At 36.4% G+C, this 72,089-nt stretch overlaps 1 protein-coding gene and 2 pseudogenes across 1 annotated transcript in view; all 3 read left to right on the forward strand.

The window, feature by feature from the left end:
* ATXN7L3B (ataxin 7 like 3B) overlaps positions 1-3,568 on the forward strand; it is a 3,702-nt gene extending 134 nt beyond the window's left edge. Inside the window, exon 1 of the mRNA XM_011235174.3 lies at positions 1-3,568. This exon is cut by the window's left edge and continues 134 nt beyond it. Within this exon, the coding sequence (XP_011233476.1) occupies positions 208-501 (294 nt within the window). The 5' untranslated portion in view covers positions 1-207 and the 3' untranslated portion in view covers positions 502-3,568.
* Positions 3,569-33,982: 30,414 nt separating this feature from the next.
* LOC100480881 lies at positions 33,983-35,032 on the forward strand (annotated as a pseudogene).
* A 1,587-nt stretch (positions 35,033-36,619) lies between these two features.
* LOC117796278 lies at positions 36,620-37,414 on the forward strand (annotated as a pseudogene).
* The last annotated feature ends 34,675 nt before the right edge of the window (positions 37,415-72,089 follow it).

The following is a 72,089-nucleotide window of genomic DNA, read 5'->3' on the forward strand; positions in this document are numbered from 1 at the left end:
ACTGAAGGACTTGGGTTTCCGGAGCAGTCGCCGCTGGCTGCTGCTGCTGTTCTGCCTGTGCACCGCGGACGCCTCCGCCCCCGCCGTCTGAGGACGCGGCCCTGACAGGCCTCTAGGCCTAGGCGCGGCCCGAGGAGCCCGACGTGTTGCTGCCGGTGCTGCTGTGAGTAATACGAGCGCCCTCTCCACAGTCGTTTACAGATTAAAATGGAGGAAATTTCGTTGGCTAACCTGGATACTAACAAGCTAGAGGCCATCGCTCAGGAGATATACGTAGACCTAATAGAGGATTCTTGTTTGGGCTTCTGCTTTGAGGTGCACCGGGCAGTCAAGTGTGGCTACTTCTACCTGGAGTTCGCAGAAACTGGTAGCGTGAAGGATTTTGGCATTCAGCCAGTGGAAGATAAAGGAGCATGCCGCCTCCCGCTTTGCTCCCTTCCTGGAGAATCTGGGAATGGGCCTGATCAGCAGCTGCAACGCTCACCCCCGGAATTCCAGTAGCTGCAACGTGAGAGATCAGAGAGTGACCAGGACAGTAACATAGACCGGTCCTGTGGTTTGGAGAAGTTAGGTATCTAAGTAGAAAAAGAAAAGAAAAAAAAAGAAAAGAAAAAAGAAAAAAATCAGACAAAAGTCCCAATTCCCATTGAACATCCTAGCCTTTAAAAACCCAAAGTGGAGAATTTAGGAATTCGGATCCTTTTATAAGTATATTATCTGGAAACAGCTTTGAAACCCTGGGCAGGAGGAGCTGTGCATCCTGCGCAGGGTACCAGGCAGGTTGATCTCTACACCAGGAAGTGCACAAGATCCCTGTACTGTCCCCAGTGCACAGGTGAGCAGCGCTGTGCCCAGCGTATAAATCCTTTGGTTCCTCAGCCTTTCTGTCCGCCTGATGTCAAGGGCTTTCTGGATAACTGACAGTTTGGACATAGCTGATGGTCAGGCCTTAATCATTGGGCCTCAGTGGGACTGCTCCTCTGATCTCTGAGCCTCTGATTTGGATTCCTCCAAGACAAATGAAAGTCAGGTATGAGATCTGGATATTAACAGTTCCAGTTTGGGAAAACCAAGAAAAAGAATTACAACTGAATCTGGTAGGGGAAGCTCTGTGATCTTGGCTCCAACAAGAAGAAAAAGTCAAAGCTACCAGTTTCCCAAAGGTCCAGCATTTACAGTGACTTGAATGGACTTAGGACAAGGGCTAACCTTTTGCTGAACAGAGCCCTTTGTCTTGCACCCCACCCAGTGGCATAGGCTTATTAAATGAACAACTTGGTTATCCAGGCAGGCTGAGGATTTAGTAATGATCCCTTGAGGATGTAGCAGGGGCCTCTGCAACTATGCACGATCTCTTAAACTGCAAGATTCATATCTGGATATATTATGCTGTGAACAACAGTTTGGTGGGGCTGTCATTTTCTTACTCTGAGTTACTAGTTACCTAGCCAGTCCATGTGTCTGACTTGGTCATTATGCCAGGTCACTACCTGCCTCCTATCCCAGGGGCAGGCCTGAATTATAGAAGAGCGTAATGGCTGTGCAGGAGACTGTGATTTGAAAGCTGAGCCCAGAGGGGACCTCTTTCAACTGTCCTCGATGTTAATGGGTTAGTACTAGGAGCCAAGGAGCAAGATTGGGTCGTCTCTCATCTGACTGCAGTATCCTGTTGAACGTCCCTGTTCTTGGATTGGGCAGTCAAAGCTCTGTTATGGTGAACATCTAGACCGTAACCACCTCTGCCCCTCAGGAGGGGCAGCCCCTTCCATTCAGTCCCTTTTGGACGTTCTTGACAACAAGAGCTGTCTTTTTGTTGTCAGAAGTCAGGGAATGGGATAGGCAAGGATGGGAAATGTGAGCCACATATCAAAACTACCCTCCACTTTACTCCCTGATTGAGGGTTTATGAAGTGTAGAGGGGTGAGAACCCCAAAGTGAGCGGGAACGGTGCTGCTTTATTTGAAATGTTTTCTTACCTCATTCTGTGCCCCAGTAAGGGGCCCAGCCTCATCTGTCTGGCTTGGCCCCATGTTCCTACTGTCCCCTGCTCCACTGCCTATCTGGTGCAGCTCACGACCCCAGGTGCTGCCTGCTACCCTGCTTTCACACTGACCCGTTTCAATTCATCTCTCTTGATGCTCCTGCGTAAGCCTGCCCAGTTTCCCTTTTCTTGGCTTCTTTTAAAGTTTTCTTTTTCTTGGGGTTTTTTTTTTCTTCTTCTTTTAGGAGATCCAGAGAAGAATCTTTATGGTGGGTTCCTTGTTTGGGATTAAGATGGGGAGAGAACGTAATTTTGTGTATGAAAGGCAGTGTCATGCCTAAGCATTTTCCTATAAGACTGCCTTGCTAGATGCCTTCCTGCTATGTCTTACTTTATAAGGAGTTACATCTTCCCACCTCCACTTGGATACTGCCTCTTAGGACCTAAGCAGAAGACCAGTAAAGGCTGACTGACACACAAAGGGATGGAGTGGGTCCTGATCTATTTTCTCTAACCTTTGCTGTGCATGTATCCTTCCTTATCCCAGAAGGAACTGTTTGGACTGTATGGGCTGATTTGTGGTACATATAGACATTAAGGGAACCATAGTGATAGGGCTATTATTGCATTCTCCCCCTAGAATTGTCCTGGTCATGGTTGAGGTATAGTTACAGATTGGGCTTAAAGAATTGTGCTAACTTTTTAGAAAGTTAAAGCTTGGTAAAAGCTAAAACAATACTGGGTTATCTGCCCTTGACTTTATAGACATCTCCTTCTAAGGGGATGCAAAGGGAAAGGAGGGTCTAAGTGAAACTCTGGCCTACTTCCAAATAATATCTGGAAAACAGGCTGAAGGTAAGGTCATGGTCCACTCTTCCTTCAGAGAGGGAGCTCTGATTATGACATTATTGTTTCCTTTCTGGTCATTCTCTTGGTTATAGGAGGAAGAAGTGGAAAGTAATTTTGAATAATCGTTGGTTCATATTACCTCCCTCTTGGTTATTGTTTTTGTTTTTTGCCCTCCCATTATTAGGGCAATAGCCCTAGGCCTGTCCTGGATGGGTATGAGGTGGGCTAGGTCCAACAGGTGCCCTGAGGGGACAAACTCCTTTTTTTTTCTGGGGAGTGAATGCTCCCTGCCATATAGTTGACAGTGGTTAGGAACTCTCCCTTTCCCTACCTATCTTCCCTCTAACAGCAGAATTCCTATCCTTCCCTCCTTCCTCAATTAAGTATATTGATCACCCTGTAATTCTATTATGTATCTGAGTGTGTGTGTGTGTATGGGGGGAAGGGGTTCTTTACAAATTTTTGTGGTTTGTGGCTTTTTCTTCCATACATTAGTTCCCACCACCGCATGTCCAGGGGCCATTGCCTGGCATTATCGCATGCTGGGATCATTGGGGAAGTGTAGTGAAGCTCACCACTGTCCTTTGTTTTGGAGATTATTATTTTTGCATAAGTGGTCCATCCTATACAGATTGCTAACTAACTGTGTATTCCCCTTGCCCCTATGGCTGCTGGTGTAAATAAACTGCATCTCCCCATTGGTAAACAGTACTAATAAAATTTTAAAAAATGACTTTACTTAGACTCTGTATGTTCATCTTTTGAGATTGTACATGTTTTTCAGGTATTGACATAGTAAAATAAACGTTGAATTGCTGTTTAACCCTAGTCACTTTCTCCTGAATGGGAGTTTTATCAAAGTAGGGGAACTTTGCCCAACTTTATTTCTCCATCTAGTCCTACAAATTCAGCTTTCTGCAAGATCCAGTGAAAAATAAACTAGGTGGTAAAATATAATCCAAGCCTGTCACTAAATCCAGTGTGAAAGCTACTTCTGTTTAGGTGGAACTCAAGATACTTTAATGTATACGTTTTGCCACTTTTTCAGGCTAATACACTTGCTCTCAAAAGACAAATGATTAAAAAAAAAAAGCAGAAAATGAGTCGACCTTTCTAAAGGTAATTTTTTCCCCAATAGTTTTCATTTTTCTTTTACCCCCACTCTAGATCTTTCAGTTTGTCTTAGAGTAATTCTGAGAATTTTTATTCCTTTGGATTTCTAATCCAGAGCTGGAGCACTTCCCTTAGAAATTGTACGTGTTGCTTAGTCCTGTTCAAAATCACTTATTTGCTAAATGTTCTAAATGTTCATTGAAGAAATAGTCCCAAATTGGAAGTAATATTTCGATGAATAAAAATTATCATAGAAATGGGACCAGCAGAAAAACCATCTCAGTACAATACCTCAGGGATGTTACAGACCTGTACCATGGTATTGGGTCACCTAACATTTAAATGCCACTGCAGCAAATACTTTTGTGTGGCATTTTGTATGTTTAGATTTTAATTAATGTATTTGGTGTAGTTTTCTGAAATGGGATATTTGCAAGATCTCAATGCTATACTGGATCCATTTGAATGCAGGACTTTTAAGACTTCATGTTTTCTAACTAATGATCTTTATATTTAAAAAGAAAAAACCTCATACCTTTTAACTCCCTGGATACTGCATTTTAACTACAGCTTGTAGCATGAGGTCAGGAACCTAATTAATTGTTACTCTATGTTGACAAATATAAAGACCCCAAAAATAAAGTATGCTCTGTAATTAAGGATTCAGAAAGAGCTTTCTTCACACACAGTAATAATTTAGTAACACCTTCCATTGAGACCTATCTGAGGTACTTTAAAGTGTTTCTTATAATTTCTTAAAATATTTATAAAATGAGAATACATTAATGTGCTAAAAGCACATTTATACTTTATTAAATGCCCTTTAACATTAGTCTTACAAATAGTTACCATGGTTAATGAATTACTGGTTTTCAGATCAGCTAGAGAGAACTCATAACATCAGACTAGAAGTTTCACTCTGCTGTGGAAGATGCAAACTCTTTAATTCTCATTCATGTCCCAAAAGATGCCCATGATGCTTTGGACAATAACGTTTGTTACAAGTTATGCACTTGTTCAAAAAGATAACTGCAGGGGCACCTGGTTGGCACAGCGGTTAAGCGTCTGCCTTCGGCTCAGGGCGTGATCCCGGCGTTATGGGATCGAGCCCCACATCAGGCTCCTCCACTGTGAGCCTGCTTCTTCCTCTCCCACTCCCCTGCTTGTGTTCCCTCTCTCGCTGGCTGTCTCTATCTCTGTCAAATAAATAAAATCTTAAAAAAAAAAAAAAAAGATAACTGCAGATAAACCTGTAAATCGTTGGATGGGTTTTTTCCCCCAGTTTCTTCAAAATGTTTTTTTAAAACGTTTTCAGTCATATGTTACTTGAGCCTCATTGGATATATGTGAGCTGAAAAGGAAATATTAAATTCATTTTAGAGATGAGAAAATATGTTCAACAGCAGTGATTTACTCATAGTTCAAAAACAAAAATAACAAACAATAGAAGCAAAAGTAGAATTCTGATGCTAGGCTAGTGCTTTTTGTTGAAGCAATAGAATTCTTAAACTAATAAATGAAAGGACTAAAAGACAAAATGACAGTTAAAGCAGAATGAAAAAATTGAGATGCTAGTGAAAACTTAAAGGCAATGAATTTGAAAACACTGACAAAATGAAAAACAAAAATATAACTCCAAAGAATTTTTGTCTTTAATAAATGAATACATCTAGAACTTAAAAAAAAAGAAAACTATTCCCATCTCTACCCAGATATACACACAAAAACACTAGACACTTAGAATTTTATAGTCAATACAGCAAAAAACAATGATTGTAAGCTAAATGTATTATGAAGGTAGATGAAGAAAATGAAGATGTTAGCAAACCCCAACTCCATTAAAATATCAAAAATAAACATTATCAACAAGTCAGGTTAATCCCAGGAAAGAAAGATTTTGACTCAGAAAATCATCACCATTGGAAAAAAGCCTTGTGAAAATTGCAATAGATACAGAAAAAATAGTTTTAATGTTCAATACCAGTTATTGATTTTAAAAATACTTATGAGTCAATAGAAACAAGGGCTAAAAAAGTTTCATATAATAAAGTATGCATTAAAAGTTTACAATTGCTTTGTTCAACAGTGAATACTTGGAAGCATTCTCATTAAAAGCAGGAATGGAAGAAACTTATCATTCTCAGATGATATCCAAACGGATAACTTTATAGAATCTATTAACGTACTATTGGAAGTAATGATAGAATATAGTAAAGTTGCCGGATATTAAGATCAATGTCCAAAATCAAAGTAATCGATGTTTTATAACGTTACATTTATAATATAATGCAACAAAAATTATGATGGTCTTATGAATTAATAGGACAAGAGAGGTAAAAGGTTTTATGGAGAAGATGGTAAAATTTTCTTCTGGCATATTGAAGAAAACCCAAATAAGTGGAAAGTGATAGAATGTTCATAGATTGGAAGTTCATTATCATCACTCCAAATAAATGAATTGGAAGGACTCTTGATTAAAATCCAAACATACTTTTGTGAAACTTGACAAAGTAGTTTTAACATTTATGTGAAAAGCAAAGTGTAAGAATAGACAAGATCTTCTTGACAAATGTATTTTACATAGTTTGGTTTTGGTGCAGAAACAAAATGGAATAGAGAGTTCAGAATTAAATGGAAAAACACACATTTGTGGTATTCTGATCCATGACTAAATCCAAATCCTGATGTATTAAAATTAGTGGCTTATAAACCAATATATTGTCCTGGAATGGATTACCCATAAATAAATATTAAAACCTACAAAAATTATCATGTGGATGTAAAACTTACTATGGAAAAGTAAACATCAAACCTTTATAGGGAAATATAGGAGTATATGTATATAATTGTAGGCAAGGGAAAATTTCTTAAACAAGTAAAAGCACCAAAATAAAAGATTGACATACTGGACCATTATCATAAATGTAAAACTTTCTGTGCCTTGTCATACTACAAAAAACAGCAACAAAATGTATGACATGCTAGTAGAAGTGCTGTAGTTCTTATTACTGGTAAGGATTATTACTATTTTTTAAAGATTTTATTTATTTGACAGAGACAGAATGAGAGAGCACAAGCAAGAGGAGCAGCAGAGGGAATGGGAGAAGCAGGCACCCCGCTGAGCAGGGAGCCCGACCTGAGGCTCAATCCCAGGACCCTGGGATCCTGACCTGAGCTGAAGGCAGCCGCTTAACCGACTTAGCCACCAAGGTGCCCCACTGATAAAGATTATTAACAAAATAATTATACAATTGACAAATGGACAAAGTAAAAGAACAGCTTACTTGAAATTCAAATGGCAAAAAAGATGTGAAAAGTTTACTTAGGTTCAGGGAAATGCAGACTAAAAACATGAAATATCAATTTATACCGCTCAGTATGGTTAAAATAAAAAAGTTGATGATATCAACTCTGATAGATATACAGAGCAATTAAAAGTCTTGTACATTGCTGGTGGACTGTAAATTGATAAAAATATTTTTGGAAAGCAATCTGAAAATATTTACAGCAGTTCATAAATATAACCAATACCCCAATATGTCTACTAGCTCTTGTAGCATTATTTGTAATAGGAATTGAAAGCTATATAAATACCCATTTAAATATAGTCATTATACAGAAATGAAGATTACAAGAGCTGCACAAATAAAATATTCAGTAAAACATATATTCTTAAAATTTGCTACCTTTCATTTGAAACTTAACAATATGCAAACTAGTGCTACATATTTTGTGTAGGGATATATGTATATGTATTAAAAAAGTATACCCAACGTGTTGAGCTAGACTTCTTCTTTCATGTGTATATGGTCTGGATATTGGAGAAAGACTTCTTAATGCAAAACATCTGAATGGTGAAAAAAAATTGCAACAAAGATACTTTAAGTCTTGCTTTCCTGCCAAGAAAGTAAGGGGAACGTACAGCTTTCCCTTATAAATGCACACACACACACACAGGAGCACAAACCAGAGATACAAGAAAAAATAGAAAATGGGGCTGCACTGAGAAACATACAAATATCAGATGGGAAGGAAAGATCATGCGAACCCATATATATATATATATATATATATATATACACAAAATACCTGAAATCTTTGCATCCTTACTGAAAGAATGGACAAAGTTTTAGAGACCTTCCTGAAAACAGAACAGGTAAGAATCCCTGCCATGGCCTGAGGTGAAATTAATTAAAATGATAAAAATACCATCATCATCATTTCCTTTGGGAATATGTACCCATACCCTTGTTATCACATAGTTACTTACCCTGCTAGTTGGAGAAAACTCTACTTGAAAATTATATAATATAACGTGTCTAAGATGATACTCTTTGCTACATGACAGAATTTGGGTACCTCAACATTCTCACAAATAACAAACTTGCAATGAAAGAAACTTCTGTTTCTTTAAAGATTTCTCTTAATAGCTATCATATTCTGCATTTAGTAATTCTACTTATTAAGAGAAAGGAGTTCTAATTCTGTAGATTATTACTTCTGCTGAATCTCTACAAATACAGTACTCCTTTCTCATTAATAGAATTACTAAATGAAGAATATAAAGGCCATAACTTAAATCCTTAAGTTAGTGGATGGAATTATGAACATGAACAAGATACAGGAGAGAATGATGATGCAGTTATGAAAATGAAAGCAATAGAACTTTTCAAAATGAAAAGAATGTATGCCAATAAAATTAAAAACTCAATGTATATGGTAAAACCTCAGTTGAATCAAACTGGAAAAGAGAGAAAAAGGAAAGAATCATCACGGAGCAAAGTCTGTTGGTGATTAGTCACTGCTTAGTTATACAGACAGCAAGAGTGTATGTTTCAGGGCGCCTGGGTGGCACAGCGGTTAAGCGTCTGCCTTCGGCTCGGTGTGATCCTGGCGTTATGGGATCGAGCCCCACATCAAGCTCCTTCGCTATGAGCCTGCTTCTTCCTCTCCCACTCCCCCTGCTTGTGTTCCCTCTCTCACTGGCTGTCTTTATCTCTGTCGAATGAATAAATAAATTCTTTAAAAAAAAAAAAAAGAGTGCGTGTTTGTGTTTGCCTCCTTGTCTCCCATTGATAAACCCACGGGTTGTTTTTGTCTTCTCTGCCGCACTGTCACCTTTATAATTATAATGTAAAGGTGACAGTGCAACAAAGAAACAAGGTGGTGGCACTGAAGGTGCAGTCAGTCATGATCCGAAGACGGCTGACCACGAGAATGACACTGCCAACATTCTGGGGACCCAAGATATGCAGCCAGAGGAACTTAAGGCAAAATTATCAATTGAAATGAGGAAATGTGACAAAAAGAATAAAGATGTTTCAGAGGAAGTGAAGCTACTAGTATACTTGACATTAAAGGGTATCAGAGGTATTGCAAAATATTGAGGTCAGGGGGTAAAACGTGCTGGTAGGCGGAATTCTAAAGATGGTCTTGAGATTCTAGTCACTAGGTATTCAGCCAAACAGTAAAGGAAATAACTGTTGTGGAGGGGTTTTGCAGATGTAAGCTAAGTGCTAAGTCAGTTATCCTTAAGATATGGAGATGATTTGGCTGGACTTTGACCCAGTCAGGTGAGGACTTTAAAAACAAAGTATTCTCCATCTGGTCGTAGAAGACAACGTCAGAGAGGCATGTGTGGAAAGTATTCAGCGCACCATTGCTGGCTTAGAAGATGAAGGGGAAGCATGTGAGAAGGGACACAGGTGCATCATGGAGCTGAATGGCCTCCATCTGATGGATAGCAAGGAAAGGGGAACCTCAGACCAAAACCCCTGGAAATGGAATGAAGTCTGCAAACAATCTGAATGAACTTGGAAGCTGAAGCTGATTCCTTCCCAAAGCCTTCAGATAAGAGCCTCACCCAGATGACACTTTGTCTTTGGCCTATGAGACCCTCAGCAGACAGCTCAGCCAAACCTGCCCTGACTTAGGACCTGGAGAATAAATAGTGAAATAAGTGAGGGCTGTTTTAAGCAGCTAGGTTTGTGATAAGTAGTTACACAACAATAAAAACTAATACAGCTGCAACTGATCCAAATTTAGGAAGGATTATGACAGTTTGCCAAGACTTAGAAAAGATGCTCACCCTAAATCTTGACTTACGTATGAGAATAAGGCAAGTACTGTTGAAACTAATTTTGATATATTTTAATACAAATGAAACATTCATTCTCAATGTTTCCAATGTTTAAATTTACAGTGTACTAAATAAATACTGGTTTTACCATTTTATTTCCCCATACATTTACTCACTGAAAATAAAATAATTTTTAATATTCTGACAAAAAAAGTTTTTAAGTGGTCAGATGACCTTAATTCTTCCCATTTATTAGGATTGCTTTGCATTGTTTCAGCTTGTGTGGTCAATTTTACAATCCATACAACTTTGCAAAGCTAGGGCTGCCTGTATTACTATCACTTCTTTTATTAAAATGTTTCAGAGATATTAATGCTGCATCTTGTCTAAAATATATTCCAAATTCAAAGAATTAGCAGCCAGGAAATCACATATCAACCTGTTATAGATAATTTTGAAGGTTTAACCTAAAGCACAAAAGGTACTGGTCCCCTCCACCCCCCCCCACCCCCGATAGCTCTAAGACTGACAGAGGAAGAAGAAAAATAAGGAAAGCAGTTGGTAGCAAGAAGAAAACAAGAAAAATATCAGCTAAATGAAATCGGGAACATTTAAACAAGAACCCTGGGGAGGAGGAAGCTACTATCTGCATTAATGAAAAATCTCAAAGTGTAAAAAAGAACACGAAGTATAAGGAGAGAAAAGTTGATGGGCATTGTACTCAGATACTCTTGACACTCATTCCATTAGTCATGAATTTGGGAAGGTTACTCATTCTTTATGACTCTAAATACAGGAATAGTACTTCACAGTTACAAAAACAAACTGCAAGTTTTAACCTAGTTGGGGTAATGGGTAGTGACAGGAGTAAAGTCAGGCTTTCCTGAGAAAGTGATATTTAAACAAAACCTAGGGTTAAATGAGTTACCTAGGATAAATTTGTCAAAGTAGATGAAAAGTAAATTGGGGTGGGTTGTTGGAGGGGGATGGAAATGGAAGAAACTGATGTGTTAGAGAGAGAACCAGTCAAATGGAAAATTTAAAGCTCTGGGAAAATAATCATGATGCTTCTTGTAGATGGAAAAAAAAATCTGTTGTTAATATTAAACTACATATCCCTTCTTTCTGGATGGTTTCAGGATGCTCTTGAAACCAAATGTCATTAGATTATGATTGTTAATATTGGTATGAACCCTTTACTTGGATTATATCAGTCAAATAGATAAATCACAATTAGGAACATAATTTCACAGAACTCTAAGAAAACTAACGCATTAATAAATGTAACACTTTACACCTATAAGGTTAACCTTACATCTGCAAGATTCAAGTGCTGCTTTAAGTACACAGTGACCTCTCCACTTTTAATGTGCTTTTATCTTCTAAACTTATTCTTCTCCCTCCGGAATCTCCCCAGACCCCTTACCTTTCTGTTTTCAAACACATGCCCCCATGCATATGCCTGTGCAAACACACAGGGTACAACTTTAAATCAAGCCCCAGTTCAGAATAAATTTAGCCAATCTGCTTTTGCTCTTGCTGCTGTATAAATTATTACAGTTCAGGCACTTACTCATAGACCAACTACTTTTACAGTTTGAAGGTAGATTAGTGTTGGCTTCTTAAATACTTCCCTTACAGCTAATTTTCTTTTTTCAATTGGAAGTGCTTGTGTTATGTCTGCTTAATATTGAATTCAACAATGATCCAACAATTGATTTAGACTAATAGATTGGGGAGAAAAAAAAACATTAAGATCAGTCTTAACTCTGCAACGAACTCTGTGACCCCAATCAGACAAGTTCTTTCATTCATAAATTAATAAGCTTGAATGAAATGATTTCTTGGCTCCATTCCTCCTATAATATTCTGAGATTCCATGAACTAAAATGTTTACTCCAACTCATATAAAGCATGGAAGACCCGGATTCAAATATCTTTATCCCTTCAATTTTCCCATATATCCCAAATTACTCCATCAGTTAATCCACTGTACATTTTTTTTTTTACTATATGTCGATGCAAGTCATACCTTTATTTCTAACTTCTGATCAGTTGCATACGTTTATCAAATATTATGTGTGAATTTAACACTTTCTTTAAAGATTTGCTCTCATAACCTTCATTGTAGTTTGGCCCTCAAAAGCTATTTTTTAAAAATCTCCCAGTCATGGGGAGCCTGTGGGTGTCTCAGTCAGTTAAGCATCTGCCTTCAGCTCAGGTCATGATCCTTAGGACCTGGGATGGAGCCACCTCATCGGGCTCCCAGTTCAGCAGGGAGTCTGCTTGTCCTGCTCTGTCTGCCCCTCCCTCCTGCTCCTGCTCTTTCTCTCTCTTGAATAAATAAATAAAACCTTTAAAAATAAATATGTAAAAATATTGAAAGTAGAAGTCTCTCGGTTATTCTATGAGCTTTAACTAGGGTAACAATATAATTTATTGCCTAAAATATAACACTTTCGAAAGAACAAGGAGGCACTATCAATAACGCCTAAGTAACAGTTGTAAACTGAGACTCTCCCAAGAAAACCAAAATGTATGGTCACTCTGGTAATAACCCTTTGGGCCTTGTTAAGACAGAAGGTCTGACAAACATTTTTATACATCCATAAGATAAAGCAGCTTAATTATCTTTCTCAATCTGAATGTAATAAATGTCCCTAATATACCACTTTCTGAACTTCTGGTGCCTTCTTAGGCCTATCTCATAGCTTTCCCAAATAGTAAAAATTGTAACTGTTATAGACCAGTCAACACTACTCTCGGGGCAGGGGGAAGAGGGAGATGTTAGACTGTACTATAGATTATTCTTCTCCCTGTTAGTAATGAATAACCTATAACAAATACTAGATAAACCAATTTGAATCTTTACTCTTTTATATATTCTATACTATTAGAATATTATTTGAATAGTGATGGTTTTATTAATCTATTGTTTTTGCAGCCTGCTGTCATTATGCAGAAGAAGAGTTATTACAGATAATGTTAATAAGTTGGTGATGAGATAAAGCAAGTCAGCATCTGCTATTTACGGATCTTGGTTGTTGACTTTATGTTCAATCATAGGGAAAACTTATCAATAATATGTGGTATGTGAACAATAGATTGTGACAACCCCCCTTTTTGCTTCTTGAAAGCAGCGACCCTCAACCTTAACACAGCTCCTTACAAAGTGTAGAATTTTCTATTAGAATGTAAGTTTCCTGGGGTGCCTGGGTGGCGCAGTCGTTAAGCGTCTGCCTTCAGCTCAGGGCGTGACCCCGGCGTTCTGGGATCGAGCCCTGCATCAGGCTCCTCTGTTGGGAGCTTGCTTCTTCCTCTCCCACTCCCCCTGCTTGTGTGCCCTCTCTCGCTGGCTGTCTCTCTCTCTCTCAAATAAATAAATAAAATCTTTAAAAAAAAAAAAAAAAGAATGTAAGTTTCCTGAGAACTGACAAGATTGTCTTGTATACTGCCCAACACAGTGTCTGGCACATTATAGATGTTCAAAAAATATTGCTATAAATAATGATAAAAGTAAATGTATAAATGAATTGAACAATAGTCTGTTATGTAATTACAAGAGTAAAATAATGGATTCTTTTTGTTCTCAGCAAAGGATGAACAAAATTCTCTTACCATTATTTGAATTACAAAATCAGTCTTCTTCTAGATATTTGTATATTCTAGGTTTTCATTTATTTTTTTAAAAATATAAGATCTCACACTTTTTTAAAAAATTTTATTTTTTTAAAGATTATTTTAGAGAGAGAGAGAGAGCAGGCACAGGGTGGGGGGGGGCAGAGGGAGAAAGAGACAGAGGGAATCTCAAGCAGACTCCCTGCTGAGTGCAGAGCCTGACATGGGGCTTGATCTCAAGACCCTGAGATGATGACTTGAACTGAAATCAAGAGTCAGACTGTCAACCAGTTGAGCCACCCAGGTACCCCACACACTTCTTTTTTTTAAAGACTTATTGATTTGTTTGGGGGGGAGGGGCATAGGGAAAGTGAGAGAGAGTCTTAAGCAGACTCCACGCTAAGTGCAGAGCCCTACTCATGGCTCCATCTCACAACCCTGACTGAGATCATGACCTGAGCCAAAACCAAAAGTCGGTTGCTTAATCAATTGCACCATCCAGGAGCCCCAAGATCTCACACATTTAAGCAAACTTAATATTTCTAAGAATCAAGAATTTTACAATTATCTTTTAGAAATGTAACAAACTACTACTTGTCCTTTTGCATAGTACATTGTTAATCCAAACAGTGAAATGTGAAGTTTTTAGGTTTGGTTGCAAAATGTAAATAAGATAAATTAATATTCATCTCATAACTTCCATTTCCTAGGAAGCCCTTGGCAATTAAAGTTTGATTAATTTATTTTCTATTTTGGGGGGCAGCATGAATGAGATCATCACAACTTCTGTAAAAAGCTAAAATATTAGGTTTTAAGGGTGGACTATTATATGATGATTTAGTCACAAATTACACTTTGATTTTACATAGAAAAACAAACTTATGTTCAGGTAGCTTATTACAAAAGAAAAGTTTATAACAAAACATACTATACCACAACAAAAGCATCCAACAAATCTTAGAGAGCTACAATTAAATTTAATCACTGGAACAGAGAAAAACCCCAGCTTTAAGACATTTCTCCATTTGTCTGCATTGCTCAGATATTCCATCATCTATTTAGTTCTGTTGTGCTTGCTAAAATTAAATTCATCCTAAGGTTGTATCAACTCTGGCATATCTGTTCTTGCCTTGATGGAAACTGAATAAAATTTTAAATCTTGATTAACTTCTTTCAGTAACCAAACAATGGTGACCAAATCTGAGGTCTATATAGAGCAGCAGATAATTTCATATGTGGGAATAATGTCATATTTGAATAGAATTTTTTAAACAATTACTTTTCAAAAGAGTTCACGGGTTGGAAACATCATTTTTAGATTTGCGAACAAAGACAATTCATTTGTTAGGAAAATAACAACTAGACTATAAATCATTTAAGCTATAATTTTAAATGCCACCCACTTTCCCCCAGTGATTTTGTTCTTTGTTTTTACTTCTGTGGGTTTGCTACAGGTCAACCAATTACTCAACAGTTCAGCTAGAGAATCAGTGAAATGGCTTCAGAGCATCATTTAATGAAAAGAGCCTTTGATCTAAAAAATAATTCAAGAGCAGTCTCACAGAAGGGCCAAATCAATGTACTAGATTATTTTAAAGTAATTGTAGTTTATTTTGAACTAATTTGTGATTGAGTTAAGGCCCCAAACTAGAAAAAAAGGACAGATGGTAGTACCAGTTCTGCCACAGAAGAGCCATGTGATCATTGGTAATCATCTCGAAACTCAGGTTTTCTCACATTTGAAAGAGGAATAATAGTTTCTACCATTGTACCCTCATAGTGATGTTTTCAGAATTAATTAAGGTCATGGATATGGCAGGGTTTTTAAACGTCCGTGTGTTTTATTCTTATTTGCCTCAGATCAGTCGATGCACGTGTATATTGCAACTGCATACCCAATGTTCACGAATATCTTCAGGAGAGATTTAGTGGAAGATTCCTGAATTGCCCTCTATTAAATGTCTTATTGTCTGTCATTGAATTTTAATTCTACTTGAAGGATACTTATCATTTATGTATTCTAGAAGGAAAAAGAAGTTACTGCTCTAGTGTTATTTGTTTATTTGGTAATTTAAACATGTATCCAAGTATTGCAGTGGTTTATAGAAAGATACTCTAACAAAAGAAATCTTTTTTATAAAGTGTATGTAAATGTATGAATATAATTATAAAATAATCTTTACTGCATGACATGTGAAGGAGTACAGCTTATATAAAAGAGAGCTTACCCAAGAATCACACCTTCACCATATCTTAATGAAGAGCTTTGCTTATTCTAAAGGCCTATTCCATTGTTACAGAATTGCCAATGTTTGTGCTGTTCTCAGTGCCTGATTCAAATATTAACTTCAGCCAAGTATAACAATTTGACTTCTTCTATCATGATTTTTTGTCCATGTATATATTTTTTTAAACGTGGAAAAAACACAATTACGTAATTTATGTAGCTTACCCTTCCTGTGTTTCCTCTCTTTTTTCCTCTATGGACTTGGGCTATGAAATGATTGCCTTCATCAGTAATTCATTCCACTGTCATTTAGAATATGAGAAATGAGTGTGGCCTCTTGTGACCAAAATATATAAATGTACAAACCATGTTTTGGAGAACTAAAAAGTAACGTTTCCTACATACACAGTCCACTCAATCCAGTTAAATATTACATAACATTTGTTGTAATTCTTTGTAATTGTAAATATTGTGATTTTGATGTATCCCTAAGATATATCTCAAAAGTAAGTTTTGCTTTCCTACTCTTGCACTTTTTTGAGGAAGATCAGTAAACTCAGTTAAACCTTCCAGGCTAAGGTTTAAATCATGGAAAACCTTAGGATGTAAATATCATAGGGTTAGGGCATCTCATTCAAGATTGTACACTGGATATATATATGACATTTTTCTGTTATATCATGATTTTTGCTACAGAANTTTTTTGAGGAAGATCAGTAAACTCAGTTAAACCTTCCAGGCTAAGGTTTAAATCATGGAAAACCTTAGGATATAAATATCATAGGGTTAGGGCATCTCATTCAAGATTGTACACTGAATATATATATGACATTTTTCTGTTATATCATGATTTTTGCTACAGAATCATTTATTTTACAAATAATTTCCTGTTCCATAATCTTTTTATTTAATAACAGAAGTCATCCTTTCTGCTTCCAGTCTTAATAGGCTTTTTTTCAGTTGTCAGATTGTTTTTCAGTTGGTGCAAGTTACTTTGTTGTAACTATAATATGAAGTAAAAACTTTTATACCATATCCATTTATGTAAAACTTCTGGCCTGGCCAGCACACTTAGAATTGGTTAACTATTGTTAAGTATACCTCTGATGCTCCAAATATCTCTGCCCAAATAAGAAGCAATTTTAGCTTCTCATTTTGAGTCGCTAACATCAGTATTTCCAAGAATATGTTATGGTGACTATTGATCTAGGGGTTCTAGCTAAAGTAACAGTTGTTATTTATGGCATCTTAATAGGTATTGTATGTCTCTTTGTGTGGGCAGTCTCATAACCTCTAGTTATGTTTCTATTAGACTATAGGATAACTGTCTCATCCCTTAAGACTTCTCTTACAGAGCCCAGCATGAATTTTTGTATGCTAAGACATTACAAATGTACTTTCCAAATTTGGGGAAAACCATCTGGCTCTTTTGCCAGATGTGATTTACAGACGAATGGACAAAAATTGTATTTGTAATAGAGATTGTATTTAAGTTGAATGGTTCTAAATTAGTGCAGCTTTAAGATGCATGAGCATTCTGCCATTACCATCAGTAGTAAGCACAGGTGGTCCAAGTTGCTGCTCCCTTGGTGAAATTTTAAGTCTTATAACATCTCCTGACTCTCAGTCTACTTGAACTGAATTTCTCAATTGAGTCACCTCTATGAATTCAACAAAAGTACTAGGTTATTGTCTACAAATATGTAAGAAGGAAAGAACATTTCACAGACTTTCATTTAGTAATTTTCTCATAAGCTTGTTCAAAACCAAGTTGAGTCTTTAGAGAGACAGTACTATGCAATGGCAGCAGTATAAGGATCTTCAGATGATAGAAATCTGGGTTTTAATCCCAGGTTTATGACCAATAACCTTGCCATTTTATGCATTAGGTAACTTTCCTGAGCCTTGATTTTTTACTATACTATGCAATGGCAACAGTATAAGGATCTTCAGATGATAGAAATCTGGGTTTTAATCTCAGCTTTATGAACAATAATCTTGCCATTTTGCGCATTAGATAACTTCCCTGAACCTTGATCTTTTTCATGTGTATACAATGGGATTATAAAGGCAACTTTTTATGTTGGTTGTTCAAATGAAAAATTATATACACACACAAACACATGTACACAAACATAATTAGTGTATAATGACCTCATGAAAGCAACATGTCTGTGTTCTGGAACAGCAAAGCTATCTACTCACTGATTTCCTCAGTTTGTCCAATAAACTGCCAGAGTCATCTCCCTATAGCAGAGACCCTTGTTTGAGCTTGAGGTACCTTGGTTATGTCTGATAACTTAATACAGCATAGCCATCAAGATTATTCTAAGGGATATATGTCATGAGGAAGTGTTATAGACCAAATTGTGTCTCTTAAAATTCATATATTGAAGTTCTGACCCCCAGGAACCTCAGAATATGATTATATTTGGATACAGGGTCTTTAAAGAGATAATTAAGGTAGAATGAGATCATATGGGTAGACCTTAATCCAGTGACTGGTATCCTTAAAAGAAGAGGAGATTAGAACACAGACTCAACAGACAGAAGGACTACCTCGTGAGGACACAGAAGGAAGATGGCCATCTGCTGCCAAGGAGAGAAGCCTCCGAAGAAATCAAACCTGCTGATATCTTGAGCTTGTACTTCTAGCCCCCAGAACTGTAAGATAAATTTATGTTGTTTAAGCCACTCAGTCTGTGGCATTTTGGCAATCCCTACAAACTAATACAATTGTATGTTGAAGCCAAGAGATTTGGTTTAAGGTTGATAACTCATCATCTGAAGGGAGGGAGGATTCTCAGTACATACAGCCTGGTGCTTATATCTCAGACTGATACTGCCAGATTATCATAGAATTATGACCAATGCTTATGGATTACACTGAAAAACAAAAATACATAAAAACTAAAAAATTGTTTGCCACATTTTGTGCCAACAGTTGACAGCTTTAATACAAGTAGCAGACCCAGAAGCAGAATTCAGGACACCAAACAAATCCCATGTCACAGAATAAAGGAATATAAGAACATGACTAGAGTAGGGGTGAAATTGAGAAGCATCAAAATAGCAGACAAAATGGATGTCAAGTATCTTATTTGTAGATTTTCAATGAATTTGTTACTGCTAATATCCCAGAGAGTACAATTACATATAATTACAGCTTATATTGAAGATGGATTACTATCCAACATAAAACTTTAGTCAAAGAGCATGTCTGTAGAGTGGGTAATGAGGGACACTGAAGTTATTAAAATGTATCTGTAGCCAATTGGGCAATTATTTGATTTTGATTTAGCCATCAATCCAGAATATATTTAGAAATAAATGATCCTAATAATTTTACATCGATGAACAGCCCGATGAAATGAAGTTGTCAAATATTGGCATTATTCCCCATTCATGAAAAGCTAGAAATGACCTTTTTAATGAGCAGTATGTTTGTTGGAAAAACACAAGGTCTGTGAAGCCAAGTAAACAGCATGAGGCTAGTGGGTACCATAAAATATAAACAAAGAAGTGAGGCTAATCACAAACAAATGTGTGAATTAAGAAGTTTTCTCATTTTAAATGCTCAAGCTGTCTTTCCTCTTCTGTTGGCACTTTGATAATGTTTGACTTCCATTCACCAATGCCCAGTGCCCAAATATTGTTCAGTTTTCATTCATACTGTTTTTCATTTACTCATTCAACAAGTGGTTTTTGAGCCCTTTCTTTGTATCAGTCACTCTCACAGTTCTAAGGTGTAGGGATTTTGAAATAGCACAGAGAATCTCTTGGAGAATAGAGCTAAACTAGACTTCTTGCTAAGACTAGAACATGCCAGACTCATTTCTGCCTCAGGGCATTTATATTCATTGATGTTTCCCTTTGTACCTCTTCTCCTCACATCTTCACATCTTGTTTTTCATTTTCCAGGTCTCTCCCCTTACTATTTTTAGAATACTCCAATATGTAAGGTTGCTAGAAGCCTTACGACCACACGGTCAGATCTCCCAGGAGAAAAGGATGAGTTTCATGGCCAGAATTATAGTTTCAGGATTTAGAAGACCCTATGAAATAAAACTGATCTCAGCAAAAGTAGCTGCTCCTTACTCTCCATTTCTGCTATTTTTTATGACTCAGTTACTTCCCCAACTCTCCTTCCACTCCTGCAGGTGTTACTGGAGGCCTTGAGAGTATGGACTCTGAGATCAAAGTGTTGGACTAAACTAGCTGTATGATCTTGGATGAATTTTTTAATCTCCCTGTACTTCAGTTTTCCACTTCTGTAGGTTTTGGAAGGATCCTATAATACTTGTAGGATTGTTGTGATAATTGAATGAGATGGTATATGAAATGACCTTCCTAGCGTCTGGCTAAAGCTGTCCATCCTATTGTTATTATAAGTGTCAATGTACTTCTCTTTTGCTCCCCTTGTATTTTCTGTTCATTAGCAGCCTGAATCTTCTGCTTCGATCAAAGATTTTACTTGCTACCTTCTCAGTACAGTTTTAGCCTTCTGCCTACACCCATCTTGCCCTAGTTGCCTCTATTTATTCCTCAAAAAGGTGATCTTGATTTAATGACCATCACACATGTTTGGCCAAACTTTAACGAGAGTTGGAGCCCATCCTTGTTTCCCCTGTCTACTCCTAGCCTCAGGGCACCTGAGCTGAGGCCAGGTTTCTTTTGCTGACTCAGCAGGAAAGAAACACAGCCTCCTTCATCAAGGGGACTTTGGGCAGTGAGACCCTCATGGGCTCCTCTCCAAGGTGTCCACCACTCATGAATGAAACACCTTACCAGAAGTCTAAATGAAGTTTCCAAGTGCTGGTTCCTATTACTGAGAGAAGACTGTGGAGATGTTGGAGATGCTCCTGAAAGAGATGTCCGAAAACTAAGGAAAGGAAAAATAAGTAAATAGAAAGTGATATTGAAATAAAACAGGAAGTCTGCTCTTCTTTTCTCTCAGTAAAAGTAGGTTGTTTCCACAGCTGGAGGCTAAAAACAGCTGCATTATCTATAGCCCATTAAATGGAGATCAGTCATTAATATTTTACTCATGTACACACTTCATTTTGATGCAATTTTCCTGTATAACCAGCCAGAATCATTTGCAGGATATTTAACAAAAATGATGGAAATACTCAGCTGCATCTGTTCATCATTTGGCTAACCATATTTTTGCATAAATTTAACATGGGCATAAGCCACCACCATTATTTTCCTCATCCTTTTACTTCACTGTTCAAATCTGCATGCCAAAATTTATTATTATTCAGGTATCCAATCACATTACCATCCCGCAATCAAGTCAAAAGCAGCACAGCAAAATTGAGAAGATGTTGTTTTCTAAAACTGCAGGCACATACAATACTTCCCTGAGACAACGACCAGTGGTTGTTGCAATGACAAACAGCTTTAATAATGAAAATAGACTCTTGGTTTTACCTACACAGATGCAGTTTAATTTTCTTCTTCCTTATTAGAATCCTCACTAGCTCTCCTCCTCCACCCTGCCCCCAGTTATAAGAATGAGTTGGCAAACACAACAACAGTTCTATTCATTCTCAGTTTAATATACAATTTCTCATATACACAAAGGGGCGAAATGGTTTCTAAAAACATTGGCTGGTAATGATGACAGTAGAATCTAATTCCCTCAGGTGCTCACTTAATACTTACCTCTCCGCTGGAGAGTGTAATAAGGTTGTCAGGATTATTGAAGTTGACAGAGCACCAAGCTCAGATTAATTACATCATAGAATTCAGAAGGAATTAGAAAAAGCAACAATACTGCTCTTGGCAAGTGCATATATATTTTTATAGTTCTCCAAGGACTCCCAGTATAATATAATACAAATGAGGGAAGGGTGGCTAATGTAATTGATTTGTACGTTTTGTGATACAGATTCTGAAAGATCAATTATTCTGAGAGTAAGAAATCACCACCGCAGATTCAAAGAAAATACTCAGAGTGGAATATCTTAAATAAGGGAGGAGTAATTGAAGGGTAAGTGAAGGGTAATAATATATATGAGTCTCCTACTAAGTTCCAGAAAATTTATATTTACTGCAATATTTAATTCTTACGAACAGGGTAAATAGGTATTGTCCTTTAAAAATGGAAACTGAAGCTGAAATGNATAGGTATTGTCCTTTAAAAATGGAAACTAACTTTGCCAGAGTCTCATATCTAGTGAGTGGTCAAGAAGCATTTGAATTTATTACCCAGATTTCAGTCTCTTTCCTCGTTAACATAGGTAGTACCAAAGCACAGCTCTTGAAAAGTTGCCATGTGAGATGAAGAAAAATTTACATAGGAAAAACTCATACGATATTAAAAATTAATACATATTGAATGCCTTTTTTAAACAATGCTAAGGACTTATTTACTTGATTAAAAAGTTTTGAGAATTCATTGAGCCACTTATAATTAGCTTTTAAAATCTGAAATATTTAAAAAATCATACAGGGCAGCCTATACCACTACATTCATCAAAACTAGATACATACCACCATTGCAAGTTGTAAATCTAAAATACACTAGGATAAAAATAAAACATAATGAAAAAAGTTCCTGGGCATCTAAAACAGATATTAAAAAGCAATTGCTCCTCAGTTCACACAACAGACTTGCAACTGAATATTATATGGGACTATTCCTATTGTCTGGATTGAGAGGGACTGACTGAGGCTGCAAAGTTGAGGGCAAAGGGTAAAAAATGCAGCTTGGCACTCTAAAGAGGTGCTCACACACTCCACACAACTTACTAGGATAACAGGTGGCCAAGCTGGTCATTATCAGTACCTATGCAAAGTCGCCGGGTCATGTAAAGCAAGGCTAGAGATTTCTTAAAGATAGAAACTGCTATGGCATTTCCTCCCCTCCCTTCCACAGGGAGGCAGGCTGCTTCTCCACGCTTCAAAAAGTGAGGGCTCCCTCTAAGACAACTCATAGAGTTTGGAGTTGTCAGCCATAAAAGAGACACGGCTGAGCTGCAGAACTTGTAGGGAAAGAATGAACATGTTGAGAAAATACTTCTAAATATGTGTTTGGAAGGGAGGAAAAGAACAAGTATCTGACCTTCTCTAGAAAAGGTCTCAACTCAAAACCCGGCTGAATGAACCTGTAACAGAAGATAGGCAGAAGGGAAGGGCAAAAGTGTTATCAGACCAGAACTTCCCCTGTTGTGTGGAACAAGGATTTGTAACTGTTCCAGTGGCCCAGAAGGGAGCTCTGGAGGGCACCCAAGAATGCTTCCCAGGGCACAGGAACCCTTATCTGTAAAGCCGGGGCATGAGGGTGATGTAAGATTTCCTAGAAAATAGATCCCCCACAAAAAGAAATGGTGTTGGAGTTCAAAAAAGCTGCTAATATGTTGTAGGAAATATGTCAAATATGGGCACCTGCCAAAACCACAGAGAAAGAGAACCACAATAGGAAATTGTTTGGGGAGGGATGAAAGAAGAGGCATTTGGAATAAAGACAGCAAACTAACAAACCAAATTCCAGACCCCAACCCCCACCCCTTCCTTCCTGCTAGGCCAGTAGCATACGGTCAGGCCTCAAATGGTGAGGAGGGAAAGCTTTATATTGAATGCAAAATTAAAATATTGATTTAGATTGGACCAGATATTTTAATATCTGAAAGTGACCCCTAAAATTAGAGTACATCCCCAAAATGCCACCCAAGGGCAGAAAGGGGACTTTAAGAGACTGATTAAGGCAATGAGAAGACAAAATAAAGCCGTGTCTCTACCAGCCCATTGCATAAATTAGTTGCACATGCATGGAAGAACCCCTTGGGCTTACACTTGCCGAATATTTACTCTGACTTTGCAAAGAAATGTATCGTTTCTGCAGTATTTATCACTTTTTTTAATATGGCTACATTAGACAGCAGGGGAATGGCTGTTCCTAGCTGGTAGGCTGGCAACAGTGAGCAATGACAGCTGCCAGCCTCAGAGCAGGGGAGAAAACAGCAACACTGTAAAAGGCCGATTCAAGACTGTAAAATCACATCAGTAGTCCCCATTTTGCATTGAGGCAGACCTCCCAGGAGCCCCTCTCAAAGCCCATCCTCCTGCCCCAGAACACACACACGCACGTGGTTTCTGAGAAAGTGATTCAGTAGGTCTACAGGAACCCCCAGAATCTTTAGTTACTCTCAAAGTGATTTTGCCCAGATTTTGCTAATTTTGAAGAAAAAAAATTGTGTTAGAACCCTCCAGTTCATGGTATTAGTAATGATGTTCTTATGTCCCATGTATTTCCAATTTTAGTGTCTTATAACGAGGCATAAGAAAAGCATAATACATTTTAAATGGTTTCCATTCAAAATTAATTTTAAGACTTTGCTGCTCATAGATGCATATCTTCAGCTTGTCAGAAAACCCAGCTGATCAGAGTGATGTGTTTCCTATATGTATTAAGTAGCCAAGATTTTCCTGGATGAATATATTAAGTGCCATATAATGGAGTCACGAAATTAAAACTGGGAAGATTCAAGGTAAGACAGATATGCCGGACAGGCAGAACGTTTTCGAGCTCAGATTTAATTCCTGGACTTAAAGACTAGGTAAATGAAGACATTTGTGAACGTTAACCAGCACAAAACACAGTGCAAAACAAATTCAAAGGAGAAGTAATTGCCCATCTAGTCCTGAGGGTGGGTAAAATTATTGTGAAAAAGAATTTTGGACATTTTGCTCTCAGCATGCTCCTACAAAGGGAGGACAAGCTGAGGAAATGGCTGGGTTTATTTATGAGATTGCTTAAAGGATACATTACACAGAAGATAAACTGGAGAAATTGCATGGTCGTGTTTGCCCATATACAATCAAATGCTCTGCACGATTGATGTATCCAGTAAAATCATGAGATGCTACATAGACTGTACAAAATAGCAGAATGGGGGCATTTTGCTTGGAAGATGTCCAGGAGAGAGTATATGAAATAATTTATTGTATTGCCTAAACCCTGAAATCAGAGATGTCTGAGGAAAAAATAGAGAGAGAGAAGAAAAACCACTAATAACAAATCACGGAAGCCAAAGCCCTTACCCACAAGAGGGTTGCAATTTTTGTTCACTGAGCATTCCTGTTTCAGAGTGCTTTACGCAGTGGATATTCAAACAGTTGACTGAGGCTGAATATTAGAAAAATCATTCCCTCAACTTCATAAATTAAACTCAATTCACTAAAACAAGTAGCTAAATTGACAATAAATGCATGTGGGTTGAAGTGAGTGCTTGCTTCTTTTTAGGATTCCTTTCCCTAACATAGAAAATGAAGGTTATTTAAATCTCCTGAAGCATCACTGCCTTTGTAAGCCAGTATCATTCATATTTAGGTAAAATGAAAGAGAAGATCAGGCGCCTGGGTGATTCAGTTGTTAGGCTTCTGCCTTTGGTCCAGGTCATGATCCCACGGTCCTGGGCTCGATCCCCGCATTGAGCTCCCTGCTTGGTGGGGAGCCTGCTTCTCCCTCTCCCTCTAGCTGCTGTGCTTCTCCCTCTCCCTCTGCCTGCTGTTCCCCCTACTTTTGTGTGCTCTTTCTTTGTCAAATAAATAAAATCTTTAAAAAAATAAAATAAAGAGAAGATAAAATTTATTACTATGCCTGCTACAAACTTTGGCTGGAACTAACCCATGTAATCTTTTTATTATTCCTACTTCATTTGTCAAGAAATGATCTTAAATTACTTACTCTGTTGACTCTGTTTGCCCCTTCTGGATAAATTTTCCTGAAGATTAAAATAAACTAAAAAATCTTCTCTCTGATCCATTTATGTTCCTTCTGATGTGACCTCTCTTACATTGTGCCTCATATTATTTTATAGTTCCTTTGCACAAATATGTATTTACCATTTGCTTTGTCCAGACATTGTTACAGAGCTTCTGGTTCACCTGCTAGCATTTACCTGGCAGTCTGCAAATAGCTTCACACCTATTATCCCTCTGAGCAGTGTCCAGACAGCCATTCCCCTGCCAAGAGATGTTTATGGCAACATTCCTGTACTTCATCCCTGAAAATAGGCCACAGTTTTAAAAATAGAAGAGCCGATCAGTCTTCCTTGGAGTTTCTTTTCTAGAGAAATTCAAACTCCAGAACATCCAGGGCTTCACAACTGGCCCAGATTCTGCTTCATTTTTAGTGTCCATGGTTCTTTCTACATATTCTGTGATGATGCTGATTGTTTTCATTCTTCGCTGCTTGGAGCCCAACCAGGAGGACGGTCCAATTCATTTTATGTTGAAAATCACCTAAGATCCTATTCCATGGGTGTATCATCATTTATTTATATTTCCACATCCAGAGGAGCACGCAGTTGACTCTAGCACTTTCAGACATCTGATATTAAAACACCATTGCTGCATTCAACTTTTCTGTAGACGTCATTGCATACATGTTCTCATGCATGTATTAAATAAAGTCCTAAAACTGGGATCTGATTTTAAGCATTAAAAAATTAAGGAATAAGGTACATTTAAAAAATTAAAGTGATGAGTCATTTACTTCCATTTTTCTCAATTACCCTAAAAATAACATATTTTGAGACTCTATTTTCCAACACTTTTTCTCATATTATTCTCTACCTACTGTTCCACTTATCATTTACAAAACTGTATTGGCATAGTTTATACCCTTCTCTATCCATTCTTCTGGACAGGGCTGTCCAATAGAACTCTCTGAACATGGAAGTATTCATATGACTTCCAATATGAGAGCCACTAGCCACGTATAGCTACTAAACACTTAAAATATGGCTAGTGTAATAGAGGAACTGAACTTCAAATATTATTCAATACTAACTAATTTAAATTTAAGATGTGTTTGGTGGCTCCCTATTGGACAGCATAGTTCTACCTTTTGGGTCCTTGAGGGTGACAATTTTGTCTTTCATTTCTTTTGGCCAGCACCTAAAATAGGACAGTCTAGAGTCCACTGTGGTAACACATCAACCTCAATATCTCAGTATTTTTACATTACAAAGTATATTTCTTGCTCATCATACAATAATGTATGCCATGCTCCCTATCATTATTCAAGGTCCCAGGCGAATGGAAATTCCAACACCTTGTAACTTTGGAATACAAGACCTCTGATCTTCCCACAGTGTGATAAAGTGTGCATGGAAATTTAAACACCCTCTTCTATGCTTTGCTAAAAACCTACTGCTTAGGACAAGTCATGAGGATTCACTTGAAAACCAGTTGGTAAGGAAATGTGGGGGGATATATTATTATTAAGTGATGAGTAATTATCTCTGCCACATAAAGTGTCTGGCACGTAGTACTCTATGAATGCTGCTTGAATGCTGAATAAGGGAAGACTGTGACTGGTGGACAGGAGAAGAGCATTGCAGAGAAATGGAAAAGCAATGACACTAAAGTGGGAAATTAAAAAGAGCCTATTCTGCGAAATTTGATGTATAAATTTGAGGCAGATAGATAAAAATGGTGGATGCTAGGTCAAGAAGTTTAAAATATACTTGGAAAATAACAACCAATGGATGGTTTGCTCTGGGTCATCAAATCATCAGACCTTTAAAAATGTTTTTAAATTAAGCTTAAGAGAATAGGGACGAAAATTTAAGAGAAATTTTGAGAGATCCAACAAATGTGTGAGTGGAGATGCAAAAGTATCAGTGACACAACAACTAACATATTGTCCCATATAATATCCCAGACACTGTCCAAACACTTTATGTCTGTTGATTCATTCAACCCCACAAGAAACCATGCGATATATACTATTAACTCTCCCTAACTTAGGGATGAGGAAACTAAAGTTTTAACAGAGCAGTTAAGGAATTTACCAAAAGTCGTATAGGTTATAAGTGGTGATTTCTTTGGTCTATAAAGCAAGAGGTATGGAATCTACTACGAAAAGAATGAGGATTTGAAGAACTGTAGAAAATGCCTAAAGAGTCACCCTAAGGAATAAAATAAGTCAGTAAGCCCTCTTAGGCTTAGTAAGAGCTATGTTGTGTCACTCCAATTTTCCACCACAAAATCAGTCACAGGTAAAGCTATTCAACAAAGATAAAAGGAAATCCTAAGCAAAGAACTAGCTGAGGTAACTGTTGTTTTGTTCTAATGCGGTTGATTCCTTGTAGAAGTTTCAGTGCCCCATCTCTCTGTCTACTTTTTACTTACAACCTAAGTAAGGAAAAACTCCCCAGGAAAATGCATCAGAGGTAACAATATATCAGGTACTTATTNTTGTTTTGTTCTAATGCGGTTGATTCCTTGTAGAAGTTTCAGTGCCCCATCTCTCTGTCTACTTTTTACTTAAACCTAAGTAAGGAAAAACTCCCCAGGAAAATGCATCAGAGGTAACAATATATCAGGTACTTATCTACTTTTGTTGACTAGTTGCTCTAATTGGTTGCTATTTTTAGCAGTGTCGATTAAAAAAAATTAATGGGGAAAGAAATTGGCTTATTTAGATGTCAAGCCGTTTGTATCTTGTCGATATTTGGGGTTCAAAAACTATTCACCATTGTCATGCATGATTGGAAGTTGAGGGTATTTTCCATATATGAAGGCACATAAATTCTGCTATTTTTAAGATCAAATACATTTTTCCTTTAAATTATTGCTAATATTTATTCACATCAGTATTTATAAAAAACATTTCTGAGGCAAATAAAACGCTAGTTACAGGAAAGATATAGGCCCTTGGTTGTACCATTTTGTTGCTCTACGAAATCAGTGAGGACTCGGAAAAAAAATGTCTCTGGCAGTGCAAACTCACACAGTTGCACATCGATTATTTGCCAGGTGGCAGTACATTTTGCTGAGAACAAATGACGTCTGTAGAAAATCAAATAAGGCAAAGCAACAACTTTGAAAGTGCCATCTGAGTTTTCATTCATTTCCTAATGTCATGTTTTTCAAATTGCATTGTGTTCTCATTTCTGTTCTCTGTTGTTACTTTGGAAATAGAAACCAAAAATTAAACTACATTTTGAAATGTGACCTCAATTTAAAAAAGAAGTTGTCATTATCCTTATGGAAAGCATCACTATTTATCAATGTATTTGATTCTATTTAGACAGGCACGACAGAAAGATATGTTCAGGATCATTCAAGGGTCTTTGTTGCTCCCATAGAGAGAATTCCCTCCCTTTTATGTAGTCTTCACATTGTCCATGAACCTCTTAAATGTATACGTAAATGAAAAATGTATACATGGATTTTTTTCTGTAAGAGGTCCTATCATGCTAAGATATTCAGTTTCTAAAATCGGCTATGATTATTTGCTATCTTTAGACACAATTTTTGCTTATTCTTCTATCCCATTTTCCCCTTCCATAAGTAGCTTAAGCTCAAGGAAAATAGTCACTGTGGTCGGTCTCATTTTAGGAGAACCAACAGAAACCCCTGATTAACTAGAAAAATTCAAGTTGCATTCCATCATATCTACCTGATGCTTGAGAACCTGGAAAATTACCTAACAGGACATTAATTATCACAGGAAGACTCTGATTTTCAAGACTTGCTTTTAAAAGATTCAGGTTCAGAAAAAGTAGAAATCATGTTCACAGTTCACATATTTGTGTTGAGGCAAATCTGGAAGGTGGGAAGGAAAGAAAGCTGGAAGAAAAAAATATGGGTAGAGCAGGACAGGGGGAGATACAGTTGCATAGCTTTACTAAGGAAGAAACTATAGAATAAATGTTTAAAGAGTAATTACTACATATTTTAATATACTTATTGAGGTATAATTTACATACTAAATAGTCATGCTTTCTAAGGGTACAGTTTGATGAGTTTTGACAAATGTATAGTAGTGTAACTACCAACACAATCAAAATATGAACATTTATTTCATCACCCAAAAAAAGTTCCCTCGTTTCCCTTATCTGCCCATACCCAGGCCCTGGCAAAAATGATTCACTTTTTTTTTAAGATTTTATTTTTAAATAATCTCTACACCCAACACGGGGCTCGAACCACTCACTGAATACAGGTCTCTTTATGGACATTTGTTTTCATTTCTATTAGGTAAATACATGTCTACAAGTAGAATTCCTGGGTCTCCAGTATATGTTTAACTTTGTAGGTAACTCTGAAACTCTTTTCCAAAATAGCTAGCATCCTTCCTAACATTTGGTATTGTTCATTGGTTTTTTAAGCCATTTTAATGGAATTGCAGTGGTAACTTACTGCCATTTTAATTTGCATTTCATATCAAGTAGTAATGTTGAGCATCTTTATATTACTTATTGAACTAACTTTTTGTGAAGAACCTGCCCAATTTTTTTGCTTATTTGTCAAATTGTTTTCTTTTTACTATTGAATTATAAGAGGTTTTTAAAATATATATATTTCAGATACAACTCCCTTATCCAGTATTTGTCTTACAAATATTTTTTCCTAGACTTCTTAGAAGCAATTCAGAAAAAGAAGAAAAAAGTCAAGGAGTCAACCTACTGATTTCCAGGCTTGCTATAAAGCTATAATAATCAAGACAGTATCACATTCATATAAAGATGAACATATAGAACAATGGAACTAACCAGGAACTATTACAAATTTTACACTTATAATACAACTTTACATACATCTTCTTTTATCTAATTTAACCCTCAATTTTTCTTTTCACAGCAGAAGTATATTATACATCTTTATAATTCTTCAACCATCAAAATGAACAAAATTTCCATAGGTTGTGTTTCACTGTCTCATAAGATAAATGTTTTTTTGAGCTTTTATTATTTTCCCTTTATTGTTAAACTTCCACTTGGCCATAATGTGCATTCCCCTTCCGACTTGTAACAAACTAGTCATACATTGTTAGGCTTCTATGAATTTCTTATTCTAAAGAGTCCTCATCTGCAAGACTGTGTCCTTTTTTAACCTAACTTTGAGGCTATAATTGTTCTACGGTCCATATAATACTATCTTAGAGTTCTTGGTGAAGTACATTCAAGGCTCTTCAACTTCATACTCAGGAACAGAAATTGGGCAGAACTTTCACTGTACCCAGAAAAGCCTGAACAAATATCTCATAACTTTCCTCTTAAGTTTTCCTTCTGAAGTAGTCAGATAAATACAGGAATTCAATCGGGGGTGGGGGGAAATTCCAGCCATAAATTTCCCCTTTGTGATTCCTTCCTATTGGGCACAAGATCTCTTGTTACAATCCTGGAAATGCCTACCACTTAAAATGAAGCCAGCTCTGCTTAAGGAAAGCTCTTTCATTTGCAGTTCCCCCTGCCTCTAGCAAAGACAAAAGGCATTCCTACTTAGTCAATCTTCACTGACAATGGCTCTGCACTAGAATTTGAGACTAGAACCTTATTATACTCTACACTTAGCATTGGGGACCTTATGGGGCGAGGTGAAAGGTCAAAGGTATATTATGGCATCCCATATATCACTAGGTGAAATATTATTTTACTTTTGCCTCATTTACCCCCAGCATTAATAATCTCATTTATGTGATATCATGTCTTCCTTTACTCGCATACTTCACTTGGGCAGGTGGTGTCTGGATTTTCCCCAAAACTTTACCAGAAATAAACTTCTATGTTAACAAATTCCACATAATCTTCTAGCACTGTCTTCATACCTGTAATATGGGAAATTGAAATAGTGTTAGAGAAGGAATTGAGGGNTTTACCAGAAATAAACTTCTATGTTAACAAATTCCACATAATCTTCTAGCACTGTCTTCATACCTGTAATATTTATAGCCTTGGGAAATTGAAATAGTGTTAGAGAAGGAATTGAGGGCTTTGAGTGCACAGAGGGCCTGGCAAATTGTAGGGTTCTCGGTCAAGAGTGAGGACTCAAATAGCAACTGAAAAGGTGATCAGAGGAGCTATTTTTGGCCTCTTTCACCACTTGACTCTAACCAGAAGCAACGCAGCTGAAAAACAGATTTTGTAGAAAAATTCAATGAACCAGTGGCATAAGACAAAAGAAATATTGTTTCAGTAATAAAATTCTTCACTAACTGATAAAGTTGTCTCTGGCTTTTCTGTGAATCCTGGTGAAACCAAGTTTTGAAAAATGCATTACTTCCAGCTTTCTCATCCTGCTTTTCTCATCTGTACTTCTTTTTCAACCAGGCGATCACCTCATTCATCCACTCAGTGTACATTTATTGAGTTCCAGGTACAATTTTTAGCCTCTGGAATACTGAAGTTAGAAGAAACTCCCTCAAGGTGTTCACAACTGCTTTAGAGACAAGTGGATGGAAAGACATGGTCTACTGTGAGAATGAATAGCAGAGTGTTTGGGGAGTGCAGAGGAGAGACTGAATTTCAGACACAAAAACCTGCAACGAGTAGTGCAGATTCATATGCTAGAACTCAAGATGAAACATTTAGAGACAGCCTTTGTTCAACCCTATCTTCTAAGAAGAACCCTTGATAATGTATTTGGGAAACCCAGCTTTTGGGGACTTCAAATTTTGGAAGGTGGTGATGGTACAGTAAGAATGCTCTCGGCTACCTCTTGCAGAATTTGGGAATATTGTTATGCACAGGGTTTGCAATTACTATCTCCAGTGCCCTTACACTAAGTACTGGACAAAATTATATAATCCACAAAACTCTGTCTCCTAACAAATAAATAATTTCAAGAATGAGAACAATTAAAAGAAGCCGTGAATCTCTACATGTTTCACAAAGTATATTCAAAATAATTTTAATTTTATTATAAAAATTAAATGGATACAATATAATGGAGCATTTGCTCTGGAATATTTCACCAAGTTGCTTAAATTTAGATATTAATTATGAATAAGGTTATTAATAATGACCTAAGGTATCCCTGGGTGATGAAAAAATACATTTGAAATTATGTAATACCTTAACCATATTTAAGAAGTTCTTTCTTATTGATTACATCAATGTAGATTCAGAAGGCTATTACTCTTAATGTGCTTTCCATGAATATGAAAAGATCCTAGAAATACAAAACATTCATAAAAATCAGTAAATTTTTGAGGATCTAGTCAGTAATACCCATCCTCAATTTAATCAAAGATTCTAAAATCTGTTTCTTTTTAATAACTTAAATGTTTAGAAATGGAAAGTTCTATACAACCCAATTTTTACTTTCAAGAACCCTGACTTTTGATCTGCATTATTATTCATACATTTTTTATTTCACAATAAAGAGTTTGGTTTTGAACTATGCTATTTTCTGAACTGGATCTTTCACATGACAATTTGTACTATAAGATGCTGCCAAATGATATTCACAAATCACACATTTAATCGAGGCTGAAGTCTGTGTCTTAATCAAAAGCATAAATATCTCCTGTTCTCAAAAGTTCCAAGTCCCATTTTCTTAAACTTGCTTTCAAGATCTTCATGATTTGGACCCAAACCCCTTTAAGAGCTCTGTCTCTTATGAATACTTCATGTACTATACTCTCCAGAAAAATAGAACGTATTATTATTTCCCAAGTACACTATGAAATTTTCTTCTCCTGTGCTCTTAGTCTCTTCTGAAGTATCTTCTTTATCAATACCTGTCTATTAACATCCTACCAATTTTTTAATCTAAAAAAAATGCTTTTACTTTTCAGTGGTTGCATAAATATCTTCAGGCAGAAATCATTTTATGAAATACTCTTACTGTGCTCATTTTAATACATGGTTTAATATTCTAAGTAGTCTGTGGATCAGTGAAAGAAGAAAACGTTTCTTTCAAACATAGGAATTCAGCTTGACATCTGCTACCATTTAGCAGATAAGTTGAGAATGTGTTCTGGAGTAAAACTGAATGGGTTTGTATTCTGGGTCCATCACTCTCTAACTGTGTGTCTTTGGAAAGTTATTCTTCTGTGCTCTAGTTGTCCATCTTGAACACCAATCCAGACCAGACCTCATAGGGCTGGTGTAAAAATTAAATTAGTGAGTGCAGTGAGCACGCTTAGTAAAGTGGCAGCACATTTTAAACAATGAATAAAACTTAATGAACTATTAAGTGGAAGATAAAATACTTGTAAATAAGTTCTCCTGAGCGTGTTCTACTTTTAGGTATATATGGGGCCTCTGCTTAAATTATTTTCTGTTAGTCAAAACCATTATCATATTATCAACCCAATTTGACTAAGAATCAGTTTTTTAAAAGTCTCCCTTAGGGCCTGCCAGCCATGAACTCCGTGCAGTTCAACAAGGAGCCGTCATATGGGCTCTTGGCGGAGGTCAAGGACTGACTCCTGTCCACATATGATCCCCAGAAGAGGGCGCAGCTCCGCAGCTGGATAGAGGGCCTCAGTATCAGGCCCGACTTCCAGAAGGGTCTGAAAGATGGAATTATCCTATGTGCACTCATGAATAAGCTGTAGCCAGGCTCGGTCCCCAGGATCAACCACTCCTTGCAGAACTTGCACCAGCTGGAGAACCTGTCCACCTTCATCAAGGCCATAGTCAACTACAGCATGAATCCCGTGGACCTGTTCAAAATGGATGACCTGTTTGAGAGCGGGAACACAACACAGGTGCAGGTGTCGCTTCTTGTCCTGGCCGCGAAGACCAAGACAAAGGGGCTGCGGAGTGGCGTGGACATTGACGTCAAATACTCAGAGAAGCAGGAGCACCACCTCGATGATGCCGCCATACAGGCTGGCCAGTGCGTCCCTGGGCTCCACATGGGTGCCAACATATGTGCTAGCCAGTCGTGCATGAAGGTTTATGGCTCAAGAAGGCATCTGTACGACCCCAAGAACCATATCCTGCCACCCACAGACTAGACAACCATCAGCTTCCAGATGGGCACAAACAAGTGTGCCAGGCAGGTGGGCACGAGGCTCCCAGACCCAAGGGCACATCTACAATACCAAGCTGGGGACTGACAAGTATGACAACTCCTCATGTCCCTGCAGATGGACTTCACACAGGGAGCCAACCGTGGTGGCCAGGTCTTTGGCTCGGGCCCGCAGATATATGACCCCACGTACTACCCTCGAGGCCCAGAGGCACACAGGGCTTCAGTGGCTGCAGGTGACTGCCCAGGTCCAGGGAAGGCCCCAGAGTACACCGCCTCCCATCATGAGGAGGCACACTACTGAGGCGCCCGTGCCGGGTGTCTCCCCATATCACCTATGTGCTTTTTGGGTTCTTCTGTTTTTGTTTTGTTTTCCTTCTTGTCTGAGCGCTGCCAGCTGAGGGTCTATGAGGAAGGGATAAAGGCACATGCGGATGCATGTGGTGCGGCGGTTCCTGCCAGGGCACATCCGGGCAGCAAATTTCCCAGCAGGATTAGGGCTGAGCCAGAGGGGTTTGGGGGAAGAAACCTGGGCAGGAAGGGGACTGGCCCCGAATGGTTTCCGGTTGCCTCTCCCTCTCTTCCCTTTTCTCTGCTGATGAGTTTGTGGTTTCTGTACCCACAGAAGTTTCACAAAGTTTTAATGAAAGAAAAATAATTTTTTGAAGGGGAGTGGCAGGGGGGATGCTAGAAGGGGATGCTGGGAAGGAAGTAGGGCCAGGCCACAGTCCAGAAATATTTTAGGTCTTGCGGAGAACTGAATTTCCCTAGCACTCTCAGACTGCTGCCTGAGGCTACCCACAGGGGCCTAGTGGAGAAACTGAAGCCCAGACAGATCAGAGTTCTATATGTGCTTGAGGCTAAGCCACCCCCCTTCCCGTATGTGTCCCCATTCCTCTGTCAAGAACTGCACACGGATCCCCACCCGGAGGTCCTCCCTGGNTTATTCACAAATCACACATTTAATCGAGGCTGAAGTATGTGTCTTAATCAAAAGCATAAATATCTCCTGTTCTCAAAAGTTCCAAGTCCCATTTTCTTAAACTTGCTTTNTGGCTACCCACAGGGGTCTAGTGGAGAAACTGAAGCCCAGACAGAACAGAGTTCTAAATGTGCTGGAGGCTAAGCCACCCCCCTTCCCGTATGTGTCCCCATTCCTCTGCCAAGAACTGCACACGGATCCCCACCCGGAGGTCCTCCCTGGGGACTGGTCCCCATCCAGGAGCCCTGGGACCAAGAGATAATGTGAAATGTCAACTGTGGACCAAAGGCAACAAAAACCTCTTTTTACGAAGAAAAAAAGCAAAAAGGCTCCCTTACAAACACCCCCTATACTAATTGCTTGAGCTATGAATTTTGAACTCATTTTAACAGATTGATTCCAAATTATTCCTCTAAAATAAACTCTGTAAATGGTCCTGTATCAATGGTTTCCAAGTTTTTGCTCTATTTCTACCTCCCTGCTCCATCCATCACTCCTGCCAAAATATTCATTTATGCAGGAGTGAGCATTTGTGGGCTTTCTGCCAATGAAGTGCAATGATAATCCCTTGGATTCCTCAAAAGCCTGTGGATATTAGGCTTTTCCCAACTGACCAGAAATTGCTATTAAAGCGATAACATAAAGGTTAAAAGAAAAAAATAATAAGCACACACATACACACACACACAAAACCTAAACAAGAATATTTATGAAACATTTAATATTAATTCCCAATACAAATTAATAACATAGAAACCTGGAACAAGATAGGAAATCCTTCTCAAAGCAGTATAAATCAGTTGCTCTACACAATGCCTTGCTTTCTTAATCTTTCTCATTTTCTAAATGCTGTAATCACTTAACTTCTCAGTGTTTTTTTTTTNCATGCAGTTCAACAAGGAGCCCTCATATGGGCTCTTGGCAGAGGTCAAGGACTGACTCCTGTCCACATATGATCCCCAGAAGAGGGCGCAGCTCCGCAGCTGGATAGAGGGCCTCAGTATCAGGCCCGACTTCCAGAAGGGTCTGAAAGATGGAATTATCCTATGTGCACTCATGAATAAGCTGTAGCCAGGCTCGGTCCCCAGGATCAACCACTCCTTGCAGAACTTGCACCAGCTGGAGAACCTGTCCACCTTCATCAAGGCCATAGTCAACTACAGCATGAATCCCGTGGACCTGTTCAAAATGGATGACCTGTTTGAGAGCGGGAACACAACACAGGTGCAGGTGTCGCTTCTTGTCCTGGCCGCGAAGACCAAGACAAAGGGGCTGCGGAGTGGCGTGGACATTGACGTCAAATACTCAGAGAAGCAGGAGCACCACCTCGATGATGCCGCCATACAGGCTGGCCAGTGCGTCCCTGGGCTCCACATGGGTGCCAACATATGTGCTAGCCAGTCGTGCATGAAGGTTTATGGCTCAAGAAGGCATCTGTACGACCCCAAGAACCATATCCTGCCACCCACAGACTAGACAACCATCAGCTTCCAGATGGGCACAAACAAGTGTGCCAGGCAGGTGGGCACGAGGCTCCCAGACCCAAGGGCACATCTACAATACCAAGCTGGGGACTGACAAGTATGACAACTCCTCATGTCCCTGCAGATGGACTTCACACAGGGAGCCAACCGTGGTGGCCAGGTCTTTGGCTCGGGCCCGCAGATATATGACCCCACGTACTACCCTCGAGGCCCAGAGGCACACAGGGCTTCAGTGGCTGCAGGTGACTGCCCAGGTCCAGGGAAGGCCCCAGAGTACACCGCCTCCCATCATGAGGAGGCACACTACTGAGGCGCCCGTGCCGGGTGTCTCCCCATATCACCTATGTGCTTTTTGGGTTCTTCTGTTTTTGTTTTGTTTTCCTTCTTGTCTGAGCGCTGCCAGCTGAGGGTCTATGAGGAAGGGATAAAGGCACATGCGGATGCATGTGGTGCGGCGGTTCCTGCCAGGGCACATCCGGGCAGCAAATTTCCCAGCAGGATTAGGGCTGAGCCGGAGGGGTTTGGGGGAAGAAACCTGGACAGGAAGGGGACTGGCCCCGAATGGTTTCCGGTTGCCTCTCCCTCTCTTCCCTTTTCTCTGCTGATGAGTTTGTGGTTTCTGTACCCACAGAAGTTTCACAAAGTTTTAATGAAAGAAAAATAATTTTTTGAAGGGGAGTGGCAGGGGGGATGCTAGAAGGGGATGCTGGGAAGGAAGTAGGGCCAGGGCCACAGTCCAGAAATATTTTAGGTCTTGCGGAGAACTGAATTTCCCTAGCACTCTCAGACTGCTGCCTGAGGCTACCCACAGGGGCCTAGTGGAGAAACTGAAGCCCAGACAGATCAGAGTTCTATATGTGCTTGAGGCTAAGCCACCCCCCTTCCCGTATGTGTCCCCATTCCTCTGTNCCCATTCCTCTGCCAAGAACTGCACACGGATCCCCACCCGGAGGTCCTCCCTGGGGACTGGTCCCCATCCAGGAGCCCTGGGACCAAGAGATAATGTGAAATGTCAACTGTGGACCAAAGGCAACAAAAACCTCTTTTTACGAAGAAAAAAAGCAAAAAGGCTCCCTTACAAACACCCCCTATACTAATTGCTTGAGCTATGAATTTTGAACTCATTTTAACAGATTGATTCCAAATTATTCCTCTAAAATAAACTCTGTAAATGGTCCTGTATCAATGGTTTCCAAGTTTTTGCTCTATTTCTACCTCCCTGCTCCATCCATCACTCCTGCCAAAATATTCATTTATGCAGGAGTGAGCATTTGTGGGCTTTCTGCCAATGAAGTGCAATGATAATCCCTTGGATTCCTCAAAAACCTGTGGATATTAGGCTTTTCCCAACTGACCAGAAATTGCTATTAAAGCGATAACATAAAGGTTAAAAGAAAAAAATAATAAGCACACACATACACACACACACAAAACCTAAACAAGAATATTTATGAAACATTTAATATTAATTCCCAATACAAATTAATAACATAGAAACCTGGAACAAGATAGGAAATCCTTCTCAAAGCAGTATAAATCAGTTGCTCTACACAATGCCTTGCTTTCTTAATCTTTCTCATTTTCTAAATGCTGTAATCACTTAACTTCTCAGTGTTTTTTTTTTTCATGGTACATTTGTCTTATTAGACACTTTTTGTAGGCCTCCATATTTCATGCATCTATACATTAATGAGGATTATAATATCCATGGTAACACTAGATTTCTTATGTTGAATTACAAATAAATATATTTGGGATAAGCTTTAAAATTTATATTTGTGACCTCTGTCCTCAGAACAGAAGTTATAATATAATGAAAGGTTATTGCAGTTCACTGCAACTTGAATAATCAAGAGATCTGTTTTATCATAGTGGATTTCTACTTAATTAATATTAAAATATCAGTTGTTTCAGAATAAAATGGTATTTCAAGTAAAGATATATTCACAGTCTATGGTCTGAAACATCTTGTTGAAAAATCTTGTCTCTAGTTAGGAATGATGCAGAGATGGTTAAAATGAGCAGGCAGATTTGTAAAGGATGAACATGGTCACACAATGATGAATTTTCTCTCTTTAATTGTAGAAAAGTCCATATCTTTGTTTAATATAGAATTCAAAATATCACCTCTATAGCCTGGATTTGTTAATATCCACATATCTTCATCTTCAAATATTTTCCATGTAGGTCAGTGAGAATTTTTTCTTTGCTTTCTCTTTTTTTACTTTTCCTTTTATTTTTGCATGTGTATGTTTTTATGTATACAGAAGGCATGACATTCCCTATATTATAAGCCAAGTCAATGAAAAGATCCATAAAAAGCATGAATTTGGCAATTTGAATAATTTTTTTAATGAGGAATATTTGGACTGGGTTATTGTACCTTTTAATGCAGTGACCTTCTATATCTCATATCATATATGGCATCGTCATAAGTAAATGTACTGACCCTCTACTTAGAGCTTGGTTTCTGGTTACTTGCACATTCAGTTATATTCCAAAGGATGACAGAATATTCTTCATTAAATAATACTCTCCAAGATAGATATCATGTCTAGGCAAATGTGCATTTGAAAATGCTGTAGTGTTAATGATTTCTTTTGAGAATGAGTAATTATGTGTCACCATTTTGGCCAGAAAGATAATTTTGCTTTTCACTTCTAGGCAGAATGTTAAGATACTGATTCATATCAGCTTATTAAATTCCACAGTAGAAAACGTACCTTGCATTTTCAGAGAGAAGGAAGTTTCCTGTCTTCAAATGAGACTTCACACTTCCCTTTCAAATTAGATTTTAACTTACAGTTGTGTTAAAGTTTTCCTAACAAAAGTCATTTAATTTTTCATTTTTTCTACTTTCTCAATTATTTTGCACTGAGATTTCTTGAAAGGCATCAAAAGTTTGAACATGGGACAGAATATATTAGCAAGATCAGCTTACTTCTCTGGTAGTGATAGGCTGTCAGGTAGATCTTAGACTGTATACAGTGAAATGTGTGTGTGTGTGCGCGCGCGCGCTCACGTGCACATAAGCACAGACATAACACCTCTGTTTTTTTTAACGGACTAGTATTTGCTAAAAGTCAACAAAATACCTAACTGCGGGTTACAAGTCCAACTGAAATACAAAGTAGCCTTATTCCAATTGATAGTTATTTTTTGAAGAATAAAGAAAAACATCAAGCATTTTCTCAAAATATTAATAAAACAAAACAACATCATCTAAAGCCTTTTAAGTGAATAGCACACAGATCAAAATATAAATAAAGTAATTTATAAACTGGTGTCATGCTTAAAATTAGGAGACATTTGGGGAAAAAAACATTGTTACTAAAAAAAAATAGTTAAACAAAGCAAAAAAAAAGCAATCTAATGTTCCTTGAATGCCCAAGGGTGGGTGATGATCAGCTTACATGCTACGTATTTGAGATGGTCTAGTGGGTTGCTAGGAGGCTAGTCTCTTTGTCATTCCCAAAAGGAATAAATTCCACAGACAGTGTCATCAATATCACTACTAAAAACCTCCCCTATCAGCAGTCTGATCTTGTTGCTATTGCTATGGCAATTTACCTTTTATGCCTCATTACTTTATTTAGAGAATGAACACATGCAGTTTAACCTTTGGAGAAAGGGACTCTGTCATTTTCAAGTTAGTAAGAGCTGGAAGAGGGAATGTAATAAATGTACCTTAAACTTGAGAAAGATGGACAATGAAAGTTGAGAATAAAGATGGGCATGGGCTGAGACTCTGAGAGGAAAGTCATACCATTGGAATGGAAGTAGTTAAAGAAGGAACTGAGAGCTCCATTCAGCTCAGATTTTCAAGGCATATTTTAAAAGATTTTTTAAAGTAAGGCTGAATTGAAGACTTCTAGAGAATTAAATATTTCTTAAAACTAGGCAGATTAACCTAGTGGTGAAATGCATGAATTCTGGAGTTAATTCCCTGGGTTGGCATTTTAACTTTGCCTTTTGCTACTTTGTCTTAAGCAAGTAAGCAAACTCTTGAGTCTATAGTTTGCTGATCTTCAAATCAGTGGTAATCCTGGAGCTTTTCCTTTGTATTATTGTGAAGATATAGGAGAAGTAAACACAGTCTGGCAAACAGTGCATGATAAATGTTACTACTATTTTTAAAAATATTTTTTAACTTTTTGTTATTTTTAAAGGGTTGTAGCTAGGTTAATATCACCAGAGGAAAGTTGTACCAGACAAGGAAGACGTTTTGAAAGACTGTTGCAATACAGGAGAGAGATTTAAGTAACTTCTGAAACATAAGGCAGAGAGTGTGTAAGATCTGGGTGAACAAGTGGATAAGTACTAACCAGTGTTAACAGGGAGTTTGGTCAGTGTGATTTGGCCATCTGTGTTTTATTCTCCCCACTAAGACTAGAAAATAGGGGTACTATCTTTCTTAATTACATTTCAAAGGGATGACTCCTGGCTCCTTGAGAAAGGTATTCCTGGGTTGTAAAACTGGCGAGAAGCTTAGAGAAGATTTACATTTCAAAGGGACAAAGAAAGAATTTACAGCTGCAAGTTTTCTAAGGTAAAAACTCTTAAGAAAAGGGAGGTCAGGGGCCAAGAGTCAGGAAGAAAACTGTCTTAAGTTTAGTGAGGCTGAGAACATTAAGGTCATCTTGGTCAATAGTAATTAATGATTAAATGACAAAGTACTACTTTTCAAATCTCCTATTTTGTACCTTTTTCTTTCTCAGGAATAATGACATACTGCCATTTTTAGTCTGAGGAAACATTATTCAGATGGAATTGAATCCCAAGATGAGTGAAGAATTTTAGGTCTGCTCCTAGCTGTTCTAAATGAAATTTAAGTTTTCTTGCTTGGAGAAACTGAATCCCAGGGCACTGAAAAAAATGCTTGGAAAGTTATTATCACCTACTGCAATATTTTCATAATTATGTGAAATGTGAAGATTAGAGATGAAAAAAAAAGAGTCATGTCTTTCAGAAAAGTAGAGAAGTTAGATCCAAGACTAGTGAAATTTAACCAGGGATATACTTATGATATTTAACCAGGGAAAAATGCAAGAATTAATTGTCTAATATCACTGTGTGTGTGTGTGTGTGTGTGTGTATGTGTGCATGTACTTGGAGTGGAGATAACTGGTAAACCCTAGATGAGTTCATAAATTGCTGAGACTTACATGGATAAAAAGCTGATAGATGAGAGGAATCATCCAGAGATCTCAAACTCAAATGCTTTTAGGGGCCTCCCCAGGAACATGAAAGTGTGAAACTGTAACAGTAAATCAATATGGAGTACAGAGACCTGTGGAAAGTTGAAAATGCATGTCCCTCCTAAAGTCACTATTTTTTTTTTTTAAATCTTTGAGGTCCAAAAACTATATGTCAACTATGAATTCCAACTGTGTCTATAAATTTGGCATCCCCGATTATAATCTGGATTTTGTCAAAGATTTTACCAATGTCTATCAAAATATTATGTGGCCATTGGTGGAGAAATTCAGACTTGGAATAAAGTTAGGCGAATTCATAACTGGTGGAGTACTGCGTCAAAAAAGATTACTGAATATTAAAACACATCTGATTATATGTCCAGAAATGCCTCTTCAAAAATCTTAATCATTTGGAAGACATCGTTTCTGAAGAAACAGCAAACAATTTGGGTGGGATAAAATGATCGTATCAAGTTTGAATGATGGAGTAAGCCTAAGAAGGAATTGGGAGAAAAACGGAGTCCTGAAATTAGGTCTAAAAATGAACTGACAAGTACAAAATAAAAAGCTACAGTTTGGCTGTATGGAAAACAGTTAAAGATCAGGGATCCATAATTGTTGGTAAGCTTGATAAAAATCAATAGTATAGGCTGTTGTCTCAAATTTTAGTCATTCGTACACAATTGGATAAGCATAAGTAACAAAACAAAACAAAAATCACCTTACTAATTACTTGTGAAAGAAGAACATTGACTTCGGGATCATAATTGTGTATGAGTATCAATTCTGCTACTTCCATTAATCAAATAGCTTAATCAAATGTGAAATGGGAATAAAACATATCACATGACTTTTTATGATTAGTAAATGACATAAAAGCCATAGCATATGTTACTCTGTCCCTGACATATCACTGATTTTCAATAAATTAATTTTTTTCACAAAGAAGTCAAATTATAATCCCCACATTAGATAATTGAGGCTGAAGGAGGTACCCAAAATTTTAGATCTACCAATTAGAATAGCCAGAACTAGAACTCGCATCTCTCTCTCCCATCTATCTACCTCTGTGCCAAATATTTATGTACTTTCCTGTTTTCCTGAACTTTACTGAATTTATAATGACAGTAAGGACCATATTACATTTATTCCTGTTCTGACTTCAATAACTAGCACAGTGGCATTAAAATTTGTTCAATAGAAAAGAATGTAATCCTTTAGATATGACAGGATTACATTGGAAGGCAGATTGATGCCCAGGATTATTGTAAATCAGTGAAGCAACAGGAGAAATGAGGATTAAAAGGAATTTGCTGATTCAGTTTTCAATTTAATGATATTTTGCAGTTATAACGGGTGAAATACACATGAAGAAAAGAGATACCTGGCAGAGAAGAAATCATGATTTTTGTGATTTATTTTTCAGGTGAAAGTCATCCTTTAAACAGTGGTTTCTGCTGATACTGACTAATTCTCAATAGAGAAGGATTGACTTTGTGATTTATGCTTGTAACAAACTATATTTTTTACCTCTTCAATCAGCTTCATTCCCTTTTATTTACCTTATTTTTCCTTATGAGTGAAAATGTATGGTGATGTGGAAGGAACAGAAGCCAAGAGTTAGAGATGATAGAAGATTAGATAGAAAGATAAATAGATGATAGGTAGATAGATAGATAGATAGATAATAGATGATAGATAGATAGATAGATAGATAGATAGATAGATAGATAGATAGATGATAGATGATAGATAGATGATAGATGATAGATAGATAGATGATAGATAGATAGATAGATAGATAGATAGATAGATAGATAGATGATAGATAGATAGATGATAGATGATAAATAGACAAAAATAGAGGGAACTGTAAGAAAATAGGGGAGAATTAAAGTTACTATGAAATAATGACCTGTAAAGTAACTATGAAAATGGTTGGAAATAATGTTCCAAACTTTAACACTAGCAAGATAGTATGCACAACATTTTTATCTTATTCCTATGACTCAGAGAATGGTAATATGTCTTAGAATATTTGATGCCAAGAAACAGCCTTGTGTCATCAAGTATTAATATCACATAAGGTGAAATCAGGTATTCTACAAGGTAGTACAATGGAATGAATATGGACTTTAGATGAAAACAATCCAAGATATTAGTCTTCCTTATGGCACTCATGGGTCATGAGAACCAGAAAAAGGTATATAATCCTCTATCCTCATTGCCTCTATCTATAAAACAGAAATGATGACTATTATATAGGTTATTAGGAGGGTTAACTAAGATAATATTTGTAATGTACTGTGCCCGGCATAAAGATATGCCTACTTACCTGATCCATATTTTTTATTGGTCTCAATAGCTATCATTTTGGGGGAACATGTTGAGTTCAGATATTACAACAGTACAAGCTTTAAAATATTAATATCAAATTTCATTTTTAATTGTAGTATCTCATAAAAGGTCATAGAAGAATTCTTTTTGTTGATTCTGTGTATTTAATTTGTTATATATGGATTCCCTTGGCAGAGTTTATTTTATAATAAATGAACTCTTTGTCAATCCCTGTGTCACTGTATTCACGAAGGCCCATATTAAATTTCAGGTAAATTCTTACTCTTGTAAGAATTCCAAATTAGAGCCAACCTGTGGGACTACTGTTTTGTCAGAATTAAAGTTACTGTATATTCATAATTTGGTTCTAAGATTTATATAGAAATAACACAGAATTATTCCATTAATTTCTATATAATTTTTCAATTTTCCATTTCTTTAATGTCATAAGAAAACTTTCAAAATCAAAGAAAAAATTAAGTAAAAAATAAAAAGTAAATGTGCTCATACCCACCACATCCAAGTTAAGTTCTTGCCTCCAGAAGTCATGTCTCAGTGGCATTTGAAGGACAGAAGCTTTCAATATTCATGATATTCATTTGACAAAATGAATTAAAGACAAGATAAAATGAAGATATGTTATAAGCCTGGAGGTCTTCTGAATGGCAGAGCCTGCAATCAACTAAATGACTAGTCAAAGAGAAGACAAAAGGAAAAGGAAAGCCTGGTTTACAGCTTGTGCTGTGTGCTTCCTCTAAGTCTGGCAATAAAGTGAGAATATTGCTTCTGTGCTCATTAATTATTTATCACTAGCTCTTCGAACTTCCGAACAATTTCTGTTGAAGGAACTACAATACACATGGAGTTATTCATCAAACGCAGATGTTTGCACATTCCCTTTAAGGCTATAAACATGAATGCCAGCTGTCCAACGAGAATCAGCAGAGCTCTGATTTATTAAAAGTAGTGAATTCCTCCATGTATTGAAAATAGCAAAAATATCAGGTTCTGCCAAATTAATAGGGATAAAATATATATATTGCCACTTGTGGAAAAAGGTATAAAGATATTATAGGTAGGGTGGATAATGTAAAAATGTGTTTGTCTATTGGAGAGATGAAATAAAGACAGATAGAAGAAAATGTATCCTGGTATTTATATCTCAATGTAACTCAAAACTACTACTCATTTGACTTATTACATTGGACTGATTCCACCAATTACACAGTCAGAGTTAAAACAAAAATCCTTTGTACCAAGAGTTAAAAGACAGATTCTCTAAGAGAATTTTGTTTTCTTAATAATGAAAGATTCCTGAATGCAATGTACCAGCATAATAACAATTGCCTCTTTCCTTCAAAATTTCTCCATGTAACTCTTTACTTTCTTTCTCAATACTTGGCATCTTTTCATCACTCCTTCCCCTACTGCCAATTGCTTTTACCCCTCCATCTTTACTAAAACTTCCCTCTAAAATAATGATTTTCTAATTTACTACACATAAAAAGTATAGAGAAAGCTTGCTCACATGCAGATTCTTGGGGGTCTCTCTTGCCAAATTCTGATTAAGAAGGTGGAAATTGGGAGAGGAGGTAGTGAGGAAGAATTAATATTCAGCATTTTAAATCTAGCTGACCAATGTTCCAGATAAAATTAACTACAACTTTCACAAAATCTACTTTGGTTTTACATTTTTAATTTAATTTATTTATTTGAGAGAGAGAGAGTGCATGGGGAGGTGCTTGCAAGCAAGGGGAGGAGCGGTGGGAGAGGAAGAAAAGCAGACTCCCTGATGAGCATAGAGCCCCATGTGGGGCTTTGATACCAGAATCCTGAGATCATGACCTAAACTGAAATCAAGACTTGGACACTTAACCAACTGAGCCACCCAGGCACCCCGGTTTTAAGTTCTTTCTTTCTTTATTTTCAAAAAGATTTTACTTATTCATTTGCCAGAGAACAAGAGTGAGAGCACAAGCAGGAGGAGCAGCAGGCAGAGGGAGAGGCAGGCTCCCTGCTAAGCAAGGAGCCAGATGTGGAACTTGATGCCAGGACCCTGGGATCATGACCTGAGCTGAAGGCAGATGCCTAACTGATGGAGCCATCCAGGCATCCCATTAAGTTCTTTAAATAAAATAATACACCCTTCATTTTTTAAAAATTCAAGCAGTATAGAGGTATAAAAAATAAACTGAAAACTCTTCCTACGTCTTTCCACTCTTAAAACCTAAAGTTAATCCATGTTAACATTTGGATGAGTATCCTTATGTATATATTATTTTAGTGCATGGATATGTATAATATGATTTCATTTATGTAAAACATGAGGAAGTTATATAGCTAGCCACATTTCTAGCATTGCTGGTTAACTTTTATAGACATTCAATTGATCACTTTGACTTTGCTAAATAGAAAAATGTCTGCAATTTATGAGAATTTTTGTATCCTCCTTTCCATTGTTCATATAGCTTTTCAAGAGCAGTAATAATAGAAAGACTTGAATTTTCACTCACTGAGTATTGTATGCACTGGGCGATTTTGTAAGGAAACTTCATCTGTGTGGAGAAGACACCCCAAACCACAGTGCCATTCCCAACATATTCCCTAAGGTTGAAAATTTTGAGCTCTTTGTTTGACATCTGTAAACGGATGTTATAGCAATACAACAATTTTTATAAGTCTAAAATGTTCCCTCTCTCGCTCTCTCTCTGTCAAATAAATAAAATCTTTTAAAAAAATAAAAATAAAATGAAACTTGTCTTTGTTGAAAAGGATGCAAATAGGGAGAGTCATTTCTTCATTTGTTCTCATGAGGTACAATCCTGCCTCTCCTATTCCTCTGTAAATTCTATCCATCTTGTATTCAACTAAACCTTAATCTTTTCTATCCTCCATTTTCCTACCTTGGAAATTTAGAACTTTGAGAAGCCCTGTGGTCAGTAGATAAGTCTCCAGTGGCTACATGTTGCTTCCATGATAAATGGGAATTCTAGAATCTTTGTTGAGTTTGATGCCCCTGTATTGAGGGTCTTGTCACCCTAGTTTAACCTAACAGTTTAAAGTCTTAAGAACAGCCTCGTCTTCCATCTTTGTCTTTCTGCCTTGGCTCCCATAAATAATATAACATGTTATAGGAAGTATAGTTGTTATGGCCAAGGGACTGGAAATACTGCTTAAATCCAAACCTTGGCTCAGCCACTTACTTATTTTTGCCTTTGTGCAAGTTATTTAACCTTAATTTTCTCATCTTTAAAAGAAGTTAATATTGGTGCAGACCTAACTTATAAGGTTGATAGAAACAAAAGTAATAAAGCATGTAACACACTTAGAATTGTGCCACACACAGAGCGGTACACATGTGTTTGTTTAGTGTTTATTGTCCTAGACACTGAGCATAATCATTAAACTCTCTACAAAGAAAGGAAGTACAATGACCTCAAATAACACTTGATTTCCAATATGCTGCAGTGAAGGCAAGGAAAGTCAAAGTAGAACTTCCAGCTTGAGAGAGAATCAGAGAATATTTAGAAAAAGTACAGATTAATGTATTTGAAAAAAAAAACTATCCTGACATACTAGATTATTGAAGAAAGGGAAGCATTAATTGCTGTGTCCAAATGTGATCATTTGTTGGCCTCATGGCAAACAGAAAATTAAGGACCCAGGATAAAAATTGCACAAAAAGAACTTTCTAAACATTTAGCAGCAAGACAGTGAAAGTACATAACCGTTAATACAATAGTATTTAATATATTTGGTTCTAAGCACAATACAGATGGAAATACTGACAACTGCTTCTAGAATGATATCTTATGAACTCTTTATTCCCTCTCAAAACAATGAAATACTTTCAATTAGTTCTGGCATATATTAATTCAAGACATATATTGAAAAGGTTGATACCTAAAATAATCCTTTCTTCCATCATGAATAAGTACCTGGGCTTGCTGGAAAATGTAAATTCTCTAAAGAATAGTTATAATGTAAATACTGTACCATTCACTAGATTTTTTTTCCATAGTTAATTTTACAAGGTCATCGTGAACATTCAACTCCATAACAATTTTGGAATTAGTTGGAATTGAAACTTGGCTTTATAAGAAATTATAGCCAGTAAAATATAAAATCATACATCAGATTTAAAATTATGCATTAGTACTTTAAAACCTTGATAAATATTAAACACTTCCTTCTAGTACGCAGGGATTAACATTTTGCAGCCTCAGTGGACCTAAATAATTAGCACTGATTCATGAAGAAAAAAAAAAAAACCAGGTTTTAAGATAACTGTTATTTTCTTCTAGTTCTATTTGATTAATCTATGACCCATTAAAAGCTCCAGAATTTAGGGAATTTAGTGGGGCAAATGTTTTTGAAAGCTTCAGTAAAATAATAAAAGAAGCAGAGGGAATTGGATATGTTAAGTATGAAGGAAAAACAAGCAGCAACAGAAAAAAAAAAACTAAAAAACAAAGCTTTCAAAAAGGTGGCGGGAATCACTGCAAAACTGTTTGCCTGTTTATAAAATCAAGTTGGGTTAATGTAGATTGTATCTTTGTCATGTGGTTTAACTCCCCAGCTCTTAAGCTAGAAGTGTAATGATATTATATCGAAGCACACCGACACCTGAGAAGATGATCACCCAGTACCCTCCATGGTGTCACTAGCACTAAAAGAAGGAGACAGGGATTCAGAAAAGTACTAATCCAAAAACCAAAGCCTCAGATTCTACTTCTTTCTTGTTTTCTCTTTAAGAAGACACCAGCTTCTTCAAGCCAATTCATATTAGCCAAAGTAATAAGTTCTTACTCTTATACGAAGTACACAAAGCTAAAAAAAAAAAAGTTGGGGGAACTTCCTTTTATTAATTCCTATTTATAGTAGTTTACATAGTCTGATTTTTCAGGTGTCAAGACTCTAATTTCCTGGGCAATAATCTTAAACTCCTCATTTGGTGGCTTAATCCTCCCATTGCATGTTCTATGTCATTCTGGAACATCACTCTATGATGCTATTTCCTCTGGATTCAACTGTTGTTTAACTTGATACTACCTATCTTTCCCAAAATTGTGCTTAGCTTTTCTTTACATCTTTCTCCATAGGTCATCCTGATCTTCTTGAAAGCAAACAAACAAACAAAGTCTAAGCTGGTTTTTGTTGCTTACAAACCATGAAGTGAGTCTCGCCTAGCTAATTATATAATTCTGTGTAAAGCAAAGCGTGCTCTGCTACCAAGAGTTCTTTTCTGGATCTTTTACCCTTAACCCTGATCCATGCCTTTAAGTCTTTCCAGATTTGGTATATTTATTTTTATTTTTCCTTTTTTTTCTTTTTTTTTTTTGCACTTTTATATCTATATCTTATATTATGATTTTACATTTCATATTTTCTTTGATTTGTTATCTCAATATAACATCATTTTACTTAAAGTCTATATTTGCATTTAAAATTTTTGCTAATAACATTAGTGTTAAACATGCCCACAATTATTTAAGAAATGGATTTTCATCACAGGCCAAAAGATTAGTTCAATATGATATGACATGCAACATAAGGGGCACCTGGGTGGCTCAGTCAGTTAAGTGTTTGCCTTCGGCTCAGGTCATGATCTCAGGGTCCTGGGATCGAGTCCCACCTCAGTCTCCCCAACTCAGCAGGGAATCTGCTTCTCCCTCTACCCCTGCCCCCCACTTGTGTGCTCTCTCTCTCAATGAAATAAAATCTTTTTTTAATCAAGAAAGAGATAGAGCATGAGCAGGGAGGGAGCAGAGGGAGAAGCAGACTCCCCACTGAGCAGGGAGCCTGATGCGGGGCTCAATCCCAGGACCCTGGGATCCTGACTTGAGCGGAAGGCAGATGCTTAACCAACTGAGCCACCCAGGTGTCCCTAAATAAAATCTTTAAAAAAAGAAATGAGAATGACCTCGTAAATTTCTTTCCTGTTCTATTTCAAGAGATATGAAAACCAGAAGATATGTGTTGTACCAACCAACTATGTGGTCATATGTGGCTTTTGTAGACAAGGCCCAAACTATATTTTAAATTTGTTAAAACAGTATCTTTCATTTGCAAGCTATTTCATGGCTTACATAACATTCTAAAACATGATGTAACTCGTATTATTTGACTTATGTAAAAATAATATTATAAAAATTGTATACCAGTTTTACCAACAAAGAATCAGTGCCCATGGCTACTCATTTCAGGCTTAGAATCAGCATTCAGATTTATACCCTACTACTGTATATTCTGTTACTCCTTTCCCCAAAGTGCACAACTTGGCTGAGTGAGACTTTTTGTATAAGTTGATTCATACCCAAATAAAATTGAGTTAAGAAGGTAAGAATATTTTTGTAGCTTTTATTTAAAAATCTGTAGGTAATTACATTATGTTTTTAATAGACTTAAAGAGAATTTTTTAAAACATAAAATAAAAACAATTTATTTTCTTAAGGGTGATCAAAACTTACAGATGAGTAAGTTTTCCTGATTTCCAAATGAAGCAGGAACTGGAGGGCAGACATATGAATCATGTTTCTGATTCCTTTATTTTTGCTGTCATATGTTCCATAATAAGGGAAACAAGTGAAAACTTCTCTCTTATCATTTCATCTTTTCCAGTTCTCAAATTTCTGTATAACATTACATAACAAAATTAAATCTTTATTAACCCAAAGTAAAAGACCCTCAGCAACAACAACAAAAACAATTTAATAAAGTGACACAAGATATCCCTTCACCTGTGGACAACTGTACCCAAATCAAATAAAGAGAAGGGGAAGCCTCCTGAATACAGATTCTATAGGGGATCTAACCCCGGAGGATTCTACTTGGACCCAGAAGTGACCTGCGTTGTGTTTCCTAAGACAATGGATCACCATATATTAGGTTTCCAGCATAGCTGATTTAATCATACGCTTTGTAAAAATATTAAATCTAGAGTTAGGGGAAAAAAGGAAACAACTGAAAAATAATTTTCCCACATTTAATAAATGAAAATATGCAGAACCCAGAGAACCCAGTGGTTTAGTCAAGATTACATAGACGAGAAATGAGCCTGGACTCAAGTGCATAACTCCTGATTCTCAGTCCAATTATGTTTCCTTTTCAATAAATTGTTACATTTCAAGAATAACAACAAAAAATTGTTTTGAATATCTGACTTAAATCTGTAGTATTACAGGAGAAAACGCTAAGCCATCTGACTAATTTAGCACGGACTATGTCTTAAAACTCAAACCATGAAGTAGAAATGAATAAAGCAGCAGTTATGTTATTATACTGGTGTAGAAAAATTTTCATGAAAATACATTAAAATACATTATGCAAAACATTATACAAAGAGCTACTTTGAAAATAAGGTAGAAATCTGAGCTGAACTATCATCTATTTCCAGAAGGGTTATGAAAAAATAATTGCTTTTCATAATTTAACATTATAAATAGAGCAACTGTGATAGGTACACTCCATTTGTTGACAGAGAATTTATTTGCTCATGTCATAGTCAGAGGGTAGATGGAAATGAATGAATCAAGTGCCCTTTCATTTCACTAGCTTTCAGATTTAATTGAAGAAGACTGCCTTGCTAATCTCCATCTCAGGGACTCTGTGAAATTGCTTATTAGGTTATCTTTCAATTTTAATCACTTCCCGACTAAAAAGGCTCAAGCACCTAGCACAAGGATTGAGAAAATACAATACTGTTAGTATATAGTTTCCCAATTAGTATGTTTGTAAAGCAGACATATCATTCATATGGAATTATAAGACTATGCTTCTGATTAGTCATATTGTAGTTTAAAATGAAAAAAGAATAAAACCATGACAAAATTGGTTTGCAGTTTTGCTAAATTATTAAGAAGGGGTTAATCACAGGTTTGATTCCTTGATACGGCAAAATACATTTCCAGGTGGCATTGTGCTTGTCAGAATGCTGTGTAACTTGCTGTTAATGAAGGTTTGGGTCAGCTTTCTGGATCCTCAGCATAGGCACTTCTTCCTTCATCTCAGCTCATTGGACACAGAGTACTGGAAACCTACATTTTTGTGTGTACGAAAAGATTTTCTGTTACACATCAATGCATAAATATAGCATTCTTCTACAATCTGACAGCAAAGGGCAACATCCAATGTGAGTAAAAAAAAAGGTGTGTGGGTGTCTGTATATACACACAAACATTTTCAGAATAATTGTTTTCCATAATTTAATACTTGAAATAATTTGCAGTAGCGATAATTTAATTTCCTCAAAGCTACTAGATAGAAATTATTGTTTTTCTTTACTCTGAATAAAGTAAACTGTTGTCAGCCACCCATAAAATGATAACAATTAGACCAACACATTGTAAGAATTCTGTGATTTGGTGTCCTCTTCATGCTTTGTTTCCTTCAGTTTGTATTCAAATCAGAGCCAATGAATTTTCAAGGAAAAAAAAATTCCATAGCATGATAGTAAGGTAGCTATCACTTTTGATCACTTAAAATATTCCCAGAATTGGCTGAAATTATAGGAATTACTCAACATATCCTCTCTCGTTTCATGTATGTACAACATTCTATAGTAAGCAGCATTATGCCCTGTTTACAGATGATGAGACTGAGGGACAGAGACCTGAAATTACTTTCTCCAGGATGCACAGCTGGCAAATGATAAAGCTGGGCTCGGATCACAGTTGTTGGATGCTAAAGCCTACGCTCCTACCCTGACCAGCACCGCCTGTCCTAACAAGCTCAATTCAATGACCTGGTGATTCGAGAGAGCCCGGTCAAAATTTGAGAAATAGCTGCGTAACTTATATTCCATCTCAGGAACAACTTCACAATCTTCATTAGTGAGGCATCTCTTTGGGTTGAGAGACATAGAGTCCATGTGTTTATATGACTTTAGTTATGATTGAGAAGAGAGCAATGATGAAACCAAATAAACAAAAAATTGGTCTGCTTGTAAGTTTTATATGAAGAAGCCAAGAGACACTTTAAAGCTTAAATATCATGGTTTTTTTCCTAATTATAAAGTAATATTAGTTTTTATAGGAAACGTAAACAACAGAAAAATAAATAGCAGGGAAAAAATTATCAGCCAAAATTCCATAATCCAGGAGCAATTTATGTAAATATTCTGTGCATTTCCTTCCATATATATTTCACATTATACTTCCATATATATTATTGTGTATTATACTATATAACACATTATACTATTATAGTATATATTACATACTATAGAATATAATATTTAGTATAGTTTATTGTAATTATGCATTTATACTTATAGGTAAAGAATAAGAACATAAATCTTACATATTTGCCTATAATTTTTGTCCTATATTGATTTTTTTATTAGAAAAAAGTCTAGAGGCAAACTGGGAAAAAATTTGATTTATATTCCCAAAATTTCTTTACAGGAAATTTATACCAACTTATACTGCCATGTTACAGCACTGTATGAGAGTAATTAATATCTTGCCATTTAGTGGTTGCCGAGGTGTGAAGCCCGGATCCTCTTTCAGAGCTAAGGCTCTGATTACCCAAGCTGCCAGGAATACTGCTTACCAATAGTTTACACCTGAGTTCCTCCCCTAAAAGTTGCTCAAGGTTAACCCACCTCCCCCTGGACTCCTATTTACTATGACTCGTGTCAACCTTAAAAATAAAATAGCCAGTTATTTTACTTACAAGCTGAATGTATTCAGGAATAGCAGAGGAATTACAATTTGGGACATTTGTAAGCTATGGTGAACCATAGACAAGTCCTAGGAGACAAAGGGAAAGTCCATTTTTATTAGGTTTCAGGAGGAAATGGGGGGGTGTTTTAAAAAAATTTCACTGGAGAAAAAGAGTTCATGGTTGTGGTGATTTTTCACTGGTTGCAAGTGGTGGTTAATTTGTTGTTGCTGGGGCAGAGAGGGATCTTCCTTTTTCTTAAAAGCAGGGTATGAAATTCCATATGAAAAATGTCCTCCCTTGTCAAGCTAATTCTTACTTTCCTTCTTTCTTCGGGTTATGCCAGGCTGCCACCAGAGGTAGGTGTGTGAGAGCTCCTCCAGCAGGCCTTCCTGACTCCATTTTAAAAAAGGTTTCCTTCATTTATTTTCAGACTGGTTAAGGTACAGGGACAAAGGTCCAGACCCCTTGCCTCAATTCAAGACATTTCTAAAGGACCATCCCAGCTTCCGAGCTCCGCACGGGACTGGCTTGTTGTAACTGCATAGTGTTCAAATTCTCACTCTGCTTAATCCTGTTTCCCCATTCCCTCCCAAGTGTTGTACCAAAAACACTCCTCAATAACCCGCCTTCAAACAAATCTTCCTCTGAGACTGTTCCCAGGGAAACTCGACTTGAGTCTTACCAGTTGTTGACATCTCCCCTCACAAACATGCTGTCCCTCTCCTTTTACTCAAGGCTGTTTTCTCTGCTGTCTTTTGGCAGTGCTTCGCGCTCTTCTTCCTAATGTTCTTAGTTTATAGATCTAGATAGTGTGTATTTTTTGTTACTATGAATGAAACAAATTCATACGTTTTACTACCTAAAAATAACAATTTCTTTTCATTACGATCCCTTAAACACATTTAAAGATAAACCAGGAAATATTTTTAAAGAATACAAGGTTATCAGTTGGTTAACAGGCTGCCTTGGGCTCAGGTCAGGATCTAACCCAGCCCCTGGCTCCCTGCTCTGCGGGGAGCCAGCTTCTGCCCCTCCCCACCTGCTCATGCACTGTGGGGGGTGGGGAGGCGCGCGCTCTCTCTCTCTCTCTCTCCCTCTGTCATAAATAAATAAATAAATAAATAAAATCTCTAAAAAATCTTTAAAAACAAGGTAATACGTTTAACATGTATAGTGTTATTACTAATTGGTAATCAATTACTAACACTAACATATAGTGATTACCGGAAATATCTTCTACGTACTTAGCTTTAGATGAGCCAATTTCGATGTACCCACGTCGTTAAGTAGGTAGGGGCAGACCTGCAGGCCAAAGTCGAGTCTGAGCACCCACTGTGCTCCTTCAGACTCTCTTTCTCGTCCACTTCCTCAGTTTCACAGTGAGTATGATTTATCCGTTTCTGTCACTAGTTCCCACTTCTTTGTATCATAGTGAGGGAGTGCAAAATGCAGTTTGTCTGTTAGAAGGAAATTATCCGTCCAGGTTGGCAAGGGCAAATGGAGAACCGAGATCAGACCAGCAGGTCAGTTGCAATGTAATTAATTGCAGCCATGTAATTTAGAGTTCAAGCTGATGACCATTCCACTACACAACCCAGAGTGTGTGTACAAGTTGATGCTGTCCCAGCTAGTTAGCAAAAAATAAATCATTGTACTTTATTCTGCTCACAAGTGTAACTCATAAAAAATTATCATCTTAATGGAGAGTACTAATGCACCTTTTTCTTCGTTAAATTTTACTTTAGTTGTTTTTATGAGTTATAAATGGCCAATGTATCAGTGTTCTTTCAGTTAAGGGCTGTAGGATTTTCTCTTTCCATTCATGATATAGTATAAAGAAAAATATACAGTTAAGCCATGTTTCCTGAATTTTTCTATTCTTTTTAAAAACACAATATCAGTAAAAACAGCCGAAAGAAAAATCAATCATTTAATATTCTCCTAAATTCCTTTAACTTTACTTTATTGGAGCATATGCATTTGAAAGGAAGGAACATTTACATTAAGTAATTTATTCTTGTGGTGCACCTACTATGTGTTAGGTTCTCAGTCACAGTTTAATTTATAGGAAAAAAATCTGGTTTTCACACTGATATAAATTAATGATATATGTTGACTGTACATAAGAAACAATTCCTTTTATTGGATTTTTAAATTTTAATGTTTAAAAAAAGCACAAAATGTTTAAGAGCATGATTTTTCCTGTGCTTTCTTCCAGTTTTCATTTCTACAGTTCTCATTTCTGAGCCTTTTCATGTTTCAAGTTTCCCCTAAAACTTTCAATACTCTTTTTNAGAATTACTCAATTTATCAACATTGTTTTCTAGTATTTCTCAATGATATTTTTGAGTCAGCATAAAGGTCTCAAAGATATTTTTGAGACAATTCTCGCTACAAATAACATCAATTTCACATTTTATTCCAACAGTGATTGTACAGTTAGAATGCCATGCTAAGGAGACTGGAGTTTACTTCTTAAACTCAGTATCCATGATAAATATATTTGTGTGAGGAAATGGCTTAAGAAATTTTATGCTGAGCTTGAAAGCACTAGGCAAAACCACTTGAGGAAGGAGGAAAAGGGTAATTAGGAAAACTTCAAATATAAGGTATTATATATTTAAATATATTATTCCAAGATATCATTTCAAGATATTATTCCAAGATACTATTCCAAGTGTGAATTTTTAAGTTCCTAAACAAAAATTTAAAGAAGAGATTTAAAAGAGTGGACAGCTCTGAGAACTTTGCTATTATTCTTCCTTAAAAATGTCCTACTTTTATTGCCATCCTATCCTTGTCCCTGCCTTTCTTCTTTTCTTCTCTCTACAAATAATAATTTAGTAACTAATATGAGCTAAGTAGTGAATGAGCACCAGGGAAAGAAAATGCATAATCTCTACCTATTTACTCCTTTTCTTTATTAGTTCTCTTTTGTATTTTTAATTTATTGACTATTTTTTATGTTCTTACCCACTCTTTTAAAAGCTTTATGTACTCTATTTATATTTACCAGGAGTTTCTTTTATAGTTGTTTGAAAATATGCTTTAAAAAATAACCTATATTTCTCTAATAATGAGGGAAAATAACTTTTAATATAACTCTATTAAAAGCTAAGTGTGTTTCATATCTCTGCTATTCACCTATATGCCTCTCCAACTTTTTAAATTAAGTGTGTTTTAGGGGCGTCTGGGTGGCTTAGTCAGTTAAGCATCCGACTTTTGGTTTCAGCTCAGGTCATGATCTCACGGGTTGCGAGATCTACCCCCTCCCCAGGCTCTGAGCTCAGCCAGGAGTGTGCTTGAGATTCTCTTCCTCTCCCTCTGCCCCTCAATGGCGTGCGTGCACACGCGCGCACACACACACACTTTCAAATAAATAAATCTTTAAAATATAAATTAAAGGTGTGTTTTAGATGCAGATACTTATTTCATTGTTTCATTTACATCTTTTTTTCAGTAATATTTTTTGAGAATTGCAGCACTTTGTCATCAGGTTGTAATAATTATCTAAATTCCTCTTCCACAAAATCAGGACTCTCATTATTTTATGCTATGACTTTCTTTTAAATGGTGAATTTAATGTTTACACAAATGATATATGCTTATTACAAAATGCTTGAGAAAATCACAACAAAGACCAGAACATCTTGTTGCTGTTATTCTGTGCTATGATTCTTTTCATTTTTTTTCTAAGTCTTCAAATTTGACAAATTCCATCTTCTCATATTTCTTTAAAAAGCTCTGTTAACACCCCCCACCATGAAATATTTAGGTAAATCTAACAGAAAAACGAACAAGATCTATATTAAAAAAAAAAAAACTACAGAACTCTGATGAAATTAAAGATTTCTTACTCAAAAATTTCTGTGCTATTATTTTGATCTATTAATTTAGCTGTATGATCAATTAAAATTGTTTTATAATTATTTTAAATTATAGAGGTATGCTTCTTCATCTGAATAAAGATTTTATCTGAGAATCTTTCTTACATAGTTGTTTCTCCTTTGTCTTCCACAAACTACCCTAAAATGACCTGAAATTTTTCCCGTGTAGGAAAAGTTTTTTTTTTATTTGACTGCTTCTTTATAAAGCTTTGTTTTATTATGTTTGACATTTAAAAACATTCTGAAATTCTTCCAAATATTTTATCTTTGATTTTGTTCTGAATGAGGTGAAACACCAGTTTGAAGACACAGATCCTATTTAATTTCAAAAATATTGAATCCATGTTACCTAGATTTTATTTTTTATTTGTTTTCATTTCTCCTTAGAACATTTTCTCTTCTGTTTCTTTCCTATATTTAAAATGATCTCTCATCTGGCTTATCTGTTTGTCTTCTTCCTTTGCAATTTTGGAGAACTTTTCAGTGATCAGTGATTTGATTTTCCTTAATGTAAATTTCACTTTGTATTGATTCCAGTGGGGATTTAATTTTGTCTTTGCATTTGTTAGTATTCTTGCAGTCTTTCATAATCATGTCAAATTCCTGTTGCAGCTCATTCTGAAAGCATCTTTTCATCTGTTTGACTTTTCAACTCATCTTTAGGAATTTCCATTTCAATGTCTTCTGTTATAATTATTTGCTCCTGTTTTTTAGAGGCCAAGCCCATTTCTTAATTCTATTGACAATACAAATAAAAATGTTCCCAATGTTTCCTTCTTAAATTTTGCAGTAGATTATTTTAGGGCTGTGCTCTTCTTCCTTTTATTGTTCTTGGTAGTTAGTAGTTTCCTACCTATTCATCCACTCACCCCACAGTGTTTTTTCAAAGGCATTTATTTACTCTTTCTTTCTTTTCCTTTTCCTTCTTTCTTTCTCTTTCTCTTCCTTCCTTCCCTTCTCCCTTCCCCCCCTCTTTTTTTCATTTGTCCATTCTCAGTGTTACCAATAGAAAACATTTGCTCTTGTTTTAGGGTTTTATTCAATTTCAGTTTTCTGGGACTAAGGAACTCTGACCCAATCAAGTGTACAAAGATGTGCTAAGAATTACATTTCTTAGAAACATTATGATCTGAAATTTTTCATCTCTATTCCCTGCCTGTAATATTTTACTTTTGTATAAGTCAATTTCCAGGATATTTTCAACCACATATCAGCCAGGTTATGGCTATTATTTTCTAAGAATTGTTGTCCTTTCCTACGTATGAAATAGATGTTTGAAATGAAGGAAATTGATACTCTGGGTTTTTTTATTAATCTCAGAGTGAAAAGATATTTGTGCAAATTATGCTTTTTACTAATATTGGTTCTATGAGTCAAATGATTGACAGTAGACTATCTCTGAAATAATTTCCAGTATGTAGTTAGGTGGTACTGATTTTATAATAAAAATCCTGGATGTTCTTTGGTGAAATACTTAGCTACGTATTTATTATGGTCAAGTTTTTCTGCCCAATAAAGAATAAAAGTCCTTCCAGATAGTTGTTTTTGATTAGCTAATAGTATTTCATATCATGAGTTCTCTTGCTTTAAGTATACCCGGATATTTATTAGGATGTTGAAAGTGAGAGATGGTAGCTAGACTTATCATGGGGATCATTTTGCAATATCTAAAAATATCAAATCACTATGCTGTACACCTGAAACTAATAAGATATTATATGTTAATTATACTTCAATAACAAAAAAGATTAGACTAGTTGTGTAGTTTGCATAATAAGGAAAAAAAGACAAAATTCTAAGGAAACACAATGTATCAGGGTATGCAACTAAAGGAAGGAACTCTAAGGAAAATGAAAAGGAAAAATCACAAAGAAAGAAACATGGGAAAATAGTGTCTCTAAAGCCAAAGGAAGAGATTTTCTCCAAGTGAATCAATGTCCAAGAGCGCAGTTGATACAGAGACAAAATGACAGAAGGATAAAGCATCTACTGAGTTTGTCAATTAACACATGAACAACACTGTCAAGTAACGAGTATGAAAAGATACCAAGAAATAAGGTATGTAAAGGTAATGAAACTTAGAGGTTTGGTTCTTTCTCCTGTTTCCCCTCTCTTCTCCTGATCTCCCTCCTCCTCTTTCGCCTTCCTCCCTCCTCCTTTTCCTTCTAGTTTTGAAATGGGGGCAACTTAAGCATGTCTTTAGGCTTTACAGATGAAACCATAGAGAGGAAAAAGAGAGACTACTAACTGAGGAAATGAGGTCTCAAAGTAATGATGGAAGATCAGGTCCACAGCCTAAGTAGAGGTATTAGCTGTGAACAAAAGAGGGGACACCTCTTTTTCAAGAAGTGTAAGATATAGGTGAGAATGTCTTCAGGTTCCTTGTTAGAACAGAGCACAGGAGGGTTCCAGTTGGAATTATTTATCTTCAACTTTTTGAATGCATATTGAGAGCTGGCATAGCATTAAGAGTTGACACTAAATCTAGCTAAGAACTGAAGGATAATGCCAGAGTTGCATTCTTAATAGTTTATTGTATAAAGACTTTTATAATAAGCTGCATATATTTATTTAGTTCAATCATCCCATAATTCTTTGTCATCTAAGAAAGTCTCTTGTAATAACCCCACTAGATATTAGAGAGAAAGAGAAATGGAAAGATAGACAGGTGTTATAGTGGGAGAGGGGGGCAAAGGACAAGGTAGATCATAAAGGGCTATTATAGACATCTGTTCCCAAAACAACTACATCAACATCAATGACATAATTCTTTCATTATGAAGTTTATTTCTAGGTTAAGTATTGTAGAGAGAATTTTGGTTAAGTATTATTAGAGAGAATTTTCTGTCCTTCATTTATTTCCTTTTATCTAAACTACAAGAGTAAAACCTGTAATCATGAAGGAATTTTAATTTCTAATTGAATAGGAATATTCCTTAGAGAGAGAGATAGTTGTGTCTCTGGTAGTTCTTATTCTTTTTTTTCTTTTTTTTAAAGATTTTTTTTTTTTTTTGACAGAGATAGAGACAGCCAGCGAGAGAGGGAACACAAGCAGGGGGAGTGGGAGAGGAAGAAGCAGGCTCACAGCGGAGGAGCCTGATGTGGGGCTCGATCCCACAACGCCGGGATCACGCCCTGAGCTGAAGGCAGACGCCCAACCGCTGTGCCACCCAGGCGCCCCTGGTAGTTTTTTATTCTTATAAAGTATGCACATGGAAGATCATACATATATCTTACATAGAACCTGCAAGGAATTAAGGGGATAACAACGAAATAGTGACACAATCAGGGAAATTAAATAATCTTGACTGAAACTCGACTTGCAGTCAGANTTTTATTCTTATAAAGTATGCACATGGAAGATCATACATATATCTTACATAGAACCTGCAAGGAATTTAAAGGGATAACAACGAAATAGTGACACAATCAGGGAAATTAAATAATCTTGACTGAAACTCGACTTGCAGTCAGACTGAAGTTTAAAATCCTGGGCTAACATACACAGTCACCTTCTAAGACAATGGAGGGTTCCTATCAATATACTCACATGACCAAGTATTTTATGTAAAATTTGCAAAAGTCGGATATTTTAATTGCAGTTGGTTAAGACCACTATGCTTTCTACTCTGACATTCTGTCTTACATCTGTTGGCATGGAAGTGGCCGGAGACATTTTTTTTTAGGCTCCCGTTGAGAATTGGTACTCAATTTTAACTGCCGTTTGTAATGACTATTTAGAAAGTTTAAATACAATAATGAGAAGTTGCAAACTCCTTATTTGGATATTTGTAAAAAAATTTTCTTTTGTCCTTTTAAAAAAATTATTATTAACAATTAAAAAGGACCAATAGAAATAACAAAGCACCAAACAAAAATGATGAATCTGAACACTTAAGTTGATAAAGTGTTCTGACATAAAGGAACAAATTTCTGCAAACAGTTGTAATATAATAGAGATGCAAAGGGGGATAAATGAAATGAAAAATAGTAGAAAACCCCAAACTGAAAACCATAATTAAAATTTACATGAGAAATAAGGGAGAAAATTCTATTTAAAATATTAAATAGTAGTAAATATGTAATGATATCTGTAAGTTGTATCATTTAGGGAAAGGAAAATACATGTGTAGAATAGAGTCTAAAGATCTATGTAAGCATGTTAGATAACACACAGAAAGTGAGCTTTTAAAATCATGATACGGAGGCGCCAGGGTGGCTCAGTCTATTGAGTGTCTGACTCTGGATCTTGGCCCAGGTCATGGTCTCAGGGTCATGAGGTGGAGCCCTGTGTGGGGCTCACACTGAGTGTGGAACTTACTTAAGATTCTCTCTCTTCCTCTCCCTCTGCCCCTCCCTCCCTGCTCACATTCTCACTTGCCCCCTCTCTCTCTCAAAATAAAAGAAAAGAAAAAGAAAATGATGATATACAAAATCACAACTGAAGAAAACCAACCAGAAAACTAAAATATAAATGAAAGCATTGACAAATTTCCAGACAGATAGTAAAAACATACTTATGCCCTGACATGCCCCTAAATAGTTGACATAGAAGTTACATATAGCCTAGCATATGGGGGTAAAACAAAAACCTAGAAAGGAATAGAAATCATCTGGACTCCAGGTACATACTCTATGCACTAGGTTGTACAGACAAACGAGAAAAGGCAGGCAAAGTTCATGACAAAACTTATACTTTTAAGTATAAGATGTAAGACTGCTGGTGGAACAAGGTGCAAATGGATGCTTCTCAAATATGAAAGAATATGAAAATCATTAGAACACAAATTTTTTATTTTTTCTCCAGAGATTCTGGATTCATAGTTGTGGAGTGGAGTCCATGAATTTGCATTTCTCCCAAGCTCCCAGATGATGCTAATGTTACTCGTCTGGTCTGTGAACTATATTTTGAGTGGCACTGATTTACACTTTAAATTTTATTCTAGAAGCTCAGATTGGTACTGCCAGCATGGATTGGATCCATAATTAGATTTAGTCAATAGTAAAATAAAATTTGATGATACAGTGTATTTGCTTCTCTAATTGGCAACCAATAAAAAGAATAAAAGTGTTCAGTTTTAACATGGGTGTAAGGAAATTAGCATCCTCATATAATACTAGTGTTATTTCTTGAATCCCTAGTAGCAGTTTTCATTATTAGCCTTAAATATAAACACATACTTGGATTTAACACTTTTACTTCTGTTCAGGTTTCTTAGGATCAGTAATATATACATGATTATTAATCCCAGAAGATTACCTAAGAACTAAAAATCCAAAATTTACTGATCTAAATTCTGTGTAGTTACTTTATTTTCTGCTGAAAAAGATTTCTTTGTGATTTCTCCTTTCTAGATGGGCGGTTATATTACCGACTTTAGATCTTTCTGCTTTTCTAATATGTATATGAAATGCTATAAATTTCCTTCTAAACACTTCTTTTGCTGTGTCTCTAAAATTCTTAGAAGTGATACTTTTGTTTTCATTTACTTCTAAATATTTTTAAGTTTCTCTTAAGACTTCTTTGACCCATGCATCATTTAGAAGTGTGTTGTTTAATCTCCGAGTATTTGGGGGGTTTCTAGCTAGCTTTCTGTTGATTTCTAGTTTAATTCCATGGAGAGTGTGTTTTGTTTGACTTCTATTCTTTTACATTTCTATTCTTTTCTTTTTTTTCTATTTATATTTTTTAAAATTATCTTTATTCTTATAAAATGTTTAAAGTTTTATAACCCAGAATATGGTCTATCTTGGGGAATGTTCTGTATAGGCTTGAGAAGATTGTATTCTGCTTTTGTGAGGTTAAGTATTCAATAAATGTTAATTAGATCCACATGATTGATGGTACTGTTCAGTTAAAATGTATCCTTACTTATTTTCTGCCTGCTGCATATGTCAATTACTTATAGAGATCCGTTGAAGCCTCCAACTATAATAGTGAATTTTTCTATTTTTCCTTGCAGTTCTATCAGTTTTTGCCTCATGTATTTTGACAAGCTGCTGTTTGGCATGTACATCTTAAGGACTGGTATGTCTTCTTGAGAAATAACCCCTTTTTCATTGTGTAATGCCTTTCTTAGTCCTTTGTAATTTTCCTATCTAGTATTTTCCAGTTTGCTGTCCTCTCTGTCATATCAATTATACATTTTTCTTTTTTCCATTTTTAATGATTGTCCTTTAGTTCACAGAATACATTTATACCAACCTAAGTCATTTTTCAAAAAACATTGTACCACTGCATGAGTAGTACAAGTACTTTATAGCACAGTATCCTCAATTCCTCTTTCTTCTCTAATAGCATTGCTATAATTCATTCCACTCATCCCTACGCTAAATTCACTGAATACATTGTTGCTATTATTATTGTAAGCAAACTGTTACTTGTTAAATCAATTAAGATAAAAAATACAAAATTTTATTTTACCTTCATTTATTCCTTTTCTTTTTTTCTTAAGATTTTATTTATTTATTTGACAGAGAGAGAGAGCGCGCGCGAGAGCGCCTGAGAGAGAAAGCGTGCACGCGCGCACGCGCAAGCCGCGCACAAGCAGGCAGAATAGCAAGCAGAGGGAGAGGGAGCTTGGAGCTCAATCCCAGGCTCTGGGATCATGATCTGAGAAGAAGGCAGACGCTTAACCAACTGAGCCACCCAGGGGCCCCTCATTTATTCCTTCTCTAGCACTCTCTTTCTTTAAAGAAACGTCCAATTTCATTCTTATCTTTGCTCCTCTATTCCCCCTCCCCCAGCTTCTTTCAAAACTTTATCTTGTGATTTTTCTGCAGTGTGGATATGTTTGCCTGTGTGAAGATATTTTAGTATTTATCTCTCCTGGTGTTTTCTGAGGTTCCGAGATCTGTGATTTGGTGTCTGTCATTAGTTTCAGAAAATTCTTTGCCATTATTACTTCAAACATTTCCTTTGTTCCTTTCTTTCTTTCATCTTCTGTAATTCCCATTTTACATATGTTTTACTGTTTATAAATGCCCCACAGTTCCTGGATACTCTGTTCCAGCTCTTTCATCTTTTTCTTTTTCTTTTTTTTTTTTTTCTTTTTAAATATTTTATTTATTTATTCAACAGAGATAGAGACAGCCAGCAAGAGAGGGAACACAAGCAGGGGGAGTGGGAGAGGAAGAAGCAGGCTCATAGGGGAGGAGCCTGATATGGGGCTCGATCACACCCTGAGCCGAAAGCAGACGCTTAACCGCTGTGCCACCCAGGCGCCCCTTTTGCTTTTCTATTTTAGACATTTCTGTTGACATTACTTTAATCACTAAATTCTTTCCTCCACTGTGTCAATTTCTTGATGAGCCCATCAAAGGCATTCTTCATTTCTTGTACAGTAGTTTTTTTATTTCTAGCATTTCCTTTTGACTCCATCTCTCTCCTTATATTACCTATCTGCTTTTACATGCCATCCACTTTTTCCATGATAGCCTTTAGCATAGTAATCATAGTTGTTTTAGATTCCTGTTATGATCATAATTTTGAGTCTGGTTCTGCTAGAAATTGCTGCCATATCTGGATCTTGTTCTGAGGCTTGATCTATCTCTTCAAACTATGTTTTTAAAATGTGTTTTTTTGTCTCTTGGCATGAACTGTGAATTTTTTGAAAGAAGCTGGACATGATGAATGGGTAAAAGGAACTGAAGTAAATAGGCCTTAAGGATGAGGTTTTATGTTTATCTGGCTAGGGGTTAGGCTGCGTATACTATTATCTGTAACTACAGTGTCTGAAGGTAAAGTTTCCTCTGGTGCTCTTGTTTTTGTCTCTTTGGATTTCTCTAGAGACTTCTTAAATAAGGTCTGAGATATGCAGTTCTTTCAGCTGTAATACTCTGTAACTACATGGGAGCCCTATTGACGGGGTGATAAGCTGTATTGGGAATGCAAGTGTTCCATAGTCCATCAAGTTTCAGGCTTTTAATGAGCCTGTGTTGGTTAAGACCTTGCTAAGAATACAATGCTATGGATGTATTTCAAAACAGTTACTTTCCTCTCCTATTCCAGAAGCATGAGATTGATTTTTTTTTTTTTTTTTTTAGTTTTCACTGTGAGAATCTGGTATCTAGAGATAGAATTCATGAAATGTGGGGGTCCTCCTCCCCACTCCCCACCCCCACAGCTGGATTCCCTTGGAATTTTTTTTTAACTCTCAGGCCCTCCACACTGAGCCTCCAGCAATTTGTCAATTACAGTTTAAGGATTAGGACCCCAGTACTAGTTTTAGCAGTGGCTCATACTCCTGGGCTTCTGTTTAGATATCCACTCCCATGTCTACAATTTTGGAGCAGCTGTTTGTCCAATGACCTCAATTCTCTTGCTCAGGCAATTGATTACTCTTTCCTTTCCTCCTCTAGCATATTTATTAGTAAATCCTATCAGGGTCTTCACATTTGATGTTCCCTGGAACATTTGTTTCCAGTTACTCCCATGGTAGTCGCCTTTCCATCATTTAGGTCTTTATTCAAGTGATAGATTGATCATTTATCATCATAGACAGAATGCCATGAAGAAATCTCTTCCTAGATTTCTTTCCCGACTACCCAATCTGAAACAGCCTTGCCAATGATGACCCCTGCTATATCCATAGAACACAGAAGAGCAGTTTTTCAGCAGGTATTTATGAGTAGAGGCATGTTGTCTTTTAGAGAAAAATGTATATAAAAAATGTATTTCTATAGCTGTCAGTATCATCTATATGTGTATTCGCTAACCAGTGTTTAAAATCTAAAAGCAGTTTTTTTTTTTTTAAAGATTTTATTTATTTATTCGACAGAGATAGAGACAGCCAGCGAGAGAAGGAACACAAGCAGGGTGAGTGGGAAAGGAAGAAGCAGGCTCATAGCGGAAGAGCCTGATGTGGGGCTCGATCCCATAATGCTGGGATCACGCCCTGAGCCGAAGGCAGACGCTTAAGCGCTGTGGCACCCAGGCGCCCCTAAAAGCAGTTTCTTAAATAAACTTTTCCATAAGGAAAGAGAAGTGCGTAAAGAGGATATATTTTCAAGGTTCACTAGTATATTAATTTATTTAATATTTACATATTTAAGGGCTAAATGTATTTTCATTGTCTCCTAGAAATTAAAAGTACTTCTACTTAAGTAAATTTTTTGTTCCCACTTATAAGTTCTACATTCTGTGCCATGTGCTAAGGATCTAGCAGTGAATAAAGCAGGCAAAAGCCTCCACTCGCTGGAAATCAGTAAGATAGAAATAAAAATAGAAGATTGTTGTGGTCTGGAAGCCAAGTGCAGAAAATGTATCTAAGGAGAGTGATCAACTGTGTGAAATTCCCCTGAAAGGTTAATTAATACGAGGACTGAAAACAGAAGATTGGATTTTGCTAATTGGAGGAATGATTTCAAATGGATAGAGTCCAGACTTTGAAGTGATATAAACCTAGATTTGAAAATTTCATGTACCTTTATTCAAATTGCTTGTGTTCTCTGAACCTAGAATTCTGAAGATTATAAAATAAAAATCATAATGCCTACCTCATTGGTTTCTTCAAAGAATTAAACGCGATAGTGAAGATAAAAGCCTAATAAAGTAGCACATGAGAGACCCTACATAAATATTATCTATATGAGTTATTAAGTTAGAAATTAGATGAATCTTTAAAATTGAGGACTTCCTGTTGTCTCTTTGTTTTAAATTGTAGTGATGAAAACTTCAAGATCGCTGACAATGAATTTTATTCTGTTAGTTGCTGCTCCAGTTAACTAGAAATCTATTCCTTTGACAAAGTATTATGCTTTCAAATTCCTAAAAGAACTTGAGTCTGGGTATTTCAATGTTTGTATGTTGAATTTATTTAAAATTTTGTGTTCTCTGTTGGCTCTCTTTAGTGTCAATGCTTTCTGCACCATTGCCTACTCCTCTGCATCATGTTTTCCTTAATAACTAGTTTTTCAGAAAATGAGCAAAAGATCATTTCCTAAGTAAGCGTGTCAAGCACAATGCTCAATTTCTAGTTGTATATTTTGCTACCTCAAACTAGATTTAGTTCTTTCAGGTTTTGCACAGTCAGTATATGTTCGATGCTCAAATATTTCATATCTTTTCAGTGTAGTTGCTGCAACCAACCAAATATTTAAAGGCCATTTTTGAAGTTCATCCATATTTATAGAGGTGAAGATGTATCTGAAAGTTGAAAAACAGTTACATACAAGTTACGGATAATTTGTTCTATGACTTTCCAGTGAACATGTTATCTGTTCTTCTAAAAACAAAACAAAACAACATCTAATTCACTGCAGCTCTTTTATTTCTTAAAGAATTAAATTATATAATATTTTACCATACATTGTGTTAGGCACAGACATCCTCCATTGAAAAGGGACTGCTTTGTGGAGTTGTTTGTTATGAATAGAGCTACTAATAATAAAGACATTACTGAAACACCTATATTTCCTAGAATGAATTTTGATCTACAGCTACAAAGTCCTGATGCCAGATGAAAATAGAAACAAAGATAAAACTTTCTCTCTAACCATGCTTTCTTGTCCTCCTGAAGGACAATGGCTCCTCCCAATGGAGAGAGTTGCAATTGAAAAATGATCAGCTTCATTTCTATACCTGTTATAAGATGAACAGCTATTGCTAATTTCAGCGTAATGTTGGAGGTTAGAGAACATTCTACTGGGGCCATTTGATTGTGCTACATATTAATTACCTAAAGGAAGCAATAAATCGTCTTGGTGAACAACTTGAACATGTGCATTAAGTGAAACAGAAAGCAAGATAGTATTTTTTGCCAAATTTGAATGTAGCATAATTGAACTTAAAAAAAATCCAGGTTCATTAAAATTATCCACTGGCTTTTGTCATGGACAAAAAAATCCCCACACATCAAGGGGAAATTAAAGCAAAAAGCACTTCCTTTTTTGATTTGGCAACATCTTGACTATTTAGCAGTCTGTGAAGGATCGTTTTAGTTGAGAAATAGATGAGAAGATGATGCATGTGTGATTAAGAATCTTTTTCACACAAATAAGCAATTATTATGGACTTGGAAACTTTGTTAGTTTTTTGTTTGAGAAGCTTGTTAAGTCATAGTCATTTTTACTAACATCTGCTAGTTCCATTTATACTCGCCAAGGACATAGTTATAAGTAGAAATTTAAAGAATTCGGTAAGATGCTTAAAAAACATTTTGAATGTGATTCATTTTCCTTTAGGGAAACCTAAATTTTTGGAATTTTTAGAATGAGAATCACATATTAAATATTATCTTGGTTTTTCACTAGTGATAAATGTCATCTTTTTTTGTTGTGTGTGTGTGTGTCTTGGTTCACGTTCTTTTTCTATATTTACAGGATAATCTTTTCTTCTACTTGCTTTAAATACTGTCATGTGCTATACATAGACTGAAACAGAAATTTCAATTTTGATTGGTAGCTAGAAACAATGGTCTTGTGAGAAGGTTTCAAATCAATTCTTTAAAACTATTTCTCTTAAATTGCCCCTCTTTTTATATCGCAGCTGCCTTAATCCAACCTCCCCATCTATCATTCAAATCTAGATCATTCAATAGATTCTTTATTGGTATACTTGCCTGTAGTCTCTGTCACCAGAGCTATTTCAGAATTATATTGTCAAGACTGATATAACATTGCTCTGTCATTATATTTACCTATAAAGTTATCTCTTAATATAATTAGGCTTCCTCCTTTATATTTACATTTTAAGCTCTAAGTAAATTATACCCAGAGACCTTTAAATCCATTTTTCTAGATAAGACCAGAGATTATATAATCAAATTAATTTGAAAAGTAATATTCACACTTATGACACGTTTTTGTGTCAAAGTAAGATTTAATTTGTTCTCTCATCCAGCAAGTATTATTAAAAGTATTACAATGGGTTCATCAATATTGGGGGGAGGATGTCATTCTGAAGACAAGATAAAATAGTTGGAAGCAACTAAGAAACAGGCAGTTGACCCTCATTATTTGTAAATTTCATTATTATGTGTTCATCTACACGTTAAAGTTTATTTGGAATCCCAAAATCTGTACTGATTGAGCTTTCATGGTAATCCCACTCTAGGACATGCACATGCTCACTGTAGCAAAAAAAATAAAATAAAAAAAATAAAAATTGAGCCACCCGATGCACGCATTCACAGATCAGGTCAAATAAGGCATTGCTCTGACATCTTGTTTCAGCTTTCATAATGTACTAAGTGCCCTTTTCATGCTCTATTTAGTGCCACATTTGTCACATTTGTGTGCTTTCTCTCGGTGATTTCACTGTTTAAAATGGCTCTCAAGCTTAGTGTTGAAGTGTTGTCCAGTGTCCCTGAGTTCAAGAAAGCTGCGATGTGCCATATGGAGAACATAGGTGTGTTAAGTGAGTTTTATTCAGTCATGGGTTATAGTGCTGCTGGCCATGAGTTCAATGTGAATGAATCTGCAATACATATGAAATAGGATGTCTTGAAACAGAAACACACATAAAACAAGATTATCTATTAATCAGTTAAGGAAAATGTTATGACCAGAGGCTTCCAGAAACCTCACTTTCTATTTTACTTTTATTTCACCAAGAAGCAATGATTCGGTGTTTACAGTGACCTTATAGAACATAGCTACCACTAATAATGACAATTGACTATAAATTTCTTATAATGAATTACATACTACAAGATTACTGTGCTATTTAAAATAAGAAAGAATTTATTTCTGGGATAGGTTCATAAAAGTATGTTCTTAAGGAAAGTAAGTTTTGAGGCTGATCTTGGAACAGTTGGATAGGCAAAGTGAAGGCTACTGGGGGATAAGGAATAGCAGAGGAAAAAACAAAGACGTGGGATTGCCCAAGATGTGCTGGATGTTGTTGGGTGAGAATCAGGATTCCAGGAATGTGGTTGGATGAATGGAAGTACTAGGATCTAATGATAAAAGGCACTGAGTACTGAGCTGAGAACCTTGCGTTCACTTTAACAGACAAAAGTTATTATGAAACCTAGGGTAAAGGAAGACTTGTTTACAATTTGGATATATTTAGACATATCTCTCTACTATATAAAATGCTATCAGTGGATGTCTATGGCATCCATAACAAATAAATCAGTTTGATATTTATTGCAGTAATAGGTTTTAGATCCAGATATAGATAAATTTAATACCTACAACCTATACTCTGAATTAACTTTCTTTTCTAATGGGTTAATATTTATGGATAAAAGTTCTTGATAAATAATATAAATTGCTTTTCCCTCAGTACTGAGCCAATAACAATATAAATAATTGAGTGAATATTAATCCTCCTCATTTTTTAATCTGTTTTATTAGTAATCATTCTAAAATATCTTTCAAGTCCATGCAGAATTGGAATTTTGGAGGCTTTTTGGTTGACTTTTATTGAGAAGATTAAATATTTTTATTACATTGCAGGAGAGACTAATCAAGTTGCTGCAATTAGAAGTTAACATTTGTATATTTTCTTCTGTTTTATTCCATTTGCATGTCTTAAATTAATTAATTCGTTAAAGATTTATATTATTAATTTAGAAAATAAGATGTAGAGAAGCCATATCTTAGGACAAGCTGCGTTCCTCTGTGATTCATTACTAAAAAGACCATCTGGAGACATGAAAAGAAAAATCTATTCCCTAAACTCCAATGAAAGCATGATTATCTACTCCATGTGAAGAGAGATTTGGGAGGCCTTTTCTAAATGTGCATTTCAAAGATTGAGGAATTGTCTATCCCACTGAAGAGCAAAAACAACACTGAGGGCACGGCAAAGTTAAATGAATTCCAATTACTAAAAGCAAACATATAAACATCTGTAATTCTAATGGCCATAATAAATCTTAGCAGTTGAAAAAAGAGAAAAGTTCTAGCTGCCTTGATAATTGGATCAATTTTTCACTTATGGGTTGTCAATTACTTGACATTTTAATGCATGCCAAATACGGCTAAAAGT

This window comes from Ailuropoda melanoleuca, chromosome 15 (assembly GCF_002007445.2).
Source record: "Ailuropoda melanoleuca isolate Jingjing chromosome 15, ASM200744v2, whole genome shotgun sequence".
Lineage (NCBI taxonomy): Eukaryota > Metazoa > Chordata > Mammalia > Carnivora > Ursidae > Ailuropoda > Ailuropoda melanoleuca.